General features: G+C 37.4%; 4 protein-coding genes across 4 annotated transcripts; 3 read left to right on the forward strand and 1 right to left on the reverse strand.

Annotated features, from left to right (window-relative positions):
* Positions 1 to 838: 838 nt before the first annotated feature.
* On the forward strand, positions 839 to 4,400 carry LOC141717105 (plant intracellular Ras-group-related LRR protein 6-like). Its single transcript, XM_074519219.1, has 3 exons — positions 839 to 1,361; positions 3,182 to 3,351; positions 3,486 to 4,400. The coding sequence occupies exons 1-3, from the start codon at positions 1,134 to 1,136 to the stop codon at positions 4,192 to 4,194; spliced, it is 1,107 nt and encodes a 368-aa protein (XP_074375320.1). The 5' UTR covers positions 839 to 1,133; the 3' UTR covers positions 4,195 to 4,400.
* Positions 4,401 to 9,124: 4,724 nt separating this feature from the next.
* LOC141719522 (uncharacterized) lies at positions 9,125 to 9,574 on the reverse strand. The gene has a single exon (XM_074521901.1). The coding sequence runs from the start codon at positions 9,572 to 9,574 to the stop codon at positions 9,125 to 9,127; it is 450 nt and encodes a 149-aa protein (XP_074378002.1).
* A 14,861-nt stretch (positions 9,575 to 24,435) lies between these two features.
* On the forward strand, positions 24,436 to 29,450 carry LOC141720829 (putative beta-D-xylosidase 7). The gene is made up of 6 exons (XM_074523463.1): positions 24,436 to 24,967; positions 26,608 to 26,910; positions 27,007 to 27,176; positions 27,253 to 27,350; positions 27,693 to 28,457; positions 28,769 to 29,450. The coding sequence occupies exons 1-6, from the start codon at positions 24,551 to 24,553 to the stop codon at positions 29,356 to 29,358; spliced, it is 2,343 nt and encodes a 780-aa protein (XP_074379564.1). The 5' UTR covers positions 24,436 to 24,550; the 3' UTR covers positions 29,359 to 29,450.
* Positions 29,451 to 35,949: 6,499 nt separating this feature from the next.
* On the forward strand, positions 35,950 to 36,498 carry LOC141719524 (uncharacterized). The gene has a single exon (XM_074521902.1). The coding sequence runs from the start codon at positions 35,950 to 35,952 to the stop codon at positions 36,496 to 36,498; it is 549 nt and encodes a 182-aa protein (XP_074378003.1).
* The last annotated feature ends 35,591 nt before the right edge of the window (positions 36,499 to 72,089 follow it).

The following is a 72,089-nucleotide window of genomic DNA, read 5'->3' on the forward strand; positions in this document are numbered from 1 at the left end:
ACTATTTTTGGATATTCATCTCTGAGACTATAACTTGTGGTGTGTGTGTTTATGGTGGGGTCATAGTACAGAATAGTTGATTATTTATTAAGATTGGGTGTTATTAAAGGAAATAGAACTCGTGACAACCCGGATCCCCGATCCCGGATTTGGGGGTGTTACAGACAGTTTTGCCCTTTTGTTTCACTTTTCTCCTTGAATATATTAATAGTCCTTTGTCATCACTTTGAGTAGTTTTCGTGTTTGCAGAATTATCTTCGACTTCAGCACTGTCATTAGAAGTACTGTCCACATTTGTGGAATAGCCTCCGCTACCGTTGGAATCAACGAATGTGCAATGGGAATTGTTGTTATGCTGATTCTGTGCATGGATAGAATGGTATTAGGCACAAACTTAATTCTTACTTTAAGACAACTTAAGTAATATGAAAGTAGATGTGAAGAAGACAAGATTGGTCAATGGAAGTAGTGTAGTAGTGAAGCAGCTTCTGTTGTGATACAATCCAGTAATCTTAGTTGCAGTTGTTGCTGCTGCTGATAGCCTTCCACTGATCCTCCTGGACAACATCTTTAATTTCTTGTACACTACTTTTTTTATTTTCGAGGATAACAATGTTAATTTGAATGAATAAATAAGTGACATCAGGGTTGTGTTTTCTTCCTGGTCAAGATTTGGAAAACTCTATAATGTTAGCCTGTATAGGTTTCTTCTTGTTCAAGATAAGAAATAGTCCATCTTTTTAGCCTGTAAAATTTTAATTAATAATTGAAGTTATAAATTAGTATAATTTTGTTAAAGTTATTTTATATTTAAGAGACTCTATAATAGAGAAATCCGAAATCCTAGAGCGGAATGAAAGCGCAGCCAAGCATGTTATGTTAAGTACCTCATTGTGCTCATCCGTACGAATATTTCCCACTTACTTTAATATGTTCACTTGATCACATAAACACCATTCATCTCTGAATTCCCCTGTCATCTCTACACACACATACATATTTCTGTTTCGTAAACAAACATAATCATTTTGTGATTTTTCTGAGATTATCGTATGAGATCGCTAGCTATCCAGATTTATAATAAATTAGACAAGTAGATCAAGATATTCGTATCTATTCATGATATTGTAAAGATGATGTACGAGCAACAACAACAACAACAAGAAGATGTTATGAGTAATAATAAGGAATATGAAATAAATACGACTACGACGACAAGGTCGATGGCAATAATAAATGAAGAGGAGCCACAACTTCTTGATGTGTTGAATTTGAGCGGAATGTCTTTGGATTCTCTCCCTAATCCTTCTATTAATCTTGCACTTGTCTGCAAATTAGACCTCTCTAATAACAACCTTCAGGTAATTCATTCTATTCTCTTTTTTTATTTTCCTTCAATTTATCTAACCATCTTAATCCGTATGCCCAAAAATTTCATGATATTTGGATAGGATTGTGTGTGTGACAAATGTTAATCTTTTACGCTTCTCTTGCATGATTGCATATGTTATTCATGTCATCTGTATATCCTGCATCTATGTTAGATGTAAGAGATTGGTTATACCAACCAAGGGTTGATGCATCAATAAATGTGTTGGCTTTTCTAGAAGAGGTCAAGTTTCGACTGGCCTGAGTTTAACTATTAAAAAAATAAAAAATGAAATATATTATTTTGATATTGTTTTTATCATCACTAAAGTCAAGATGTAAGCAATAACAAATCTATCTTACTATATTATAATAGACGAAATATTAAAAGTCGGGTAGTCGCGGTACCCGCTTGAAATTACTTAATTACCTTATTTAATTATTCTAATTCTAATTGTTGGGTCGATCAATTCTAATTTTTATTGATATTGAAGTCAACTTACTCTATTACTTTACCAATTTCAATTCTATTTTCTAACGAACTCTATATCATTATCATTATAATTTATATTAAATTCAACTTCTTCTACCAATTTATATTTTAATTCATATCGAGTTCTATATTATTTTGTTACTTCAGGCTAAATTAAATTTAAGCAAACTAAATATAATTATTAAGATTTAGTTGATATATCATGTGACTCGAGCTAAAATAACAATACTATCAATCCTCCTAAAAAATTATACTAATGAATTTGGATAAAAAAAATATGTTATTTATCCGGGATAAAAATAATACATTATACAATTGATTCAGAGTAACACAAAACTAAAATAAAAACAATTCGACCAACAAAAATAAAATAATATATACTTATTATTCAGTCTAAAACAAATTTATTTTATTGATACAGACTTTAAAAAAATTAAAATTAAACTAAGAATAATTAGTTTGATTTGATCGGTGTATTGGACATCGGGCTAAAATAAAATAATATAAACCACTGATCCGAGATAAATCAAATTTATATTAGACTAAGTAAAATTCGTATCCTATTGAGATGAACTAAAAAATCAAACTTTAATTAAAATATAAATATTATTCTTTAAAAAAATACACATAAAAATATCAATAAAAGTATATTGTTCAATTGTCTTTTTCAAATATTCTTTATAGAGTTATAGTTAATCGATTAAGTAATTATCATGCTAAAATAATATTTTTTTAAGGTCCCAACATAATGTAGACATTATATTTTTACCTTCAATTAAAATAATAATTTATTATAACAATATTCCCCCTACCAATGCTATCACTTTAAATAAGTTTAAATATTCTAAAAGGTTTTGAACATATACGTCTAATAATATAATTATCATAAAATTATATCATTTAAAATTTTAAATGAATAAAACTAAAAATTAAATTCAAAATATTTTTTTAAAAAATATATTATATTAAAAAAAATGTGCCATGTGCGAAGAGTGCATTATGACCCGTGGCCGCCTGCCTGGTAGGGGCGGCTCCTCCGTTGTGGGCTGCGGTTTGGATTCTCGTAGAATAAGAGGAGCTGTATGCGGTTTTAAGCTAGTAGTAAGTTGAGTTTATGTCATATTCCAAAGCAAGCAAACAGGTGGCTCATAGTATGGCTAGAGTTTCCTTGTTTAATTGCTCTCTTATGTTTTCATCTCCTCCTACTCATTTGGTGGAGATTATGTTAAATGATTTGTTGGCTTTTAGTTTCAAAAAAAAAAAATGCTAGTAGTAAGTTAATTATATATTATGAATAAAAAAGGTATAAATTTTTGACAGAGTATACCAGAGTCTTTAACAGCAAGACTCCTGAATGTTGCGGTTCTAGACGTGCACTCGAATCAGCTAAAAACACTCCCAAATTCAATTGGATGTCTGTCAAAGCTCAAGATTTTAAATGTTTCCGGCAACCTTCTCCAGTCCCTCCCTAGAACCATTGAAAATTGCAGGTATCTCATTTTTATTGAATATATTATATTTGTCTTGAAAATTCGGCTAAAAAAAGAGCAAAAACTTAACCTGCACTTTTAGCTTTTGTTTTACTGCATATTCTAACTACTCTGACAATCTGACGTTTATGCAGATCACTGGAGGAGCTGAATGCAAACTTCAACATGTTAACAAAATTGACCGACACATTAGGATTTGAGCTCGTAAATTTAAAGAAAATCTCTGTCAACTCCAACAAGCTTGCTTTTCTTCCCTCTTCAACATCTCACTTAACTAACCTCTGCATTCTAGATGCTCGTCTCAATTGCCTCCGATGCCTCCCAGATGACCTGGAAAACCTGATCAATCTCAAAGTCCTTAATGTCAGCCAAAACTTCCAATACTTAAGAGCCCTACCATACTCCATAGGCCTTCTCATTTCTCTAGCAGAACTTGACATCAGTTACAACAACATTTCTACATTACCGGACTCTATGGGGTGCCTAACTAAGCTACATAAGCTGAGTGTCGAAGGCAATCCTTTGGTTTCGCCTCCAATTGATGTAGTTGAGCAGGGTTTGTTCGAAGTGAAAATGTATTTAAGTGATAAGATGAATGGTGGCCATAAAAACTCTCCTAAGAAGAAATCATGGGTTGGTAAACTAAGAAAATACGGAACTTTCACAGCATCTACCAGAGGTCAACTTAATGTGATTGAGGGTGATAATACTGAGACACAAGGGTTCATATTTAATCATAATCCTAGTGATTATAGCAATATCCAAACCATAGCTTCACCTAGGTACTTAAAAATGTTTTCACCTCGTCGATTTTTATCTCCCAAGACTTACTTCACCAGATGAAAGCTTTAGTCGAGATTTATCATTGTTTTCTGAACGGGTGGTACATATGAAGTGAGTGTACCTTCTTTGTTGTTGGCGTTTCTGCAATTCAATTATGGCTTAATTGAAGCATGTAATTAGTTGTAGATTACGTATTCATATATTCGGCAATACTACATAATAGTGGTCTTTTTAAGATATATATTAATTAAGATTCTGGTCGTGAACTCTTTTGAATCCCCAATACTCATATGATATACGTGTTTTTGTTTCCTCGTCTGGCAATATTTTTTCTCAGTGACGTAAAGATTTGCTCTTGGCCATTCAGAAAGATACATATATACAACCATTTTTTCCCTCCTAAAAAAACTACAAAGGGAACCATTACACATTCAACCTAATACAAAAGATACAAATTAACCAAATGCAGATCAGCATGAGTACTTGATTCAATACAAACTAATTTTAGTTGTGAGGAACCGCTAGTTTGTTGATCTTGTAAATCTATCGATCAGTATTTGCGCGGAAGCTTATAACGAAACAAATATCGATCAATCAATAATTTGAGAGGGAGAGAGCGTGAGAGATTCTCATCTTTAATCTTGACAAATTTACAAGAGTGTGTAAAAGTAAAAGTTAGTACAAAGAATGAAAGAGTGAGTATCTATATACAAAAGTCTAAAACTCTAACATCTAACAACTTTGGGCGGAAAATGTACAACTGGTATATACAGCTCTAAAATTAAAAATGATAAATTAAATTATATTGCCAACACCCCCTCTCAAGTTGGAGGGGAAGTAATAAACACCCAACTTGGACGGGACAGCATGATGAATGTTTTTACCGTAATTTTATGGGTTAAATGCTAAGGGTAAATTGTCTTATGAATTATCGTAACTTGAATATATGTATGAAAAGTAAATAAACAAGACACACGAGATTGGTGACGCAGAAAACCCGAGAACGGAAAAAAACTGCGGGTGGGTTTATGTACCCAACCGAAATAGAATCCATTAAATCGTTAATTATGAATTACAAGGGATGGAATTCAAAGTACATGAACATAGTTTAGGTGGACAATCAAGGTTAACATTTCGGAGGTTTAAGCTCACGTTTCTAGGGTTGGACGTCGGGTTTTTTTTATCTATTTCTCTATCTTCTTCTGGATCAATCTTTGTAGGGGAATTCGAGTGTGTTTTGTTGTTGTTATTTCTTTTTCTTGGCCTCCTTTATCCTTTTAGTCTTCCTCTTTTTTCTCCAACTTATCCTTCCTTTTCTCTTATTCAAATCGTGGTTGTTGATAATGGAGATAGGTTTACCTATTCTTCCTCCATGTTATTCGGAGTTAACTGGACTGAATCCTACCCTCAGTTGTCTGCTCCTTTTGCTAACGTTATTCAGGACAACTTCCTCGAGTTCCCGTCTTGACGCGTCATCTTGTTCCTTTCGTGAACCTTTCCTGTCATGTCCTAAATTCCACACATAACAATAGCCCCATATTTTATAAATACAAAGATTAAATTTATAAAATCTTTTAGCTAGAATTTTGGTTAAACAAAATCTGTTGTCATAATTAGAAGTATCTAGGGAGACGTCTCATCACCCCTTGGTAATCGTTCCGTCTGTAGCGTGGATATACATGCACTGGCTCTCCATTTTCCAAAAAACCATCTCCCGTGTTTATCTTTACTCTTCCTCTTCCCTATACACTCTCACAAATCTTTCTTTTGTAATATTATTCATCACATCTTGTTCAATCCTCTTCCATCTCTTGTCACAAATTTAAATCACTTTTCTTCCTACATCCATGGCCACAAAATTCGCTCGTAGCTTTGAAAGTCATAGTGAATCCACCAAAATTCTCTTGAAAACCCTAATTGGATCATGACCAATCTACTTGATGCTCGTGATAGTCAACCCAGTTTAATCAAATCAGAACGGTTTGAAGTGTTGAAGTTACTTTTCCACACCGACGTCAACATTGTCGTCCCAGACTCGACTGTTCGTGCTGATTCATTCAGAAAAGGGTGGGTATGTTTTTACTACTGCCCATTTGATGTTGGACTTGTTTTCTCTTTTTCTAAATTTGTTGCTGGTGTGTTGAATGCACTAAACATATCCCCTGGGCAATTGATGTCGTCTGCTTGGAGAGTTTTGGCGTGTCTTGACGCTATCGAAGAGAAACATGGACTGAATATCTATGTAGGCGTCATGAAGCATTCTTACAGCCTCAAGAAGTTTAGTAATTTTAGAGTTGGTTTCAAAAATAAAGATACCGAGGACCCCTTGATACTCAACAATGAAACCGTCAATGATAGAAATTGGAAGAAAGACTATGTGTTTACTGAGAAGAAATCACTGGGTAAAGATGTCGAGTATCTTCTAGAACGTTGGAACAACACGGGTATGACTCTTAAATCTTTTCTGCAAGTATTTTATTCACTGTATTGTTTTATGTTCACTGTATGTGTCTTATATTGTGGACCTCTCATATTTGTCTCACCACTGTTAGCACTATATGATGCTTATTCTTTCATAATTAGGCGTTTTAATCGTAGACTTAATTTGTTGAGGTGCTTATATATTATTTATTTTCGTAGACTATGATTTTTAGTTTGATGATAACGACACCGTCACTAAGGCCATTGTGGACAAGATCCGGTCTTTGCATGTTTCTGAGAGACTATGGCCCAACTGTTTTGGGCGTCCAATTCGCAATGCTGGTAAAGTCAATGTCGAGGAGTTTGTAGCCAATATGAAGAAGTCACAGGGAGGTGAAGGTAGTATTTTGAAGAAAGCCGGGTCCAGGAATATTGCACATAGGACTAGGGGAAAACTGGTCGTATCTCCTGCTGTCAAACCTTCGACGTTAGTCCAGAGTCTGTCTTCCGAGACTTTGGAGAGCCCCAAAAGTGACCAGGACGCTGGGATGAGTACAGGACAGAAATACACCAAAGGTATATGTTGTTTCCTTTCTTTCCTGACATACGTCTCGATGGCTTTATTTGTGCGGACTTTTTTGTTATTCCTGATTGAACCATGTTTTCTAATTGTAGATTTTAATCCCCCAACCATTAAGCCTTTTTTGATTTCTGGTAAAGACTTATTCAATAAGAGATCCCGTGAGGAAAGGTCTACTGAGACTGAGTCGTCCAAGGCTCTTATGTTGTCTAGCCCTTTATTCAGTCCCCCAATTAGCCCCCTGACTAAGAAGGTTCGTGTCAACCCATCTGTAACCACCATTAGCTCTGATGTTCCCATGCCACTCTTGACTCGAAGTTACTCTGTTCGTGCTGATCCCCACACTTTCGCACATTTGCTTGATGACATGGTGCTCCCTCAATCAATGGAGGAACTTTCTGCTAAGGAGCTTGAAGACATTCTTGACAACGCAACAGGCTACTCCTTTCATGTAAGTCTGCTTTTACTTTTTTAGATCTGTATTTATTTTTTCTTTGTTTTATACATTCTGTCGATATCTATAGATTCATGCTTCTTCCTGTTTCATGTAGGCGCTCCAAAGCGTGTTGGTTGCCCGTGAAGTCTATAATCACAAGATGCAGAAGGCTAAAGAGCTTGATGAGGAGCATCAGTCCTGTGTCAAGAAGTTGGAAGCTGCAGAGAAAGTTGCCAAAGAGAGGTTGACGAGTATAAATGATCTTCAAAGGGAGTTTGATGAATTTGCCACCAAGGTGCAATCCCTTGAACACGACATGCGTTCTGATGCTGAGAAGGTCGTGCATCAGCAGATTATGAGGACTAGGGTTGACACCATGTTGGAGTTTCATAGAGGAGAGTGGAAAACCTGGGACGTGCTTGAGACCGTGAAGATCTATAATAAGGACTTTCTCGACGACGCCTTCCCTCTAGACGAGTTTGAGACTCCTAATGAAGACACTGAGATGAAGTCCCTGAAAGATAATAGTCCTGATGAGGAGTAATTTGACATTGTTGCTTTATTTTATGAATTTTTGCTTTATGGATTTTTGCTTCGTACTTTGGTTCTTAAGTTGCTACGTTGAATTCCTGTTTCATCTTTCAGATGGGGAATTCTGTTTTATTTTGTCGAATGTTAATCGTAATTTTTACATCTTTTGAATCGTAATCATTCTGGGTTTTACATTTCATTGAACTTCTGATCTTTTTGTTTGGTTAGATAATTTGATGTTGATTGAATCTTGTCGTCAAGATCATATGTATATATTCTCGACGCATGTTTGACTCATAGAATTTCGACGAATAGTCTCTTAGGAGAAGGAATCATCCTAACTTGTCGTTTTAGTTCGTCATTGTTCGTAATTGCAAACGTTAACATATGTCATCATTTTTCATTGTAAAAATGTATTCTTTTGTTGTTAAAATCGTTAACACATCATTTCGTTAACATACGTTGGTGCAAGCACTCGTAGGGTGGTTAAAAGGCCTTATTCCCTCTTGAAACACACCAAGTTATTTTATGTATAAATTCGTAGAAAGTCATATAGGTACGTAAATATTGTAGTTTTATATTGTAATTTTCGTAAGGGGCGTCATAGCGCTCTTATTGTCAACTGAATTCGTCAAGTGCATACGACACTTGCAAATTAGCAAAAATTGTAACTGGGTGATCAGCCCTTTGAGAATTTAATTTTACACAATTGTAGAGTGGTGTTTTAAAATTTTATAGAATTAAAGTGCAAGCGCAGATAGAATTTACAAGCATAAACTTATATATATTACCTAAATAATTCTCAATTCGAGAGCATAATCACATTGCACAATAAAGTAATTCATAGTGAATTGAATCATAAAATTGATCTTGCATAAATGATTTACCAAAAGCAAATGATAGCAAGTAGCACACAATGTCATGCCAAACACAAATGACTAACAAAAACTAACTATGTCCTAATTGACTTATTGATCCACGACTTCTAAAAATAGAAATTTGAAAAGATGAGATAGAAAACTTTACACATGATAAAGTTTTAGGTGCGAAGCATTCCAGGCTCTTGGTATTTGCGTTCCATCCATACTGGATAGTCGGTAAGCCCCACGTCCCACGATAACATCTATGAAGTAAGGGCCTTCCCAAGTGTCAGCAAACTTCCCTGCCGTCATGTCCATCATGTTCTGGAATGTTTTTCTCAGTACCATGTCACCAACACGGAAAATCCTTATGTGAACATGTTTATTATAGACATTGGCCACTCTTTGCTCGTAAGAAGCTATCCTGATTTTTGCCATTTCCCTCAACTCATCCACTGTGTCCTTGTCATGTGATAACTCTACGTTATTCATATTATTTGTCAAGAGTCCATATCTTGTCGTCAGTATTATGACTTCTGTTGGTAACACAACTTCGGTGCCATAGACTAGACTATATGGTGTCTGCCCTATAGACGTCTTTGGAGTTGTCATGTCTTACCACAATACCCAAGGCAATTTTTCAGCCCACTTTCCTTTACATGTCGTCAAACGTCTCTTTAAGTTGTTGATTATGATCTTGTTTCTTGACTCGGCTTGTCCATTGGCTTGAGGATACCTTAGTGTTGACTTAACTAAGTTGATGTTCCAACATTTGAAAAATGCTTTAGTTTTGTCACTTATGAACCGCGATCCATTGTCACAAACGATTTTGGATTGTACGCCAAACTTGCAAAGAATATTTCTTTTAATGAATGAAATTACTTCCTTTGACGTCACCTGCTTGAATGCCTCCGCTTCAATCCATTTTGAGAAATAATCAGTCATAGCTAACATAAACACCTTTTGTCCTGGTGCTGGTGGCATTTATCCCACAATGTCCATTCCCCATTTCATGAAAGGCCAAGATGGAATGGACGTGTGAAGCTGCTCAGATGGTTGATGTATGACGGGTGCATGTCGTTGACAGGCGTCACATTTTTTTGCATAGTCTAGGGCATCTTGTCTTAGTGTCGTCCAATGGTATCCCAAGCGTAGGATCTTTAAGGACAGATTCCTTCCATTAGTATGATTTCCACATTCACCTTCATGTACATCCCTTAGCACCATGTCTGCTTCATGGCTTTTCAAATATCTCTGTAGCAGCCCTGCGGAAGATTTTTTGAATAATTCCCCATCTATAATCGTGAACATTGATGCCTTCATCCTAAGAATCCTTGCTTCGTTGTTACTGAATAGAACTATTCCGAATTGTAAGTAATCCTTGAATATTTTTATCCAATTGTCAGCATCTTAACTGGTGTCATCATCACATTGATTAAGGTCATTACTTCTATTCCAAGAACTAATCTTTCCATAGCAGGCTTCACGATGTGGACTACTGGAATGTTGTTGAGGCCTAACTTTTTGAACACAGCTCCCAATCCAGCCAATGCATCAGCTTGAACATTATTCTCCCTTGGGACCTGTTGTATGCTGAAGTTATCGAAATAGTTGGTTAATCATTTTGTGATGTTGAGGTAAGCTGCCATTTAAGGATCTTTGGCTTCATAAGAGCCCTTGACATGATTGACAACAAGTAATGAATCACAATTGATGTCAATGTTTTTGATCTTCATGTCTTTAGCGATTGTGAGTCCCATGATTAATGCCTCATATTCAGCTTTATTGTTCGTGGCTTTGAAGTCACAGCATATCGATTGGGCTATCATATCCCCCTGTGGCAATTTGAGGACAAGCCCCAATCCCGTTCCATTGACATTGGATGCCCTATCATCAAGCTGAATTTGACCAAGTTTTCTAGAATCTTCGTGACGACCAGTCGGTGTTTTGGCTTTTGTCGTCGTGTTGTTGGTTTCTTCTCATGTGAAATTTGTATTTGAGACAGGTTAGAGCCGTTGGACACCTCCATAAATGTCACCAAATTATACTCAGTCGTCGTATTGATCTTCATGTCAATAAGAGTATGAAGTTGGAAATCATCTTTAGATGTACATCATGTCAATATGCGGTCATGTCATCAAAATTGTTGTTTTCCTCTTATAGTTTGTCACTAAAATAACCTCACTCCCATACTCACGAAAGACAACAGCCTTTCGACTTGTGTGCCATCGACTTCTTACTAAAATGATAATAATTTTCAGATTTTTCATGTCCGCCTTCTTCAAATCTGATTTGTACATTAGACTTCGCTTGTATGTTGTTCATTGTCGTCATTCCATTTTTGCACTCTCATCTTTTTATAGCTTAGGATTCTCAAGGTTGTTAATAAGAGTTTCCTCCTCATGATATTATTTTTCGTCATCATAGATGCCGTCCACGTCTAGTCGTCGTACCACACTTTGTATTATCAACCTTTTCATTTTTGATAATTTCATAGAACCAAGTTTTGTCTTGAGTGCCTCCTTTTCTGAATAAAGAACTTCCATGTCATATTGAAGCATTTCAACAGATGAAATCATGTCCCTATTTATATCCACGTCATCACTTTCATTTGTCGCCATACTTTAATGTGTAGAATTGTCATCCATGTTAAAAATCATAAAGACTCTTAGCTAATTTACCACAGACGGCGCCAATTGTTTTTACCTAAATTTGTGGGTTAAAATCTAAGTATGATATGATTGAGTGTTTAAGTAATTATAGTAAGAAAGTAAGAATAAGAACGATAATGTAATCGACACAAGCAAATGGTGACGCGAAAAACCCCCGTGAAAGGGTAAAAACCGCGAGTGGGACGATACCCAAACAAAATAATTCCACTATAATCATATGAAGAGGATTACAAGATATTACAAGAAGATGCAATACAAGAATTATGGAAAATATGTCCCCAACGCCAAGTTCTTTTGTATAGTTGTAAAGATTAAGTATTAGAGGTGTAGTAGCTTATGTAGGTGATGTTGGATTGTGTATCGTTGTATCAAATATATGAATAATGCTGGATAATATATGAAGTATCGTGGCTAGATGAGTAATGAAGAGAATAATGGTAAAAGATGAAGTTGTAGAATTGTAGTCTAAGTAGAAGTGTGTAGTGAAATTGTAGATAATGAATTAATAGTGTTTTTTCTCCTCTCTACCACTTATGTACGTTTTTAGATTGTTCTCCCACGTTCTTCACTCATTCCTATAGTTTAGGGATAAGGAATAACCCCCTCCTAGCTTTTAGGAACATTTTAAGACTAATTCTTCATGCAGTTCCGTTCCCGTCGAGTACCTTCACGTCATGTCTTAACCAAGGTGTCGAGCATCAGATTCGTGTATAGCTTAAATATATCATGTGAAGAATGATTAATTAGTTTTTAATTTGATGATATATTACTCCCCTAACGTCCATAAGCACGTGCCTTAATTGTAGGAGTTATATTCTCCATGATCCTATCTTTCAGAGATAAGATGATTATCACATCCTATTTTTTAGGACGGTTTATGACCAAGTCTTGAAGCTGTTACGTTCATGTCTTTGAGCTTCACTTTCATCATGTCGATTCAAGTTCACGTCGAGTCTTCACATCCACTTCCTTCATGTCAGCGGTAACATTAAGTCAGTAATGCAGTCGTCATGTTTAGTATCTTCATGTCCTGACGGGTGAAAATCCGGTACCAACAATGAACACCAGGAAGAGATTTAGTGAAAACATCAACAAATTGTGTGGCAGTCGAGGTGTAATGCAACGAAATAAGTCCAGAAGCAAGTTTCTCATGAACGCAATGGCAATCGATTTCGATATATTTTGTTCATTCGTGATAAACTAGATTCTTGGCAATGTAGATTGTAGCCATATTATCACACTTGACATGAATTGAATTAACATAAGGGACATCGAATTCAGTGAGCAAGCGAGATAGCCATGCTAATTCTGCAGTAACTATTAGGACGAAAACACGTTCTAATATTCACGCAAGTATACGCGATCGCAAGTAATATAGAATTAATTCTAGTTCGTTCCCACAGAGACTGGTTTAGGTTAATTTCAATCAATGTACTTATGCAACAAATGGTATGGTTATTATTCAATGCTAAGATGATAACAAGTTGAGATTGTTTATAACTAAGATTATTAACTAACATGCAATTAACTAAGAGATTAAAAGGTTGATTTACTTATATAACACAAACATGAGATTATAACTTCATTACTACTTCATTCAATAGCCTTTTTGTTCTTAACCTTATCATGCAATGATGATGACAACTAATCAGATAACACGAAACTAGTAAACGCCAACTTTCATTGTACGAATACCCTACTACCAGACATCCACAAAAGAGATGGAAGCTGAATAGACACCAATTATATTGAGACCCTATATGTCTATAGAATTTGAAAACATAACGGTTTAATGCGCAAATTATTTATTGTGATTACATAGGGCAAGTAAGATAGTTAAAATTACTTACAAATCATGCATATCAAATACAAGAATCTATGCTAGCATGGCAAGTTCTAAACCCCTATATTCACCTTCGCTTCAATAGAATTTAACACGCTATCTTACAAGTTCGTGACGCTCATAAGACGAATAAGCACAACCAATACTAGGATATCATACAATCACCACACACTAGGATATCAAAACATATTAACTATTGAAATTCATAATTAAATCCGCTAGAATCCAACGATAACGATTAGCCCATAACCGAACCCATCATCACTGTGGGTTCCGATGAAAGCATGGTATAATAAACTAAGTCTTTATAAAACTGAATAATTAATCAAAGTACGTTAAACAAGAGTATAGGTTCAATAAACGACAAACTAGCATCAAAGATTACAACATAAAACAAAGAATCACAAGAATAAATTAGATCCTCTTCGCCTTGGTTGTATTTCTCCTCTTAGGTCTTCTTGATGTCTTCTCCTTAAGCTCCGTCTGAAAAACTTTTTAAGTTGTCTTTATATAGTAGCCCAATCAGAAGAGAAGTCCAGAAAATCACTCTTGTACTTGAAACAGGATTCTGAATTCTCGCCCTGGCGCGGGCGCACGCTTCATCAGCACGGACGCACTGTCTTCCTACCAACCCGGCGCGGGCGCGCGCTTCACAGCGCGGGCGCGCTGACATTCTGGTAAAAGTTCTGATTTTTATTTTCTTGACTGGTTTGGGATGGCTTTCCACGACCTTTCATCCTAGACACATTCCTAACACCAATTTAGCACCATAGTAATGCTAAATCTTCTTGATCCCTTATTTATGCCTGAAATGCAAAAATATTACAAAAACACATCAAATACACAAATAACTCGAGTACAAAATATCAATTCAATCCTTTATAGGACGTTCTAAGTGGACATAAACGCCACTTAACAGTAACACGTCGTAGAGAACAGTATTCTGCCTCAGCATAAGAAAGTGATATGGTGTATTATTTCTTGGATTTCCAAGAGATTAAGCTATCTCCAAGAAATACAACATAGCCACTGACCGATCGTCTAGTGTGTGGACAAGCTGCCCAGTCCGCGTCACAGAAATCCTGAACATTATAATCTGATGAGTTACTAAACAATAACCCATGGTGTGGGTCATTTTTTGAGATAACGGAGAACGTGAAGAGCTGCAGTCCAATGTGGAATTCTAGGATCAGACATAAACTGACTAATATGCCGAACTGCAAATGATAAATCAGGCCGTGTGTTTGTCAAGAAATTGAGTTTTCCAACTAAATTTCTGTATAAAGATGGATCATCAACAAAAGGACCTTCTCCTGGAAAGAGTTTAAACCTAGAATCCAGAGGACTAACAACTAGAGATAAGTGAGAATAGTCAAAATCCTCTATCATATCAAGAATGGATTTGGTTTGAGATAGAACCACACCATTAGGAACATAATTAAATTCTATGCCAAGGAAATAATGTAATCTACCCAAGTCCTTGATCTTAAATGTAGTATCCAGATATTGTTTAAAAGCAGATATTTTCATGGTGTTACTACCTGTGACCAGAATGTCATCGACATAGACTGCCAGAAATTTAACTAAGGAACCAGATCTTTTGTAAAACAAAGATGTATCATTCTTGTAAAATTGATAACCCCTGGCTAATAAAGCAGTACTCAATTTAAAATGCCATTCTCGAGAGGCTTGTTTAAGTCCATACAACGATTTACTAAGCTCACAAACCAGATTAGGGTCTGAAACAGATAAATCAGGTGGTATTTTTATGTATATATCCTTGTGAAGATCGCCGTATAAGAAAGTGTTATTAACGTCTAACTGAGTCATTTCCCAACCCTTTTTAACAACAGTGGCAACAACAGCAGGAATGGTAGTCATCTTTACCAAAGGGGAAAAGGTCTCCATGTAATCAACCCCTTCCTTTTGAGTAAATCCCATAACAACCAAGCGAGCCTTGTATCGTTCAATTGAGCCATCTGCATGTTCCTTAATCTTGAAAACCCATTTACAAGATATTGATTTCTTACCCTTCGGTAAGGAAACAAGAGACCATGTACTATTTGACTCAAGAGCAGAGAATTCTTGAGCAATGGCTTGTTGCCATTCTGGAAATTTAGCAGCAACCTCATAAGATGGAGGGTTAGTAGGAGGTATAAGAGATGAATGGACTGTAGCACATGAAATGTGAGCTGATGAAAGTATAGTTGATAGAGTGTGACAGAAAGAGGTCAGTGTATAAGTAGAACAAGAAGTAGAATAGTGAGCATGAAGCAGATGTATATATTCTTGTAAATAATACGAGACCTTCATATTTCTGGTGGATTTTCTAATTGGAACAGGTGATGTTATTGTAGATGTGGGAGCCGGAGAGTGATTATTTGATAAGGGTGACATTACTTCATATGAAGCAGGAACTGATGGTCGGTCAGGAACTGACATTGGTAAAGCAGGTACTTATGATTGATCAGGAATTGACAATGATACAAATGTAGAAGACGGATTGTTGATTTTGACGAAAAATATTCTCATGGAATTTTGCATCCATGGGAATAATATTTGAATTATCTTCCAAGTTAAGGAACTTATAAGCCTTCTTTCCAAATGGAAATCTCAGGAAAATACAAGGACATGCTCAAGGTGATAGTTTGTCTCTATGCACTTTGGGTATGCAAACGTGATCTAAGCATCCAAAGGGCTTTAAATGGTTATAAGAGGGTTTGACACCAAATAGCACTTCAAAAGGAGAAGCACCGTGAAGTATTTTAGTTGGAAAACGATTAATCAAGTAAGTAGAAGTCAAGATACAATTTCCCCAATATATTTTAGGAAGATTAGATTGAAAAGAAGTGCTCTTGATGTTTCCAGCAAGTGTTTGTGCTTACGTTCCACAACACCGTTTTATTGTGGGGTATAAGCACATGAAGTTTGATGTGATATACCTTTTCAAGGAAGAATTTAGTAGTATCATGACTTGAACCTAGTTCCATAGCTTTATCTGTCTGAACTGTCTTAACAATAGCACCAAACTGAGTAGTAACCAAGGCTATAAAATATTTTATGAAATCAAATGCATTACTCTTGACACTAAGAAGGTGACTCCATGTTGCTCTTGAAAAATCATCGACAATGGTAAGAAAATATCGATATTTGTTGTATGTTTTAATTGGGTAAGGACCCCATATATCAACATGAATCAACTCAAAACAAGCTTTAGAATGAATAATACTGTTGGGAAAGGGCAATCTTTGTTGCCTTGATTTCGCACAAACATCACAGGTGTTTATAAGATGTGAATCACTAAAATCAACATTAAAAAGAAGCATGATTTTAAGTTTTGACATTGGTAAATGACCAAGTCTGTGATGCCAACTACAGTAGTACTATTATTACAATCTGCAGACACATAAACAACAGAGGATGGAGCAACATGGACAGATAAGCAAGAGGAGACATGATCAAGGAGATAAAGGCCTCTCTGAGTCTTATCAAGAACCAATAGCTTCCTCAGAGAAGAGCACTGCAAGATACAAAGATCATGAGTGAAACTGATGATACAGTTCATTTTTTGTGTTAATTTATTGATAGAAAGGATATTTAGTTTAAAATGTGGCACATATAACACATTATGGAGAGTAATATCAGGTGAAATTGTAGCGACTAAGAATTTCGCAATGTGATTAAGTGAATAAAGTATAATATTGTGTTGTAATTATAAATTATGTGTATAAATAAAAGGGTTAAATGAGTTTGTTGGTTAAGTGTCTTTATTTTATAATGGTAACTGGGAACGTAAAGTAACTCGTTCCAGTTTAATGAGTCGGCTTAGGGGATAAGCAGTGTTGTCGGGCCGTCAGGTTGAACGGAACCCGTTTTAAATAGGGATTAAGGTATTTAAATGTGAACTATGTGTTATTGTGTGAAATAGGAATGTTTAAGTAAATGTTATAGCCCAGTTGTGGTGTCAGTTGGTATAAAGGGTTGATTGTGAAGTGTGTTTGAAAAAGCTCATCGCCGGGCCGTTAGACAAGACGCGACCCGTTACGTGAATAACTATTATGAACAAAAAGGGAAATTTCTTAAGACTGTCTATGATGTAAGATGAGTCCTAATATTTGAATACGTGTTATTGCTTGATAACGTGATTGATTATATGCCCTGAGTATTTTTAAATAATTTTAAAAGGGATTATTTGATTTAAATAAGATTTATTGAGTCTTTGTATATTTTTATAAAATTATCTGAGTATGGTCAAGGCATGAAATCTGTTTTGTTATCTTCGAAATAGTCGTAGAGACTTTCTAAAAATAGTGGATGGAATTATTTTGTGATCAATGTATTTTAAAATGATTTTAACAAGTTATATTTCTATTTTGAGCGTAATCTTGTAAAATTCATAAAAAATAAACCGTACGCTCAAAAATTATTTTTAAAAATATGGTTGGAAATCTAATTTCGAGTTCTATATTCTAAAATTGTTATTCATTTCATTATCATCTTTTATGAGAGAGTTATATATTATCCAAATTCGTTTTGAATTAAGACTAAAAAGAATAGAGAATAAAAGGAGTGGATTTTTTCTAAATTACTAAAATACCCCTGCCACTCCAATATATATACTCCTCACCCTTCTCTTTTCTCTTCTTCTTCCTCGTCTCTCTCTCTCGTCTCTCTCACCCCCTCTCTTTTCTCTCTCTTCGGTAAACCTCTCTTCCCTCTCGGTTCTTGAAGATCTCATGGCTGAAATTCGATTTTAAACTCATATACATCCTCCTCTAGTAATATATGTGTGTGTTTGTGTTTGCATGTGAGGGTGTGGTTGTGTGAGGGTTCGAAAAAAGATAAACCCTTTCGTATTTCGCTTAATTTGAGTTGTTCTCTTAATCTTTTACAGAAACTAGCTGATTGATTACTTGTATGTGATAGTTGCTGTGTTTTTTATGTAAAAATCGGTGGTTTTGGGTTGGAAACCCCCGAATGGGGGCACCACCATGAAGCCATCGCCACCGGTGATGAACTCCGGTGAACCAGTGGTGAGTGATGATGTTGAAACTGAGCTCTAGAATCCTTAACTTGATTTTTGGTGTTTGCATATGGTGTTTTCTTTAAGACCCGAATAGGTTCTTGATTTTTTTTAAAAATAATTAAGTTGATTTTATTGATGAAAATGATTTGTAGGTGGTTGATTTTAGACATTATTGGATAGCTAGATTGATTAATGGTTTATAGACTCAAATTGGTGCATGCATGTTATAATTCTTGATAATTTTGAATGCTTTGATTTATTTTAAGAAATTAAGTTGGCTTGATTGATGAAGTGGCTTGTTGATAGTGAATTTTAGAAATTGTTAGATGATTATAAGATAGATTGGATTGTGAAACTTGATTTGATATGTGCATGTGAGAATTCGCGTTAAGTTCAAGTTAATTCGGCTTTTATTCAAAAGAAAATGATTTTTCTTAAGTTATTCATGATTTAAATTGAATGTAAATGGTATATTAGGCTTTGCATGTTGCTATTAATAGATGCATGTTGATCTATATGTTTAGGGTCGAATGATCACTTTGTATTAAGCAAGGAATGAATCAAATGAACTTGTGTGAATGGAGATTTGGTGTTAATTTGATGATATTTGATGAAATTAAGTTATAGTTAAGCTTGTGTGTGAATTTAGAGTAATGCATGTGAGTATATATGGATGCATGTTAAGGAATATTGAGTATAATGTATAGTTTGGGTTACTATGTGATTTTTTTAGTTCGAATTCTTGGATAAAAAGGAAGGGAATTAGTTGTTTGTTATCGAGTCATATGAATAGCGATTGTTTGCTAAAGTATAGGGTTTTAAGTAAAGTATATTGTACTATGTGCTATGTGAGTATATTTTGTGATTATACTCGTAAAGATAAATTAAGCGTTAGAGTGAATTGGGGTAATTATTAAACATTCCGGGAACGTCGAGTGTGAATCTAATTAGGGTTTTGATTTATGAATTGTAGATTCAGATCGTGAAGACATTCAGGCTAGGAAAGGGAAAAGTATTTTAGGTGGCAGTAGCTCAAACCCCGTAAAGCAGGAAAGCAATTTCAGGCAAGTAACTCTGCCTACTTGTATAAACTGATTATAGAGAAGATATTGATGATGCCATGATAGAGTAATGATCTTTTATTAACACTTGTGATAACCTGTCATTGACTTCTTGAACCACCCTGATATTGCACCTGTAATGATTTGATATGGTTGTTGTTCAAACCTTTATAGTAACCATGTTGATTCTTATCCTTATTATCTGTTGATTCCTTTTGATACCTAGAATTCTCGTAAACCCTATAAGAACCTTTATGAACTCCCTTGCGTAATGTTTCGATTAACCCAAATCCTTCATTCATTTGTATACCTTATTTTGTAATGATCCTTAGAACCGTTTTGATTCCCTAACTTGTATACCTTATTTATCATTTGATCAAGATCCTTAGTATTGATCTTTGCTTACCTTTGATACATCCACTTTCTTTGAATTCTTGAATTGAACTTAAGAATGATTTTCGACTTGAAAGAATCTAAATGATTTCATATTCTTGGTAATTATAAAATGAACTAAGTTAAACCCTTCTTTTTCCAACACAAGGTTTTCCAAAGAATTCATGATGGATTGGATTGAGACGTAAGAGACTAGTGGGACTAGTCCAGTCATGTAAGAGGCTAGCGGAGTTGGTCCTATTTGAGGCTGAAATTATGCCATAGGTACCTTAACGACCAGATGAAGGTCGGTACGGGCTGATCACCCGTATAATTATTTATGAAAGTTAAAGTAGTCCAATCAAGGGTTCCCTATCACTTTATAAAGAGTAATTGAATACATTTCCTTAGCAATTGCTTCCATGAAAATGAAATGATTTAAAATGAATTGAGATGAGTTGATTGTGTTATTGTTTAGCATATAGCTTTGAGAACCCTGATTCTTATCTTTGATATTGTTATTAATCATAAAATTGATTCCCAGAGTTGAATAGATTCTTGCTTTCCATTTGAAAGATCCATTTAGATCCTGCTATTGATTTGTGATGAGTGTCGGCTTTCACTCTGTCATAATCCTTGAACCTTGAAAGCCCAACTCCCTTTTTTTGATACCTTTGTTCACCCAAAGATGGAAATCTGCCACCTAGATATTTAAAGTAGAATGCCTCAAGAGTTATTTTGTTATTGTTATTGTTGCTTTGTAAAACTGTCTTATAGTTACTTGTTGAGCTTTTGTGCTCGTATGTTTTGCTTTGTTCTAATCATGACATTTAAGTAATAGGATGGCCAGACTTAGGCACACTTCTCCTAAGAGAGTACCTGGTGGCCCCTACCGGGTCGTAGGCTTCCAGATGCCAGAGCAGGTAGTACAGGAAATGTGAGCAAGCGCTATAGTTGGAAAGTTATAAAGATACAATGGGTTATCTGTCAGTTCTAAGTCGATATCGATTGTATGAATTTAATACTCCCTCTATCTCACTTTATGTGTCCTCTTTTAACTATTATGTGGTCAAATTGACCAAATTTTGACCGATAATTAAGACAAATTTATTTAATATTTTTATAGATTGAAAAATACATTTTAAAGAGAATTAGATATATTTTCTAATGATACAAGTTTTGTAATTTATTTATTATATATTAAGTATAATTTGTGGTCAAAGTTTAAATAATTTGACCATATACTAGTCAAAACAGGACACATAATATGAGATGGAGGGAGTATTATTTTGGGTTGTAATATGTATATTGCTGGTTGGTAGTTATATCTTGTCTCAAACTTAATCCTGTTTAGATCATGTTATTAGTTAATCAGGATTTATGCTTTAATTAATATTAGTTTAATGGTATGTGGGTTCTCATTTTCTAACCCCGAGATATAGGGCGTCGGAAATGGGGACAGTTCCAGAGTGTGTAATTTCAAGAATGTGTCTAGTTGGTAAATACATAGTTATTCGTCTTGCTCTGATACCATGTTGATCTTGTAAATCTATCAATCAGTGTTTGTGCGGAAACTTATGACGAAATAGGGAACAATCAATCAATAGTGAGAGAGAGACGGGAGAGAGATAGAGAAATTCTCATCTTTAATCTTGACAAATTTACAAGAGTGTGTAAAAGTAAAAGTTAGTACAAAGAATGAAAGAGTGAGCATCTATATACAAAAGTCTAAAACTCTAAGATCTAACAACTTTGGGCGGGAAATGTACAGCTGGTATGTATAGCTGAAAATAAGAAATGATAAATTAAGTTATATTGCCAACATAGTTTCCACAGTTTAGTTGAAGGTCACTACAATCAGTGTTTAGAGAAAAGTCATTGCCACACTTATAATCGAGAGGGAAGTTCTTATGGGCAATGTGGTCAGCAAGTTGAAGAACGTCTTGAAGATCGTCTCTCACAAGCTGTCGTCTCAATCACAAGAGGGTCAAAAATAGCGTTTAAGTACAGTAAATTGAACTAGTAATATTACTCCACCCCGTCCTCGTTAATGCTACATGAGCAAAGGATTTTATTTAAAAACGCGAGAACTGAAAGTAATTATTTAAAGAATTGAATCGAACCATGTTCTGCACAAAAATTAGGAATATGAGATCAATGCAACTGTAATTGAGGAAATTTTAAAATTGTGTGCGCTGAATGGAAGGATACCAGTTGTGAATCCTACTGCAACCCTCTTTGAATGAGTCAGAGAAATTGGCCATAGCATTGAGTTCACTAAAATTCGGGAGATATTCAGAACCAAACTCAGAAGAGAATGGAATTTCTGCTTTTATTGTATAAGCAGAGCTCTTGTGAATAAGATATCTAATTTTAAGCTGGAAACTATTATCAGTCTCTATATTTTTAGGTATTATTAAATCTTATCCAGTAGAAGAAATTGAATCTTACTATATATGACATTGAGATATCCTGCTCATATCACAGTTAGGTGCTTGTATCATGTTTCGCCCGTTTCATGGGCTGCTACGCAGTTAATATCCTGCCCATATCACAATTAGGTGCGTGTATCATGTTTCACCTATTTCATGGGATGCTGCGCAGTTAGTGACATGTTGCAAATTACAGTATTAACTTATATATGTTAATAATGTTACCTAAATTTTCACCCGAATCTATACTATACTATAATAACCGGAGTTGAGTAAAATTTGCTATACCCCTATTTTTGGTGGGTTTGGTTATCCTTGCAATCACGACCGTCGGAATTTCTTGATCAGGATCGTTCGATCTAAATATTAAAAGAATACAGTACTCAGGTTCGAATCTCACTGACAACAAATATTTATATTATTATTTATATACTATTAAAATTATCAGGTTCGAATTTCGCCAACAACAAATAATTTTATTATTTATATATACTATCTACACTAAACTATAATAATCGATAATTTTGTTCAATCTCTTGATTTAGTTATTCTCTTTTTTTAATATCTCTATTAATCACAACCGTTAGATCTTTTAAATCAAATGATCATTTAATCGTTTGATTTTATACTAAACAATAAAAAAAATTAGATTCGAATATCACAATCTACATTCAAAATTAAACTTTATTTAAAATCAATCAAATACATATTATTTTAATATAAATAAAAATATAAGATATTAATAGAGACCCGTACATCGCACGGGTTTTAAGTTAGTATGGTTAAGGGCAGATTCAGTATTTAAAAGTCGATGGGACAACGATCATATTTTGTAAATATATATTTATATTTTTCAATTTTCGATGGTATCTTCATATATTTTTAAAAAATTAATTATAAAAAAATATAAAATTTTATTTTAGGGCGAACACACGTGTCCCGACTTCTTACTAAATCCTCCCCACTGTGATGCAGCTTGTCGGCAGAAGCAGAAGTACTTTCCAGTTTCCACGCACCACAATAATATACTAGTGCTTGACGGCATTCCATGAGAAATGATTAACCCACTGGTTGGCAAGCTATTTTAGTTGATGTCCAACAAAAAAGACAGTGGCCGGATCACCAGTACCAAATAGTTTTCACTTAAAATTGGTATGTTCTCGAAGCTTAAATACGGAATAGTTTTCACTTAAAATTGGTATGCTCTCGAAATTTAAATAAATTGCTTATCAGTTAGTATTAAGAGTAATGCTAGGAAGTTAAAATTGGAAAAAAAGTAATTTGAAAATAACTTGTTATTGATAATATGTCATTTTAAGTTAATTTAATGGGTGATTATTAATGTGAACGAAATCCATTTTATTAGTTGTTCAATGACCAATCACAACATGTCACGTGATATTTTAAAATTATTTTAGGAATCAATTTTTGGTATTTAACATTTATCTGGTATTAGTGTCAATATTTGGGTTTTAGGTATGTATTTTTAGCACTATTATGAGGTTGGTGCAATTTAGAGATGTTTGAAAAATGATAAATGTTGGAGTTTCAAAAACGTTTCTAAATGTTCGGGCAAAAAAGAAAAACATTTTCAAATGTTAAATTATTCCGGTTTTACCGGTTATTTCGTCATTACTGAAATGAACTGCTTGTGCATTAATATAAATCCGGCAAATTAAATAATACCACGTGTTGTTTTTGAGATCTTTTCGAGTTATGTAATTGCTCTTGAAAAATTCAATACTCAAAGTCTCGACCTAGTTCAACCCGACATATGCCTATTACGTCTCTTATTTTTCTAAAATTTAAAATCGACCTGAAACATAGATTTAAAATGTCCGGATAAAATTACAGGTCCGAGCCAGATAAACAACCAAGTTTCGATTTTTTAAAAACTCATACAAAATACTAGTCGGGTACATATAATTATCAATTTTTTTTAAAAAAACACGGATGAAAATTATTTTTTTGTAGATAATATTTAGAAGAATATAGTAGTTTTAATAAATTTGAAAATAATATAAATAAAAAATCAATTCGATGGATTGCAGAACTAGCGGGCCTCGAACCGTCCTCATTTTTCATACAAACCCCTACATTCCCAAAATTTCCATACTGTTCTCGTTCTTAAAAAAAGCCTGGCTTTTTTGTGCACCCTTTCGTTACATGTTATATTCGCGGAATGAATCTTTCCCTTACTTTTGTTGCATTCCTTTTCGCATTTACAATCAATGCAATTGTTATCCACGCCGAGTCAACTCAGTTAACTCAGCCACCACCATTTTCATGTGACTCCTCCAATCCATCTACAAAATCATACCAATTCTGTAACACTTCACTTCCGATTCATCAACGAGTCGATGACTTGGTGACTCTGTTAACTCTTGACGAGAAAATTACACAACTAATTAACTCAGCAGCGGCGATTCCTCGACTCGGTGTCTCTGCTTTTGAGTGGTGGTCGGAAGGTTTGCATGGAATATCTCGACATGGAAAAGGTGTCCGGTTTAATGGAACAATTCGGTCCGCTACTATGTTTCCTCAAGTTATTCTCACTGCTGCGAGTTTCGACTCGTTACTGTGGTATCGCATTGCTCAGGTGAGTTCGTGTCGAGTTGACTCATTCAAAATAAAAAAATATAGATTGTCTACTATTGTATTGCTGATTAATATTCAATAATTTTTGTATTCAATCTTAATTTTTTATTTAAATTATATATACATTACTTTTTATTTAATATTGATATTTTATGCTTGTAATATAAGTTTAAAATTTATTATTTAATATTATATACTGACATTCCATTATATTATAATAGTAAATTAGTAATATAAAGTCTAAGTCCGAAATCACATATTTTATAATTAAAATGGGATGTAGATATAACAAGAGTACCAAAAAAAATTGGGCTAAAATGTATTAAGTGAGTCACTGATTACAAAACTAGTCACTTATTTGAAAATTTGTATCAAAAATATTACTCTATCGTTAGTCGAAATTTTTAAAAGTATTATATATTGAGTTTCACACATTTTTCATTTTTTATGAATAATATTACATCTAAATGAAAGATTTTGAGTTCCAGTATTTTAGATAATATATTTAAATTTTTAAAAATTTATCTATTATTTATTTTTATTTAAATCAAATAAAATAATTAAAAAATTAAAAATAAATAGTTGATAAAATTTTAAAAATCTAATAATATTATCTAAAATAATAGAACTCGTAACCTTTCATCTGGATCTAATATCATTAAAAAAAATGTGCGAAACTCAATATATAATAATTTTAAGAATTAATATTTTTGATACAAATTTTTAAATAAGCGACTCATTTAAGTTGGTTTTGTAATCTGTCACTCACTTGATACATTTGGACGGAGAAAGTGACCTACTTGATATTTAACCCAAAGGAATTATCAAAAACTTTTTCAAGATAAGATAGTCACATATCATCTTATGTGATATTCCTATTAATACACTAGGGATTTGGCTGGAGTAAACATCCAATATCACGATAACAATTTATTATTGGGAATGGTTGTCAGGAACCTAGCATTTCTCTATCAACAATATATTTTGTTTAATTAAGTTTTCTCCCCTACCTCTAAATTGTATTTAAGTTTTCTCCCCTATCTCTAAATTTTGATGAGATTGGGAAGAGAGAATTCTGACTCAATTTCTGTAAAAATCATATCATAAGCTTAATGATAAAAATCATTATAATATCTTTTATGGATATAAAGCATGATATTTTGTCACACAAAAGAGTGTCCGCCCCTAGTTGTTTAGGCTCACAAGCATAGGTTGGACACACAAGTCATTGAAAAATGATTGTATTGTATGCTAAATTGCTAATGGTGGTCCATGAGAAAATATGTTAAACAAAACCATGTGCAGATTCCATCCTAAAACAATGCCTGAAAACGATTATTCAAGAACAGATAAATGCATATAGTGGATTGCTTGTTAGCATGTTTATTGACATGGAAAGAGAGTTATGAGTAGTAAGTAACTTGATGAAACTAAAAAGTGCTGACCGTTGTTGGCCAGGTATAATAAAGATGAAAAATCAAATATGAGCTGAACTCATTCAAAACAGAAAATGATATCATGAATTTTTTTAGGAAAAATCTGCTACTATAATTTTAAGTTCAACAGGAGCTTGTAAAGAGTAAAGGAGTGAATCAAAGATCTGTATCTAATGTGACTTATTTCTGCTGATTATAATGGCAGGCAATTGGAAGAGAAGCAAGAGCAATATATAATGTGGGGCAAGCCAAGGGATTGACATTTTGGGCACCAAACATAAATATTTTTCGCGACCCGCGTTGGGGGAGAGGTCAAGAAACACCTGGAGAAGATCCATTAGTTTCAGGAAAATATGCAGTTTCATTTGTTAGAGGAATTCAAGGTGACAGTTTTGAAGGTGGGTATCTAAAAGATGGTCACCTTCAGATTTCAGCTTGCTGTAAACACTTCACAGCTTATGATCTAGATAACTGGACCACTGTGGATCGTTATGTGTTCGATGCTCATGTAAGTTCTGTAGTTATAGCTAATGTCCTTATCCTTCGTTCTTTTGTATGTTAATAGTTCACAATTACGCATTTTCTTGTTCTTTCTCAAATTTAGGTTACCCAACAAGATTTGGCTGATTCATATCAGCCACCTTTCCAGAGCTGTGTAGAACAAGGGCAAGCCAGTGGGATAATGTGTGCTTATAATCGCGTAAATGGAGTCCCAAACTGTGCTGACTACAATCTTTTAACAAAGACTGCTCGTGGACTATGGGGGTTTCAAGGGTATTTTTCCAGTAAATGTATTTATTGGAAATTGGTTGTGTTAGTGAAACTTAAACATTAAATTTTTTTTTTCCAGATATATTGCCTCCGATTGTGATGGAGTTGCTACAATTTATGATCCTCAAAGATATGCTGCCTTGCCTGAGGACGCAGTTGCCGACGTCCTTAAAGCTGGTTCAGTTGATTATTTTTCTTGCATAATACACATTATTTTTAATCTAGGACCAACAACTTGCATTTATATATATTCTACATTCATACATAATTAAGACTTTTATATAATATTTTGACATCATTTTACTTCATATTACCTCTTTCTAGGATACTCTTGGATCGCAATCCCTTTTCACTGAAATTTCAAGTCCAATTGGATAATAGACAAAATCTTGGGTAGCATATTAAAACATGTTAGCATGTTACATTTCAAGTTAGATTCTCATTTTCTGAAGAAGGGACAATATGTTGTATGCAAACTGCATTTTTTTTCTTAAAACCAATTAAATATGTGTTTGACAGGCATGGATGTCAATTGTGGTTCTCACTTAAAGAAATACACTAAATCAGCAATAGAACAGAACAAGATTAACGAATCTGATGTAGACACTGCTCTTCGCAATCTCTTCTCTGTCCAGATGAGGTTAGGATTTTATAATGGAGATCCAAGGACGCAATCTTTAGGTAATATTGGTCCAGACCAGGTATGTTCTAATGAGAACCTGCAGTTGGCTCTTGAAGCTGCAAGAAGTGGCATTGTTCTTTTAAAGAATTCAGCAAATTTCCTTCCACTTCCAAAGACCAAAACATTTTCACTGGCTCTTATTGGACCCAGTGCCAACAGTACAGATGTGTTTCTTGCCAACTATGAAGGGCCTCCATGTAAAAATATAACACTCCTCCAAGCATTTCAGGGATATGTGAAGAGCACAGCTTATCACCAAGGGTGTGATTATGTGAATTGTACTAGAGTTATGATATCTGAAACAATGAAGTTAGCAAAAACATCGGATTATGTTGTACTTGTTATGGGGCTAGATCAGAGTCAAGAAAGAGAGAAATATGATCGTGTGAATTTGGTGCTCCCAGGGAAACAACAATATCTCATTACAAATGTTGCTAAGGTTTCAAAGAAGCCAGTTGTGTTGGTGGTTTTGTCTGGAGGTCCTGTTGACATATTGTTTGCCCGAGATGACCCAAACATTGCAAGCATATTGTGGGCTGGTTATCCAGGCGAAGCAGGAGGGACTGCACTTACAGAAATAATATTTGGTGACCATAATCCAGGTGAAGTAAATGTATACACCTACATATTAACTGCCTGGACTGATATGTTTCATAATGTAAGACATGTGCAATATAACCCTTGTGTAGTATTTAGCGAGTACAGCCGGATACTTTTTCGATTTTTATAGTAGTGTGATCTGTTTTTCAGTTATATTTTGGTAAACCTAGAGAAAATGTGTGAATATCATTACTGGATGAGGGGTTAAAGACTAGACGTCCTGGTTGTACTTGTACGACTACAGTTATGTCACCTCTTGTTCTGCTGACTAATAATTTAAAATATTTAATGTGCATTTGCTGCTGCTTTGCAGGGGGGAAGCTACCCGTCACTTGGTATACAAAAGATTTCGTCAGAATACCGATGACAGACATGAGAATGCGGCCTGATCAATCAACAGGATATCCAGGAAGAACATACAGATTCTACAATGGACCAAAAGTTTACGAATTTGGCTACGGTCTTAGCTATTCGAACTATACTTATGAGTTCACTTCTGTATCCCCAAAGACAGTCTCTCTAGCTCAATTATCGGACACACTGATTGTTGAGAATTGCAACACAGTTCCTTGCGTGCAAGTATCAAAGATAAGCAACAACATATGTGATAAAGCAAAGTTCCAAACAATTGTAAAAGTTCAAAACAATGGACAGATGCCGGGTAAGCACCCAGTTTTACTATTTCTTAAACCACTGGAACTTAAAAACGGGGATCCGATCAAGCAATTGATCGGATTCCAAAGCGTGGATTTGCATGCTGGGGAAGAATCTCAAGTGGAGTTTGTATTGAACCCTTGTGAACACCTTAGTAAAGCTACGAGGGATGGTTTGATGATAATCGAAGAAGCATCCTACAATCTTATTGTAGGAGATAAAGAGTATCCTTTTAAGGTTGTAATATAGTGAACCAGGGGAAGAGTGGCTTAAACAACCTTACAATTACTGTTAAAGGTTGACGATTCGTGTCAATTTTGATAATGAGCTCAGTTGCATTTCGGGGATTGTCTTTCTTTTTTCTTTTCTTTTCCAATTACGTCTTAAAACTTAAAAGTAGAGCTGACTAGAGCAGACACAAAACACAAACAAGCGGCGGTGACTCGATACGAACACAACAAGAATATTCTTTAGATACCTGAAGTTTAAGGATCTGCACTTTAAGTAACTAGAATTCAATATCTAACCAAATACATGCTGAAAATTTTAAAACCTTGCAAAACACGTATTTCCTGCCATATTTTGATTAAAATATATTGGATTAATTTGAAATTAATTCGCATTAAAATTGTTATACCCAAAATTTGGCATTGGTTTGACTAGGGTCAAATGCGGGTTGAATAGAGTCAAACTCGGCACTGCGTTGTAAAAGAGGTGACGCGTCCAGGTCAGTAGGACGCGTCCACGTTAGAAGTGTTTATCGAAATGGTTAATTGACAAAAAAGGTGGAGGACGCGCGCATGAACGTAGGACGCGCCCACTTGTTATGGAAATGTTATAAGGATTAATTTTGCAGAAAGGAGGTTTAGAGGCACCTACCTGGTGTAGAGCGTGTCAAAGGATGCAGGACGCGTCCATATTTGACCATTGTAGTCGTTGGGCTGATAAAGGTTGGAGCACGCGCCTAGAGGGACGCGTCTTGTCCCTATGGAATGTTGTGAGAAGTACTTATTGAAAAAAAATAATGCGGGTTTTATGAAGGTCCAAACGCGCCCGATGTATTAGGACGCGTCCTCTGGATGGTAAATGCATTCTCAAGGGTGAGCTCAGGACAAAGCATGCATGGAAAGGAGCAGTGGAGATTATTTTTACTAACGTATTTGTTGTAGGTACTCTTTGAAAAATTCTCTCCTTGAGTCGGTCAAGGAGGGGGATGTCTTCTCTCCTTGAGTCGGTCAAGGAGGGGGATGTTCGTGAAAAGCTGGAAGGCCTCCAGGGGTATGCCTGATGATTGAAGGTCTCCTCCTGTATTCAACGGGTGTCCTCGTTGGGGATGCGGGATTAACTCTGGTGTATGCTTTAGGAACTCTATTCTTGTATTCAACGGGTGTCCTCGTTGGAGAACTTTGGAGTCATCCTGCACTTTGCACCCAAGAGCTTGGGATCACCTGTTCTGTTATCTGGTGGGTTATCCTCATTCGGGGGACATGGATGCATCTGGAACTTGGGGTGAACCGTAGTTATACCTGCGTCCGTAAATCAAGGGAGATAGCTGTAGCGAAGTGTTATCCTTGCGCGGGGAGATGCATTATCCGTGAAGTCCTACGATTACGGACGAGGCTTGGGCCTTCGCGGTTGGGCCTCATAGTTGGACATTCCTAAAGCTAGCGGAAGACGGACTCTGTATGGGCTTCTACCGGGCCTAGAAATGAGAAGTCTAAGCCCATTAGATTTCTTGTTCCACAAGAACTACGTCAAACTTCATCCCTATATAAAGGGTACGTAGGGACATTGAGAGGGTAAGAAGTTGAGATCTGAAAAGGAGCCACCACTTGCCCTAATCAATCTCAGCCATCAATTAACATACAAACACCACACATCGCTTGATTTTCCGGCAAAGAACCACCGTCATAGATCTTAATTCCGGCGAGAAACCTCAATCTTTGTTGTTACCAGATTCCTCCGTCAACAAATTGGCGCTAGAAGGAAGGGGCTGATTAAGATCGTAATCTTGAGAGGAAAAGATGTCTTACAATCATGATGGAAGTTCTTATGATGGAAGTGACAGCAGATCTGAAGGAGAAGGTGAGGGAGGCTACACTCGTTACGAACCCTACGTGCCCAGAAACATGGCAGATCCACCGAGAGCTCCGGATGTGGGAGGAACACCTCCGGTTCTCATCAGCAACGCTGACATCTTGGAGCAGTTGTACCGCATGGGGGTTACTCTTAACAGTTTTCATTTAAGGTTGAATACGGTGGAGCGTCGCGGGACGATGAGGGGTCGTCGTTTCCCCGTCGCGGCCATGCCGTGGGGAAGGCGCCCGTAGTCGAAGGAGATGCTCAGGCCAGCGGGGAAAACCCATGAATCACTCCACGGCGCTTGGAATACTCTGATGATGTAAAACCTATTATGGAGCTTGTTGATGAGGACACATACGGTAGAGAAAGGCCTCGTCTTGTCAATCAGGTCGTGCCACACCCCCATAGGTCTGGGCGTACGATGGACGAACGTCGTCGTGTGGAAAATACTCAGAATCAAGATGAGGAAGGGAGAGATTTTTCAACCTTAAAAAGAAGGCTTGGCATAAGGTTGGAGGATGACGATTTGAGAATGCTGCTGGTAGAATGGTAAAAGGAAGGAAACGCTGGAGAAGTGAGGCCCCGTGACACAACGCGTGTGCCCCCTACACACCAAAGGGATGATAGGGTGCGGCACCGCGAGCACGAGCGTGCCCCTCCACGAGGAAGGTTCGGGAATTATTACTGAGGCCATCAAAGGAACAGGCGAGGAAGGATGGGATACCAACATGGAAGGGCACCCTACAATGGTAAAAAAAATGGCGCGCTCTCCACTGAAGAAGCTCCTGTCATTGTTCCCGTAGCTTCCCACAGTACTACGGGAAATGGTTCCAGGACGCGTCCTCATGACCAGGACGGCATGCGAATTCAAGAAAGGTTGCAGAACAATGAGAAAGTACCGCGACGCAACCAAGAAGAACCTCGCCGCGAGATAATGTTCAAAATCAAGATGGTAACATACCACAGCCGCAGCCTCAGGGCGAGGGGCGGCGAGATCCACTGCTACACCCGGGGGGTAATCAAGAGCAACAACAACAAGTTGCGGAACAACCCCAACAACCTAACATTCAAACCATTCCTGGAGTAGGGACATTTAATATGAGCGATATTAAGAGGCTGCTCAACCATCTGGAAGGAGGTAGAGTAACGGCGACTGCGCAAGCTCCTTCCCCTTTTTCTACTGTTGTGAGGGAAGCGCAGTTGCCTGCAGGATACAGGAATACAACCAATGATTTGCGTTTTCATGGGAACTCTAAACCTGTGGAATTTCTGGGGCGCTTCAATATTGAGATGGATGTATATCAAGTACCTGACCTGGCTCGATGTCGTCTCCTGGCGGCCACCTTTAGAGAGGGCGCTCAGCTATGGTTCCATAAACTTGGTCCAGGGGTGATCACATATTGGGAACATATGAAGACTTTGTTTTTAACTCAGTTCCAAGCTGCAGTGAAGTATACGCCACCGGTTACCACACTGCACAATGTGAAACCAAAGGAAGGAGAAAGCTTGACCTCATACTTTAAAAGGTTCAATGCAGAATCCACTTTGGTGAGGGGCGCAACTGATGAAACACTGAAAATACTTCTTATAGCTGGTCTGCGTGTGGGAACAGATTTCTGGAAGCACCTGCAAGGGAAGGACCCTGTGTCGTTAGCTGATGTACTTGCGCTGGCGGAATCATTTAAAGCGATTGAGCAGTCGCTTACAGAAACAAAAAAGAATGATAACACCCACAACTTCAAGGGGCGAGCCAAGAGAAGAGATAGATCCGTGAGCCCGGATTATCGGCGGAATGCCAGAAGCCCTCGTGAATACGCGGAGAGAATGGAGCCCGCCATCGAACTATGAGAGGAGAGTAAGTAACTACACTCCACTGGCAACGTCCATTGATCATATCTTCGAGGTGAATAAGGATAGAGGAATCTTCAAGAAACCAGACCGTCTGACTTCATGGAAGAGTAGAGATAAGAAGAAGTATTATGATTACCATGAGTCTACCGGTCATGACACCCATGAGTGTCGTCACCTGAAAGATGAGATTGAAGAATTGATCAAGGCGGGATACCTGGGAGAATGGATTAACAAGGTGAAATGACGCAGGGGGAATGATGACAAGGGGAAAGATGAAAGGCAACCCCCGCGGGAAGAGGACGCTGAAAAGACAGCGGAGGTTAAGTTCCAAAGAGCTGGTAGTATCAGGGCAATTTTTGGAGGACACCCTTTGTCGGTGATAGTAATCGGGCGTTGGAAAGAAATGCAAGAGAAGCACGACACCCGCCACTCACCAACATTCATAGTTTGGAAGATAGACCTCCAAAAATATTCAAAGGAGAATCAGCTGATATTATGTTCAGGGAGACAGAGTCAAGATAGGTACATCATCCCCATAACGATGTACTGGTAATAACTATGCTTATTGAGGCAATGAACGTACATTGGGTCTTCTTGGACAACAGGAGCTCTGCGAATATCCTGTATTACAGCATGTACAAAAAATTGGGCTTCCCGGATAGTGACATATATTTTGAAGATGCACACGTCTATGGCTTTACTGGAGAAGCAGTGAGAGTTATGGGTTCGGTTAGGCTTCCCGTCACACTTGGGGAAGGAGCTCTGTCTGTCACTCAAATGATAGATTTCAAAGTGCTGGATCAGGACTCTGCGCAGAACGTGCTGGTGGGCAGACCTTGGTTGCGGGCGTTCAGGGTGATAACCTCGATACATCACTTGATGATAAAGTTCCCAACACCTAACGGAGTGGTTAGTCTGAAAGGGTCGCAATATGAGTCACGCGACTGCTATCACAAGGCTGTTAAAGAATTCCGCAGGATAAGATATGAGGGAAAAGGTCTTACATTTGAAGGTGCAGAGGACATTCATACAAAACCAAGTGGAGAGGTTCATGCCCACAATTTTGTGGAAGGCCCAGAGGAGGAAGAAACCCATACTATCGAGACCCCTGTTTTGACGCTGGGAAATATTTTGAGGATCCGTAGCGTGGAAGAAGTTGTGGTGAACCATATAGAAGAGATCATGCAAAAGAAGGTTAACGGAGAAAAGTTGGAAGGAAGAAGTGAGATTATACAAAGTCTCGAAAGTAGCTTCAAGGTGGATGCTCCTCAAAAAGAGGATGCGCCCTTGAAGAATGAGAATGGAATTGAGGTTGATGCTCCTCAAAATGAGGATGCGCCCTCCATAACTGCGTTGCACAAGACCATGCCCTATCCTGAGGTAGATGCTCCCCAACATGGGGACGCACCCTCAGATGCAAAAATGGGCTTCGAGGACCCCCGTGACTTTAATTTTGATCTGGATCCCAGGATCCCTATGCCCGCCGAGAAGACGGGGCCGGCTGAAGACACAATATCTGTTCCGGTCGACAAGGGTGACCCGAGCAAGGTTTTGAAAGTGGGATCTCAGCTAAGTGATGAAATGAAAGAAAGACTTACTCATTTTCTGATTAAAAATCTCGATGTCTTCGCATGGAGTCATTCAGACATGGTGGGAATCGACCACGGAGTAATGTGTCATCGGTTAAATATTCTCCCTAATTACACGGGCGTGCGATAAAAGCGTCACCCAATGAGCGGGGAAAGGATGATAGCATTAAAAGAAGAGGTTGACCAACTATTAGAAGTGAGGTTGATCAAAGAATCTTACTACCCTGAGTGGCTTGCAAATCCAGTGCTCGTAAAAAAACCGAACGGAAAGTGGAGGACGTGTGTAGATTTCACAAATCTCAACAAGGCCTGTCCAAAGGATAGTTTCCCGCTCCCACGAATTGATCAGTTGGTTGACGCGACGGCAGGGCATGCCTTGCTAAGTTTCATGGATGCATACTCTGGTTTCAATCAGATTCCCATGTATGGTCTCGATCAAGAGCATACATCCTTCATCACCGACAGGGGGCTATACTGCTACATAGGAATGCCATTTGGATTGATTAACGCTGGCGCAACCTATCAGCGGTTGGTGAATATGATGTTCAAAAACCATATTGGGAGAACCATGGAGGTGTATGTGGATGATATGTTGGTAAAATCCAAGGAGGCGAATGACCATATCGAGCACTTGATGGAAATGTTTAACATTCTAAGGAGGTTTCGCATGAAGTTGAATCCACAAAAGTGCGTGTTCGGCGTGGAGTCGGGTAAGTTTCTTGGATTCATTGTCAACCATATAGGAATTGAAGCTAACCCCGCAAAGATCAAGGCATTGTTGGATATGAAATCACCCACCAATGTAAAACAGGTGCAGAGCTTAACTGGAAGGATTGTCGCGCTAAATCGATTTGTTTCCAAATCATCCGATAGATGCAAGGAATTATTTAAGGCGATTAAGTTGGTAGGGAAAGATTTTGTATGGACGTCAGAATGTGAAGAGACTTTTAGAAGGATCAAGGAACAACTGGGAAACCCTCCCATATTGTCAAAACCTTTAGATGGAGAATCTCTAATACTGTACCTTGCAGTGTCAGAATATTCAATCAGCGCTGTTCTAGTAAGGGAGGAAGATGGGCAACAGTCACCAGTGTATTATGTGAGCAAGCGATTACACGATGCTGAGACTCGCTACACAAGCATGGAGAAACTGGTTTATGCCTTGATCCTTGCGTCAAGGAAGTTACGACCATACTTCCAGGCCCATAGAATCGAAGTCCGCATAGCATATCCGCTATAACAAGTCCTTCACAAACCAGAATCATCGGGGAGGATATTGAAATGGGCTTTAGAGTTAGGACAGTTTGACTTGGAATACATGCCCCGTGCAGCAATTAAAGGACAAGCGTTAGCCAATTTTTTGTTGGAATTTGATTCTGCTGTTGATGATAAGGCTTTGGTAGTGCTCCAGCCCCCACGTAATGAAAAATCTTTAGAAGAGTTCCCACATCCCTGGTGGATCTTACATGTAGATGGGGCAGTTAACAATGGAGGAGCAGGTGCAGGCATAGTACTCGTGTCTCCAGAAGGCCATCATCTGATGAGCGCAATTCACTTTAAATTTTATGCAATGAATAATGATGCGGAGTATGAAGCATTGATTAATGGCTTAAAGATCGCTTTGGAAATGGGGGTGCGAAACCTAATTGCAAGGAGTGATTCGGAGCTGGTGGTGAATAAGGTGAATGGGGGGTTTCAAGCACGAGGCCCGCGAACGGTATTGTACTTGAGATGCACGCAGCGCCTGATCGGAAAGTTCAAAGAGGTTAGGTTGGAATGTGTACCACGGGAAAAGAACAACAACGCGGATGCTTTAGCGAAATGGGATCACAACAAGAGGTTGTGTTATTGGGATCCATACCTTTAGAGATTCAGGAAATTCCTAGTATCCCGGAGATAGAGGCAATGCAAGTAGATGAGGCTCCCAAGGAAACATGGATGACGCCCCTCCTTGCTTACATACACAAGGGAACACTCCCCGAAGATAAGTTCAAGGCTCGTCGGCTCCGCTACCAGGCTGTGAGGTATGTGGTGTACGACAAAGTTCTGTATAAGAGAGGCTTTAATCAACCGCTGCTCAGATGTGTTGATGAAGAAGAAGGAAATTACATCTTAAGGGAGGTGCATGAAGGAATTTGTGGTAATCACTCGGGGGTAACTCGCAAGCAATGAAAGTTTTGCGCCAAGGATATTACTAGCCTACAATGAAAGAAGATGTGGTGAATTTCGTCAGAGCATGCGATCGCTGTCAACGCTTTGCAAACTACTCATCTATACCAGCGACGCTCTTGACATCTATGGTAAGCCCGTGGCCATTTGACATGTGGGGAATAGATCTTATTGGTGAGCTCCCCAAGGCTAAAGGGGATGTCAAGTATGCGGTAATCGCGGTTGATTACTTTACTAAATTGGAGGAAGCAATGCCATTGCCAACTATCACCGCAAAGAAAATCAGAAACTTTGTTTTCAACTTCATCGTGTGCAGGTTTGGAATCCCTTACAAGCTTGTGGCGGACAACGGAAAGCAGTTTGATAGCAAAGAATTGCGACAACTATGTGAGGAACTGAAAATAAAGAAGGAATTTGCGGCGGTCTATCATCCTCAAAGCAATGGGTAGACAGAGGCCGTGAATAAAATAATAAAGCACACCCTCAAGGCCAAATTGGAAGATCGTAAAGGGAATTGGCCGGAAGAACTCCCAAAAGTAATGTGGTCCTACAACACTACTCCACGCTCTACTACGGGAGAAACTCCATTTATGCTGACTTACGGCTATGAAGCTACGGTTCCCGTGGAAGTTGGTTCGGGATCGCTTCGCAGAGATCGTTACATGGAAGAAGATGCAGAGGTTAATCAAAGGCTACATTTGGATCTCTTGGAAGAAACAAGGGAAAATTCTCAGCTGAGGCTTGCGGCGTATCAACAACGTGCCGCCAGGTATTATAACAAGAAGGTGAAGGGACAGCTGCTGAAGGTAGGGGATTTGGTGCTTAGGAAGGTGATGCCAAACATGAAGAATCTCCAACATGGAGTGTTTGGAGCTAATTGGGAAGGACCATACAAGATAAAAGCAATCTTGTGGAAAGGGATTTATCACCTTGAGGATATGAAAGGAAAGCTGGTTCCGCGAGCGTGGAATGCGGAACCTCTCCGAAAGTATTATCAGTAAGGCGCGGCTTTTACCGCTTATGTATCCCTTTTATTATATACTTAGGGCTGTGCCCAGATTTTAGACTAGAATTAAATAAATTCCTCCTAGCCTAGGGGGGTAGTGCATGTAATACTTACCTTAGAACTAGTTGAAGGATCATTTTTTTGAATAAATTTCCCACAGAGCATAGTAGCCGTGTGACTGGTGCACTTTTGACACCAGAGCGCATTATTAATGGAAACTTTGAAATTTTCCAAAGGCTATTTGCTTGTTAATTTGCTTGGTTGTATGACGCGTCCTAATCATAGGACGTGCCCTGAGTAGTAGTTCTATACAGATGTTAATAGGAGCAGTAACTGTCAAAAGGAACAACAAAACTCAAGTAAAAATGGAACTAAAACGCGTACTATTTCCAAGGATGCGCCCAAGTTATCTTGGTTGATGCTCCTTCAGTTTTATGTTTCTTTGATTTTGACATTTCATAACTAAAAAGGAAGACACGTCCTTACTAAGGACGCGTCCAGCTTGAGGGATTAAATATATCTTTAAAATAAAGGGTAGACGCGTCAAGCCATTAGGACGCGCCCCCTCATGCTTTGTGCCTTATCTAAATACACAAGTATAGCATAGTATCATGCTCGTTAAGAATATACTATCCGGATGATTCAAGGACGCGCCCAATTAAAGAGGACACACCCATTAGGAACAATTACTTAACATATGACAGTAGAGGGAATAACAACAAGATTCCAAAGGTGACGTGTCCTAATCATAGGACGTGCCCATATCCATGACAAAGCAAGATTAAGAAAGTAAAGTGATATGCATAAAAGTAATTAAAGAGAAATATCATAAAAAGTGCAAGCAAAAGGAGTTCAAAGATAATCATTACAAGTTGCAAGGCTTGAAGGGGCCCGCACCCTTAAAGTAGTTCAGATAAAATTTCGTAAATGAACATAGGACGCATCCTAGGCAGGAGGCGCATCCTGAGGCTTGCCTTGGTTGTTTGGAGGAGGAGGCTGAACGTTAAGTGGAGAAGACGCTGGGGACACGTCACCTTCCTCCAAGCCTAGAAAAACCCTCTTGCTTTTGATGGAATCCGTCTGATTCTGAAATCACTTACCCATTTCTGGGTGTCTTCATCAAACTTGGAGAAAGAATACTCTGGGTCATTTGCAATAAACCCAGAGCACCATTCCTCGAACCCAGCTGCGAAACCATTCTGATAGTTAGCTTCTTCTCCTCTTTCCATCCATGGAGTCTGTCATCGTTCAGAGTGTCAAGCTCCAGTTGCATGGTGGAATTTAAAGTAATTACACCCTCCATCGCTTTCTCCATGGAGGAGACATTACCTTCCAGCACAGCTTTCTCCCCCTCAAGACGCGCCCTGTCCTCCTGCAGACACTTGATCTCAGCATCTTTCTCTTGGCCAAGCAAGTTGATGTACTTTTCCAATGATTTGATTTTGTCTTCAGCTTGTCTTTTAGCAGTGTCAATAACAGCAAGACGCGCCCTGAGTCTAGCAACCATGTTGGCACTTTGTCTGGCATGCAAATGAAGCTCAGCTATATCCCTCACCATGACTTCTTCTGTTTGTTCCTCAGTCCTGAACGTCCAGCCTCAAACTTTATCTTCAGTGAAGTAGCCAGCTAAGGACGTGCCCAGATATCGGTGAACAAAGGATTGTTCATCTGGCACTATTTTCTGATGCTTCGAGGGCACGTCCTCCTTCTCAGGGATGTCCAACACCGTAGTGTCAGTGATTTTTGGTGGAGGGGAAGGAGTCACAGCAGGAGTAGGGGTCTTAACCTTTGGATCAGGCATCGCAGGGGCCTGTTTCTTGGCTCTCAGCTTCTTGGAAGCTCCAATGGCAAATCCCTTGGGAAGGGAGGTCATATCGGTGACATGAACAAAATGAAAAAGTATTAGTCATGGATAGCAGAACGCGTCCTAATAACAAGACGCGCCAAAAGCATAATATAAAGACATGTAAAAGCATGAAGATATGCCAAGAAAAATGTATGCAAAGATATGAGGAACGCATGTATATATGTCATATGAAGCAAAGACGACGCGTCCTAAACCTACGACGCGCCCTACCTAAGGACACATTGACTGTAACGTGGATTATGAAAATTGTTATTCCTAGTGGACTAACAATGAGATTTATAGAAGGGGGGTTGAATGTAAATCTCAAAACTTTTTCAAGTTTTGAGCAGTTTTAAAGGCTTTGTGTTCAAGATAAACAAGTGTGTGAATTGCTTTAAGCTAATACAGACAGATATATATTCAAGCACTAATGTAAAGAACACAACAAACCTTAAAAACTTTTCTGGTGGATTGTTGTTCCACCAGTGATGGTATTTCAGAAAATCTGTGATTCTAGATGTTGATCACAGCTGCGTCCTAGTACAAACTAGATAATTTTTCTCTCAAGATTTTTCTAAACAGCACTGGAAAAAATTCTTGTCTAATTACTAGCTGCTACTTGGTTTATATATCACCAAGTGTACAAGTGAAGACAAAGATAAAAATACAATAATAAAATAAGTTCTCCACTTGTTTCTTCTCCATATCACTCAAGTACTTTGTTGACTATTGCCTCTTTGTACTAGAGTAGAACGGCTGCTTTTTCTGATGTTCCTGAAATTAGGCTTCCACATTTCAGTTATCTCTGTCAACCCATGTGCCTCTGTCTGCTGTTACAACTACCACTTATCAACTGCTATTTAACAGAACATCCGTTGAAGCCTTCATCCGTTGATGGCTTTATCCGTTGATGTGTTAGCAGTTGAAGCTCTATCCGTTGAAGCTTTAGAGACATCCATTGAAGCTTTGTTTCTCATCCGTTGAAGGTCTTTAAGATATCCGTTGATACCACTTCATTTATACAAAATTACAAGGCATGAAATATTTACAATTGGCCTTCATATTTGCATATCTTCTAGTAGTCAACATGACTTATATTTTCTCTTAACTTCTAAGAATTATATCTTAAATACAGAGACTGAAATGTGCTACAACACTAGACTTATTTCTAAGAAAAGCTGCACCATCAACGGATAGCCAAAGTGGTCTTATCCGTTGAGGCTACAAACACTAAACTTCTACTTAAGTGTTTTGTTAAACATATCATCAAACTAATGCACATATATTCCTAACAATCTCCCCCTATTTATGTCTATAAGAATTGTAGACATAAATTCAGGGTTAACTTGATGATAACAAAACACTTAACAAATATATGAATTGAAACTTAGTAGAAATTTAAAAGTGCTGCAAAAGTGTATGTACTAGGAGGTAATTGAAGATTTACAGAATTTCCAAGGGTGCTCCTCTAGTATGAGCAAATCATCTTTTTCTTCATTGTTCCCTTGTTTTCTTTCCTAGCCCTTTATCATTTTCCTCAATTTGGAGTTGGAGTTGTCTGTAGAATTCAGCTTCATCTTCATCACTGATATCCAACTTAGATTGCATTTCCTTGAGAGTTTCATTGCTGGCAATCTTGAGTTGGTCTTCAAGTCTGAAAAATCTTCTGACTCCTTTATCATCTCTAAATTCCATCAACCAATGAGGTGATTTGTGGATTGTAATTCCCCTTTCTTGAATGAGTAAAGTTCTGGGCAAAGCATTGGGCTCCCTCCAAGTTTTCCTTATGTTGGCAATCTTGTTGAGAATTTCAGTCTTGGCAGTCCTGGTAAAGCCAGAATCTTTTTGTATGGCTGAAAAGACTCTGATCAAGGTAGAGTAGCCTTCATTCAGAATCCTGTTGAGAGGCCATGTTCTTTCCCCAGCTCCTTTGTATCTGAACACCAATCTCTCTGGTAGCTGTCTGTAGGCAGCTATTCCCCTTACATCCTCCAGCTCATCCAGATAGAGTTCAATGTCTGAAATTTCTTTTATGTCACAGATGTGAACATAATCATCTTTAGAAATGGGTGGCTTAGGCTTAGGTTTTTGTTTTTGAGTGAATTTCTTAGAGGTTAGGGGAGGTGTAGATTTGGATTTTCTTTTCTGTTTCTTTGGTAGTGGAAGAGTGGTTAAAAAGGTAGGCAATTTGATGGTGTCCCAATCAATAGGTTCCTCTTTTGGGATGATTAGTTCACCATGGATGTTTATAGTGGGATCAGCAACACAAGGTTCAGGTATGGAAGGTAGTGGTTTAGATATTGATTTAGTTTCTTCAGTGTTATCTTCACTCCTTCTATGTGCCTTGGCCTTTCTTCTGTTTCCCTTCTGCCATTCCTCTCTTTCCTCCATACTCTCACCAAATATACTCCCAAAAACCTCATCTAGGTTTACAATCTTGTCTTCACCCCTGACTTCAATTCCTTTCTCTCCTTCAACTTGACTTGATTTTAGCTGTTGTTCAAGCTTTGCTTGTGCTCTTTTGTCAGCCTTGAGTTTTTCAGCTTCTTTCTTCAACCTTTTGGTTTCTTCCCTCTTGGCCTTTGGAAATTTGGGATGTCCTTGCATCACACAGATACTCTTTCCCTCTCTAAAGATAATGGCCAATATCATTCTTTCAACTATGTCCTTGGTCTCCTTGTACTTTATGATGTTAGCACCCAAAACTTTGTCTTCATCAGGCTTTGGAAGAGGAAAGTCCACTTCTTTCATCTGAGCAAAGTCTAGGGGGTTCTTTGTGGAGTCCTTGCTGGATCTAGTGTTGGGCTTGAGAACTATAGGTTTTAGATTCTTGAAAGAAGTCTCTCCAACCTTATTCCTCCTTTCTGGCTTGTGCTCCATAATGATTGGTTCAACCTTTGTGCTATGTTTCACAGATATTGATTTATCTTGTGTTGAGCCAAACACTTGTTGCACCCTTTCATCAATTCTCTTCCTTTGCTCTTTCACTTGAATTTCAGCTGCTGCTAGCTGGATTAGGTCAATTCCATCAGGCTTTCCTTTGACTTGCATAATTGGAGAAGTAGTGATGGCAGGAACTAGCACTTTAGATATCTGGATTTTTGTAGATGGCTCTCCTTCCCCTTCCCTTTTTCTCTCCCCCTTTTTGTTATCATCAAGGAGAGGGGTCAAGCCTTGTGCCTTTGCCAGCTGCATAAGTAGACTTGTTTGAGATTGTTGGTTGTGAAGAATGCTGGCCACAGAATTTTCAATAACTTGGACTCTGTCTTCTAACTTAGCCAGCCTCTTTTCAGTATTTGAATCCTTTTTCAATCTCAACAATAAGTCCTTCATTGTACCATAGGGCATGACTGAATCCAATTTTTCAGAATTGTAGGATTTTAAGTCAGCAATATCCTTCTTGAGTTCATCCACACTCAGATTCTGTCTTACTTGCTGCAACTTCATGAGATGCAGTGAGTCCAGGTGAGCTGTAAGGATTGCCTTGGTACCAGCATGTAAAGTTTTCTGAATGGCCTGTTCGATAGTACTGATTTGTTTGACTAAGGAGACATTGAATTGCCCTGATGTAGACTCCTTTGTCAAGGCCCATTCAGGTAAATTTGGAATAGAACTAGGGCCTTCATCTCCCCCTAAGTTCATGCTTCCATCAAAAGAAACAGAGTCATCATCATCAGAATTTACTCCAAATTCCTCAGATGACTCACCAGCTGTAGAAGGCATCTTGTTAATAGCAGCTTTATCCCTTTGAAGAGATTCTGTTGCATGTACTAGATGTAGTGTCTTTTCTGCCCCCTCATTGCCCTGAGCCGCTAACAACTGATAGGCTGACACAGGATGAGTAAAAGTGTCAGCATCCAAGGAAATGTTATCAATTACAGCTTTGTAATGTTGCTGAAATTGTCTTTCCTTTTCAGCATCATCCACAATCATTGACTCACTAGCAATGGCTGGATCCACCCTTATATCTGCTATACCTGCCTTTCTCTCTTTTTCTCTATATTCTTGCATCAGGGGCTCCCCCTGGCTCACACTCCTCACTTCCTCAGCTTCACCTACTAAGGTGGTACTCCTCTCACTTACTTTTGCCATGGTGGAAGAAATAGCATGCATATTTGAGCTCTCAATCTCTCCTTTTGCCTGGGTGCAACCCAGCCTCTCACTCAAATTGTCACTCCCTTCCCTCAGTCCTAAAAGTGATTGTACAGTAATCATGTCTTCTACACTTGGAATTGTTTCAGTTGTGTGTGTAGAGACTATCAACGGATATGGAATAGCCGTTGAAGGTGACACTGATAGTATCAACGGATAACTGCTGTTAAGCTTATCCGTTGAAGAACAACCACTTGTCAACGGATGAGTGATATCCGTTGAAGAAGGAAAAGAAGTAGAAATTGAAAGTGATATAACTGTTGAATCTGTGTGGATTGATTTGAGTTTTGGTGACACAGATCCTTCAATTACATCTGAAAGAATTTGCGGGTGATCCAACAAATCATCTAAAAGATGATGATCACCTGTATTTGAGTGGGGCTCCTCCCTTAGTTGTAAAGAGGGAGAATCAGGAATTGATGGGAATAACATATCCACATCCAGAGATGGTGATGAAGTGTGTGGTGATTGATGTGTGTTAATTGTGAGAGAATGGGGCTGTGACTCCACATTTGTTGGAGCCACATCAAACTGAGTTTGAGAAGGCATAGATACAGATGGATGTATCTGTGCAGTGTATGCACCCTGTGTAGAAGATTGGGTTCTAGCCCTCTTTCTTCTAATAAAAGCTTTTGTTGGTGAGTGTTTGGCTTCTGTGTCCCTCCCTCGTTTGTTCTGTGTTCCTGGTTGAGAACTATTTTCAATAGTTACATCCTTTTGGGAGAATGCAGTTAGGGATGTGCTAGTAACCTTTTCAACCACCACAGCTTTTTGAGAAATTGTGGCTTGGCTAGCTTGGGAAACACTTATCTCTCCTTCCTTATCCTGGGGGTTTCTTTGATGTTCACCCCTCCCCTCACCACTCACACCCTGTTCACTCCCCTCAGGGTTAAGGGTAGGTGTTACAACTATTGTCTTTTGAGAAACAACAGAGGTGGTTTTCTTTGTCTTTGATTTTGAAAGTTTAGTTTTGGTGACCTTGGTAGGAATCTGTTGGGGCATTGTCACAGATTCCATGGGCACACTAGAAGATAAAGAAATAGAGGGGTTGGAAGAAGTAGGAGTTGTAGAAACAATTACCTCACTTACCTGAGGTGCATCCATGATTGGTAAATATACCAATGGTACACTGCTGTTGAGATCCATTCTCAATAAATCTGCAAGAACTCTTTTCTCTTGTGCCCAACACTTGAGTTTATTATTCTCATTGGTTATGACCAAACCTTCAGCAACATGGTTAGCCAATAACATAAAGAATCTAGCATAATAGATGTTATTAGGTCTATTAGCTTTGTTACCTAATCTAGTACCCAATTCTAGCATAACATAATTGCTAAAGTTAAAATACCTATCAGAAACAAGCATATAGAGCATATTAACAAGAGATGAAGTTATGGCATCAAAATTACTAATTTTCCCAGAGAAAACCTTGATAAAGGCATCCCCAAGAAAACTCCATTCTTTCCTAAGGCCTTTTCTTTTAATACTCCCTAAACTAGCAGAGTTAAGAGAATAACCTATGGAATCTAACATGCTGGATACATCATTATCAGTGTGTGGTGTCATGGCATTGTTCTCAGGCAATTTAAAACATGCTAGTAAATCATCACAGTTAACACAGTGATTTTTACCTTTGAGAGTGAAAGAGATGGTCATATCTATGTAGTTGAACTCAGCAGTTGTCCAAATCTCCTCAACTACTTCACAGTAAATCGTTGGGGCTTCCAGCATTGCATAGCTAAGTTTACAGTTTTTGATGAAGTCCATCATTTTGTGATAATCTGAGTGGGCTTCATTCTTTGCTACCAAAGCTATGAAATTGTTCTTCTCATAGATGAACCCAGATTGAGACATAATTTTTACTACTGGTGCCATTGTTGTAAGTAGAAATTGCAGAGAATAACTTGAAGGTTTTGCAGAGAGTAAATGGTAAAAGCTTTGAAGTTTCAAGAAAGCGTAAAGTAAAAATGAAAAATCAGAAGGGCTTATATACTTTCTCAAATTAAAAAGCATAAATAAAAGATTAAACAATAAATATTTGTAAGTGAGTTTCAGCCGTTTAAGAATAAACTGTAAGTATTCTAAAAACTACCTTTAAAACAAATACATACAGCTGTATGTATGAGTATCAACGGTTAAGAAAATAGAATCAACGGCTGTAAGACACCTGAATCGACTGATGTGACATTTCAACGGATAAAGTAAATTGTCATCCGTTGAAAAGTACTACAGTTTTATCCGTTGACGGATAAAAATTCCAGAAATGTATATGTCTTTCAACGGATAATGAACATCCGTTGATGGAACAATTTTGACTTTCAACGGATAGGAAATATCCGTTGATGGAATAATCTGTGTTAAGAAGTCAAATTTGTTCTATCAACTAATACATTTCAGGCTTCAATTCAAATTGCAATTAGGACATAAATTTTATGAGTAATTAAGCATACCTAGCTCACTTACCAATCTTGTGAATGTTGATTCATCAAGTGGCTTGGTAAATATGTCTGCAATTTGTTATTCACTTGGAACAAAATGTAGTTCCACTGTACCATTCATGACATGCTCTCTGATGAAGTGGTACTTGATATCAATGTGTTTGGTCCTTGAGTGCTGCACAGGATTCTCTGTTATGGCTATGGCACTTGTGTTGTCACAAAAGATAGGAATTCTATCAACATGAAGTCCATAATCAAGGAGTTGATTCCTCATCCATAACACTTGAGAGCAGCAACTTCCAGCAGCAATGTATTCAGCCTCAGCTGTAGAAGTAGAGACTGAATTTTGCTTTTTGCTAAACCATGATACAAGCTTGTTTCCCAGGAATTGGCAGGAGCCTGTTGTGCTTTTCCTGTCTATTTTGCAACCTGCATAGTCTGCATCTGAATAACTAATTAGATCAAAGCCAGATTCTCTAGGATACCAAATACCTAAATTTGGTGTACCCTTGAGATATCTGAAAATCCTCTTGATAGCAATTAAGTGAGACTCCCTAGGATCAGCTTGAAATCTAGCACACAGACATGTAGCAAACATTATATCTGGTCTACTGGCAGTTAAATATAAAAGTGAACCAACCATGCCTCTATAACCTGTAATGTCCACAGACCTTTTAGTCTTATTCAATTCAAGTTTGGTGGCAGTGGCCATGGGAGTTTTTGCAGATGAACATTCCATTAAGTCAAACCTTTTTAGAAGATCATGAATATATTTAGTTTGACTAATGAAAATTCCATCACTAACTTGTTTAACTTGTAAACCAAGAAAATAGGTTAGTTCTCCCATCAGGCTCATTTCATACTTACTTTGCATTAGCTTAGCAAACTTTTTGCAAAGTTTATTATCTTTAGAACCAAATATTATGTCATCTACATAAATTTGAACAAGTATACTAGAGCCATTAACATTCCTAAAGAAGAGAGTTTTATCAACAGTACCTCTAGTGAAGTGATTCTCCAAAAGGAATTTTGATAGGGTTTCATACCAGGCTCTAGGTGCTTGCTTCAGTCCATAGAGTGCTTTCAACAGATAATACACATAGTCTGGAAAATTTGGATCTTCAAACCCTGGAGGTTGACTTACATAGACTTCTTCCTCCAATTTCCCATTTAGAAATGCACTCTTGACATCCATTTGATAGACTTTGAAATTGGCATGGGCTGCATAGGCTAGAAAAATTCTGATGGCTTCAAGTCTTGCAACAGGAGCATATATTTCATCAAAATCTATTCCCTCTTGTTGAGAATAGCCTTTAGCAACCAATCTGACTTTATTCCTTATGACAATGCCATTTTCATCCATCTTGTTTCTGAATACCCATTTTGTGTCAATAGGACTCTTGTTCTTTGGTTTGGGTACCAGCTTCCAAACTTTGTTTCTCTCAAATTGGTTCAGCTCTTCCTGCATAGCTAATATCCAATCTGGATCCAATAAAGCTTCTTCCACTTTCTTAGGTTCCTCCTGAGATAGAAAACTACTATACAGACATTCATCTTGAGTAGCTTTTCTTGTTTGCACTTTAGATGATGCATCACCAATGATCAGTTCAAAGGGATGATTCTTGGTCCATTTCCTTTGAGGTGGAAGATGTGCTCTAGATGAGGTGGCCTCAGTATTGTCATGATGTGAGACAGAGTGTTGATTAGTTGAAACTCCCCCTGAGTTGTTGGTTCTTTGCAGGGAATTTGGAGTTCTATCAACTGAAGATATAAATCGATTATCCGTTGATGAATTATGATCAACGGATGCTTCATTTTGTACTTCAACGGATGATGCACTATGTCTTTCAAAGGATACTGCATTGCCTCTATCAACGGGTGCAGAATTTTGTGCATTATCCAAGGGCATATTTTGAATCCCTTTTGAAGTGTCATCTCCATCAATCTCCTCTTCACTATCATCACAATATATCTCAATGTTGTCAAATTTGAGTCTCTCATTGTGTCCCTCTTCTGTTAGTCCATCAATCTTTTTATCATCAAACACAACATGCACAGATTCCATAATAATGTTGGTTCTTAGATTGTAGACCCTATAAGATTTTCCAGCCGAGTAACCAACAAATATCCCTTCATCAGCCTTTGCATCAAACTTCCCTTTATGGTCAGATTGATTTCTCAGTATAAAGCATTTACATCCAAAGACATGAAGAAAGTTTAGAGTTGGTTTTCTTCTCTTGAACAACTGATAAGGAGTCATGCCTTTAGTTTGATTGATCAAAGAAATATTCTGAGTGTAGCAGGCACAATTAACAGCTTCAGCCCAGAAATATGTTGGTAACTTTGATTCTTCAAGCATTGTTATGGAAGCCTCAATCAAAGATCTGTTCTTTCTTTCAACTACCCCATTTTGCTGAGGTGTTCTTGGAGCTGAGAACTCATGCATGATTCCATTTTCTTCACAGAACAGCCTTATTGACAAATTCTTGAACTCAGTTCCATTGTCACTCCTGATATTCCTAACCTTCAAGTCAGGATGATTATTGACTTGCCTGATGTGATTGATAATGATTTCACTTGCTTCATCCTTTGATCCAAGAAAATAGACCCATAAAAACTTTGAGAAATCATCTACAATCACTAAGCAATATCTTTTTCTTGCAATTGACAATACATTAACTGGTCCAAACAAATCCATATGTAGCAGCTGTAATGGTTCATCAATTGTTGTTTCAAGCTTCTTTTTGAATGATGCTTTCCTTTGTTTGCCTTTCTGACAAGCATCACACAAACCATCTCTTGAGAATTCAACAAGAGGAATTCCTCTGACTAAGTCCTTTTTGACTAGATCATTCATTGTCTTGAAATTCAAATGGGATAGCTTCTTGTGCCATAGCCAACTTTCAACTGGACTTGCTTTGCTGAAGAGACAAGTAATAGATTCTGCATCTGTAGAGTTGAAGTTAGCTAAGTACACATTTCCTTTTCTAACTCCAGTTATAATCACTTTGTTGTCTTTCTTACTGGTGACAACACAGACTTCTGAATTGAAGGAAATTGTATTCCCTCTATCACATAGTTGACTGATGCTCAGTAAGTTGTGCTTGAGACCATCAACTAATGCAACTTCATCAATGATGACATTCCCTGTTGAAATCAAGCCATATCCCATAGTAAACCCTTTGCTGTCATCTCCAAAGGTTATGCTAGGGCCAGCTCTCTCCTTAAACTCAGTGAGCAGGGAGAAATCTCCTGTCATGTGTCTTGAACAGCCACTGTCCAAGTACCATAGATTTCTTCTTTTTCCCTGCATACCATAAAATCAATCAAGTTGATTTTGGTACCCAAGTTTCCTTGGGTCCATTCTTGTTAGCCTTTCTCCTAGACTTCATTTCTCCTGCATCTTTAGACTTAGGTAACTTTGAGTCAACCTTGATCTTAGATGTAGTTGGTTGAGGTGTAGGGTTAGTCACAGAATCATTTAGCACATTTGGAATTTGATAAGGCATGGATTGTGCAAGCATGTTATTCCATATTGGCATATTGTATGGCATTTGAGGCATACTAAATGCAGCAAGATAAGGATTGTTAAAATATGGCATGTTTGCAAAATGTGCATAAGGATTCTGTTGAGACATAACAGGCATAGCATGCAGAGGTGATGCAGACATATTAGGCATGGAAGAGGGTACAGGTATGGGAGTTTTCTTAATAGATTTGCAATTAGCAGATAGATGATTAACACTACTATAATGCACACAGCTTTTTCTAGGAGCATACTTATCAAGTGTGTAATTGTTATGTTTGTTAACCCCTACCTTCCCATTTCTATTAGATTTCCTTTTAGTTTCCTTTTTATCCTCAACCACTTTGAGCCTATTCTTTAACTGTTCTAAGGTCATGTGTCCTATATTCACCTTACTGAAATCTTTGGATGTGCTTGCTTCTCCTTTGACAAAGTTCTTGGAAGTTGAACCAAACTTTTTGTTGAGTTTCTTTAGATTTTCACTTTTATAAACATCTGCCTGTTTTAATTGAGGAACCTTCAACGGATGCTCCTTTTCTTCCTTCAACGGATAACTTTCATCATCCGTTGATTCCACATCCGTTGACAGCCCATCAATTAATTCCAGTTTCTTTTTGTTTTTATCCCAGGCAGTCTCACAGAATGATTCAATTCCTTGGACCTTGGAAATTTGAGCACCAACATCCCTAGATGTCTTCCAGGCTTTAATCACCTCTTGCTCTCTCTCTAATTGATTGGAAAGTATTTCTACTTTCTTAACAGATTCAGCTAGTTCATTTTCAACAGATATACAATGTAGCTTAGTTTTCTCTAGGTCAATCAACTTATCTTCTAACACAGCATTTCCATTACTTAAAAACAGATTGTTCTCTTTAATCCTACTATTTTCTTTAGCAAGAGATTTAAGAGACACACGCAAATGATACAATTCAGTAGACATGTCATTAAAAGTATCATTGCACTCTTCTTTAGTAAGATGTGTTAAATCAGTAGTGATTACCTGGTTGCTTGATGAACTAACTTCATTTTCCTCAGAATCAGCCATGAGAGCCAAGTTGACATATTCCACATCTTTATCCTCTTCTTCTCCATCAGCTGCCCAGTCTTTTTCTTGAGTAATGAAAGCCCTCTCCTTTTGCTTGAGCAGATCAAAATATTTCTTTTTGTAATCTACTTGGTCAAATTTCTTCTTTTCAGAAGTTGGCTTTCTGCACTCACTTGCAAAGTGTCCACTTATACCACAATTGAAACACTTGAACTTGGATTTGTCCACCATGTTCTTATGAGGTTTAGTGGCTCTAGTGTTTTTCCTAAATTTCATCTTTGCAAATCTCCTGGACAGAAATGCAAGATGCTCATCAATACCATCAGAGTCATCTTGGCTGGAGTTGTCTTCATTCTCAGCTGTAACACCCCCAGATCCGGGGTCGGGGATCCGGGTCGTCACGGTCTTTCTTTCCACAATATCACTTCACTTAATTAATAAATAACCTTATGCTGTGACCCCATACTAACACACACCACAACCCGTTATAGTCTCAGGGATGAAATTTAAATAAGTACAAGTCTTTGAATCCACAATTTAAAAGTTATTACAACCCAAAATGATTACTTGATAAATTTACAGTTAATTGCCATTATCTGCCACAAGTTATAATTATACATAATTGATTCTCAAAAGTAGATGGTCTGATCTACAATAGATCTACCTCTGCAGCTATAGCAGCTACAACATCAACGGGAAGACACAGGACGCTTCCCACGCGCTTGCGCTGGGTCTGCTGGAGTCTGGCCATCTTTCCTAACTGTTGTTGTGTGATGAAGAAATAAAGCAAGGGTGAGCAGCAAGCCCACCAAAATAATATGTATAATGATTTACAATATATGAGCCTACTCATAATACTCATGAAAGTCTTGGTCAAAAGAAATGAACCAAGTTGATATCTTAATGCGATGAAGTCGCAAAATATTCAGTATATATATATATACATATATACTTTTCAAAATATTGGAAGTCCTCTTCCATGCATAATACACACAGAATTCCAGTGTATAACTGTATAAAAATATCGTTGCAAGGTGATCTCATATATCTAACCTTGTCTCAACGTTTTTCTGAAAATCTTTGTCATGCATAAGATAATCATTTACTAGATATAAGTTTAAAAGATGAAGTTACAAAATACTCCAATATACTTATATCGTTTCCACATACTACTTGAACTACCACCATTCAAGTTATAATTAGTTTCCAAAGTTCATCACATAGACGAGACTACAAGATAATACTTGAATAGATTCAACCTTTAAAATATCATCAAAATAAAATGAAGTTATGAGATACTTCATTTGATGCAAACATTATTTTGAAAACTTGACCCTGCCAACACTCAACAATCGCCCAACCGTAGCCTTTCTATCGAAGTGCTTTGGGTAGTGTTGCAGAAATATCCAATTGGATGATGAACTCATTACGGGAGTTTACCGCGCCAGGAAGACCACTTACGATGATCAGTCGTAGTAGTACAACCCCACCATTTTCTACATGTAGAGGAGAACCTGTCGGATTTACTTGTCAACCGAACACTGAACTCCTAAGGAATGGACCGCCTTAGCGGAACTTCCAGGCCATTTGGGCCAATATAATAAGGCTGGGCCGGCGCTACTCGACCACTTACGCCACTCCTAGTTCAGATGAAATCCATGACTCTGAAACGTAAAGCTCGTTTCCCCCTTTCCCCAAGTAGAAACTTGTTGATACGGCTCCACCAAGAAGTCGTACCTAGTTGGAAAGGAAAACTCACCGATATTTCCCAGGCGATGCCTGTTAATGGATTAACTTGTTCCAAGAATTTTACTTCCCGAATATTGGGTAAGTAATCAAAAACTCTTTTACCAAGACAGCAACTTTGTTGCGAATATAAAACACACCACCGAGCCGGATCCCCCAGGTTTTGAGCGAGTATTTAAATCCCCTTTTTAAAAGGAAGATCTTAAATATAAAAATAGTTTTGGGATCCGCTCTAACTTTTGAAAATCATTTTAAAGACTCGAAAATACTTTAAAGAGTGTTTGGAGTAAAACTGATTTAATGAAGTAAATCAGTCCCCAGAATATTTAGAAAAATGTCTGAATATTATTATTTAAATAATATTCCCATAAAAGATAATCTTTATAAAATAATTGAAGTAGAAGTATTAAAACTTATACTTGAAATGAATAGCAAATAATCAAAGATATACTTATACGAAAGTAATATCTTTATTTGAATAATCAAAAATAAGTTTGATTATCGACACCTTATTCTTTAATAAAATAAAGAATATATCTCAGCAAATAATCGGAGTCATAGATCCTCAAATGAATATTCAAATAATATTCAATAAATAAAATAAGCTGAGTCATAATACCTCGAATGAATATTATAAATAATATTCATTAAATAAAATAAAGGAGTCATACATCCTTAAATGAATATTCAAATAATATTCAATAAATAATGTAAAGGAGTCATACGCCTTCGAATAATATTTGAAATAATATTCAATAATAAAATAAAGTTAAAGTTATCGAATAAACCTTATTCGATTAATAGTTTTAAAAACTATATCCATATATATATATATATATATAAATATATATATATATATATATACTCGGGAACATCGACTCCCGGTTTAGAAATATGTTCACCTTTTATCCCCTATACTAAGGGTATACGCAACTACTTGCTTATTTCTAGCATAGGTATTATGCAACTATAAGCATTGAAATCAACAGATAGATAACTAGATTACGAAACAGACATGCATATATACCATATTAGCATGCTCCAATATATCGCAAAATTTGCTAATAACAATCATGCAATATCACAAGATAATGCATATACATATATTTACATCACAACAACAGTATAACGGGTAGAAAACTTGCCTGAGCGACTGGGGTTACGAATGGCTCGGGACGAGTCTGGTAACCTATAAACAACAAGTAAGTTGGAATTAAACCAAAATCACTTGTAAATCTATACTTTAACTAACTTAGACTCTAACGCTTGTTTTGCGCTCACTGATTCGCTTAAGCCACTCGGGTACCCTCGGCTCCACCATTTTTAATAATTTAACCTTTACGAGTTTTAAAGCGATTCCTTCGCGAGTGTCTTACCAACTGCCTAACACACTTACCATAAATGTTTCATACATTAATTAACCCTTTTTGGTCTTTAATCTATGTTTCAAAGTAAGGCGAGGGAAAAAGTTTCGTTCGCGAAACGCCGTTACTTGAAACGGTCGTTTCTCCTAAACCGTGCATCGGAATCGAACGAACTACATATCAAAACGAAGCTCGTAACATGAGCTATCTAATCATGGCAGTGGTCATAATCTAGCAGGGGGTTCTCGGGTCCTAATGTTATGCACAAAAACAGTCTAAAGAAAATCGGACGTTACGACGGCTATGTTTACGCGTTTTCCCAATTTTAAACCATTCAATACCAACCACAAATCAACCCCAAATCAATCATACAACCAATATCCCTCCAAACCACATCATAACAGCCCCAAAAAATCCACATTAACCATTTATACTTATTCCTCACATGAACTAAAAGCTTTACTTAGGTTCTTTAACTAATTACCAAGATTTACAACTCCAACAATGCAACAAAACCAACTAATCTCTACAAACTCAACCAAACTTCAACCAATCAAGCATCATGCTTCACATATGCTATATCAAACACATTCAATCCTAATTACTCAAAACTAAAGCTAGGGTTTGTAGTTTATACCTTCCTTGGAGAGTGGAGAATCAAGAGAATGGCTTGGAATCACCTTTAAAGCCCTTATCCAAGCTTAATCTAAACAAAACTTCAAGAACACAAATTTTAGTTCTTGAAAACACTATTCACCATCTTCTTTCATGATTTATAGAAAAAGATTGGCTTGGAATTAGGAGCTTAAACTTATAGGAAGTATGTAATTATCCATGGGGAAGCTTAGATAATTACCTTGCTAAATAGTAAGTGGAGGAGCTTGGACTTTCATTTTTTAAGAAAAAACCCGAGAGCTTGAAGAAGAAGAAGAGATATTTTTGTGTTTTGCTTGGTGAAATGAAATGATTTGCTTGGTTGGTTGATTTTTGTTGTTTGCTTTAGTGAATTACCTAGTTGCCCTTGGTTTTTGTGTGGTTAAAAAGTCACCACATCTCCTTCCTTTCTTGTCATGCCTAGGTCATCCTCGTGATGTAATCCTCCCCTCCTTGTCCTCTTTCTATTGGTTGGATGACATCATTCCCACTAATCCCTTTGATTAACTTCCTAATCGTTTGCCTAATGACCGCTGATCTGTTATACGGTTCGCTTAACTTTCGTTCTCCTTTATCGTTTGAAGGATCATACCCGGGATCTTATTACTTAGGTTCCCTTAACCTTTCTCAATACATTATATTCCTTTTTATGGTCCTCTATTATAATCCTTTAATTTAAATCCTTTTTATCCTGTTACCTTATACTCAATTCTCTCCGTATCTTGTGGATTTCCGGGAAAAACCAAAGTGTTCGGAATTGGATTCTGACGATCTTTACATACACTTATATACTTCATAGAGTACTAATAATATCCCATAAGATCAATAACAGAACCCCTACATAGCGTGGCATGAAAAGTTTTCTCGTTCAGCAAAAACACTATTCATAAGGGTTTCAAAATTTCTCAAAAATTGGGGTTATTACAGTCTCCCCTCCTTAAAAGGATTCCGTCCCGGAATCGGATAGAAATAAATAGGGATACTTTCTTAGTATTGCACTTTCTAACTCTCAAGTCAATTTTCCCACATTGTGGTTCTACCATCAAACTCTTACTAGTTTGATAACCCTTCTCCTAAGCACTCGTTCCTTTTCACTCTATAACCCTTCCTGGTTGCTCCATATAGGTTACGTCGGGTTGCATATCTATGCGCTCATATGCCCCTATTTATCTGGCATCTGAATTACACTTCCTTAACATTGATACGTGAAACGCGTTATGACTAGCTACATGTTCTGGGTTAGGGCTAGCTCATATGCTAACTTCCCAAACGTCTTAATATATCCAAGGGTCCAACAAATTGTAGACTTAGCTTTCCTTTCTTTCCGAACCTCATCAATCCTTTCCAAGGGATACCTATAACATTACTAGGTCCCCTATTTCATACTCTTTATCCTTTCGTGTCAAATCAACATACTTATCATGACCATCTTGGGCTACTACCAGCCGTCCTCTGATTAGATCTATCATATCCTTGGTCCTTTGGACTACTGCGGGTCCGAGCATCTTGCGCTCTACAACTTCATCCTAACATAAGGGAGATCGACATTGTCTTCCCTCAATGATCTCATAAGGCGACATCTCGATAATGACATATGATCTATTGTCGTAAGATAACTCAATCCGAATTAAGTGATCATTCCAAATTCTTTCAAGTCTATTGCACAGACTCTCATTATAGCTTTTATCATTAGAACTTTTGCTTCTCAATACCCATTCTTTTCTAGTTCGTAATCGCTACTACCTTCCGTTTCTAATATTATACGGGTTATACTTTTGCTCGTTAGCGTTCTATAACCTTTTAATAACCACGTCAACCTTAGTATCACGAATGTGTTCCCATTCCGCATACTACCACCACTTTATTACTCCTTTTTCAGTTGTTTCTATTTTCCAAAATTTGATCAATCAAATAGAAGTAAAGGAATTTATTGAGAGATCACTATGATCATGAACACTTGTTATATCGCATAGTTAGTACAGAAGGTGGCCAGCCTTTAGTACTTGACAAGCAATTAAACAATAGATGGTATCCTACTAGGCTTCTATCACACAGATAGATAGTCATTCGGCAATACCTCCCCTTCTGGAAGGGTTGTTCTTCTCAGCTTACATGAAATGAAAAGAAGAGAAAAGAACGAATTGAAGAGAATTGTATATTCATAAAAAAAAATTTTATTGCCATAAAATATCTGGCTTGGAATCTACCTCTGAACTATAGAGGTTTGTCATAGAAGAACAAAACATATATGTATTTATATCAACATCAAGTGTTATAGCATCGCATTTCATGTGCCTAAATATTTTCGCTATCCCGTCCATCATTCTATGGACCCATGCCCTTCCTCGAGCTTATACACAATTACCTTTGAAACTCCCTCGACATCGAAAATCGAACCTGGGATCTCATTCTAGACATCATCGTTACTAGAATTCTATGCTTGCACCGCAACCTTCCTCGTATAATAATACGACTCTCTATTGATAAGAAAGAATAATAATTCACCAGGTAGATACTCTACTTAATTAGTCTATCAATGATAACTTATATACTACCACGACCCGATTAGTGGTACTCAATCTCAACACCCATTCCAATACAACTCTCATGGTTGTAATCAGCTCATTACTCGCAGAATCATTGCTGCCTTACTATGGTCCACCACTGACCTACTGTAGTCATTCATTTTCCATGAAGTCTTAATAACTAACCATACGGAGTCCATACATCTCGTATCTAATTCTCCTAAGGAGTTAACATAACCACCAATCACAATTCATGAAGAACACTCCAAACTCTGACGTACTTTCATGACATGAAGCAGATAAAAGTGCAGAAGAGTTTCAATCAAAGCAACGATAGCAGGTTAATACCATTCTTAATCATACGCCCTAAATAGACGAATTAACTCAAGGGTTCATCTAGTCCTTTTTGAAACATGGTCCTGGATTATTCTCAAGATAGGACCTTCTAAGATAGATAGCCCGTTCATGGCGATTACACGAATTAAACCTTTACCAACTACTATTACGGTTGGGTATTGCACAGTCATCAGAAGGAATGTCAATCTTCCAAACCATAATACAACCTTCACAGTTTTAACCATCATCACTGTATTCTTTTGGCACACACGCCTATAATTATCCACTTACCTTTAAAGTGTCGGCCACCTCTTTGGCCTTTCCTGATAGTAAAATTTCCTTACAGTCAATGTCATTTTAACCACCTCCAAATAAATTTTCTACCTTATTTCCGATCACTGCTTGAGTGAAGATGTTTTCCTTAAAATCAGATGGGAAAAAAAACATATCACCATTTTTCCATAAGTTATTGCCTCATTCTTTAGAGGCTAATCACTGTCAAGACTGACTCTCAATCATACTTAGAACATTTTTTTTTTCTTAAATCCTAATTGCCCTGAACAATTTCGACCATTACTGGTTCGATCCATACTTTCTCGTGGTTTAACACGTGCCCCACTTGGCATCATTATAATTACGTCATATTTCCTTTATCCACATTTCTATTCTTGAGAATTTTGAATATTACCTTTTTCCTTATAAAACCTCTAAGGTTATCCTTCAATCGTTCCTCCTGTATTCCCTAGATACAGGGCATATCACAATACCATTTACTAATAGTAGAACCATTGTCTATATACTTCTGCAAAATTTCTCCACTGATTCTTAAAGGTTGTTGTTACCTTAACCCTTTCCCAATCATACTGTCAAAACTCATACTGTCCCTATTAAGGGTGACATGCCAACCTTTATGCAGTCCCCTAGGATTCATTTTAAGTTACCAATGTTCTATCCTTAATTCCACCTTTAAAAGGTACATGCATCCTTCCATGGATAAATCAAGTCATATATCCTTGATAGATTATCTTATTCATCATTCCCACCTCGATAGTCTATACCTAACTTCATAATAGCATCCTTATTCAAATTGAGGTCAATCCATATGGCCTCCAAAAGATAACAATGGTCATCCGCTTTTCTTTCCTGATTTGGTAATGATCACATGGATGATCTGGAAGATATTGGTCGTGTTCAACGTGAACTTCTTCTTAATAAATCCTTATTTACTTTTGTTGTTTATCTCAACAGTCATCTCAATGTTGGGATATCTTTCATACCTGGCGTCTCCCTTCCTGGGTATCAAGCCACCGGTCTTACACTTCACATTCTTGAAGGTCACTTCCTTCATCCAATTTTCTTAATTTCTTACTTTCTTGTCTCCTCAGTCTATTCGCGTCTCATTATTTATCCTTCGAACTATCTCAAGGTTTCTTCGAATCCTCCCAACTTACAGGGAATAAAATATATGTATCTCTTATGCCTTCCACCATCAATTTAACTCATGGTGAATCACCCTCATCCTGATGATTACATACTTTTCTATTTCTATTGCTACGAGTCTTTAGGGTTTCCCTATACCCAACTCCCTTATCATTCCTCAAACTCTATTGCCGTTATATTCCTTTCCACTTCAATTTCTTTTAATTTTCCTTTCTCTTATCATTATTTCATGAACCAACACAACATAAACATTGATTTCAAACATCCCGTCATTCTGGATTCGTGTCCTCAGAACGAATCTTGATAACTTTTATAACTTAGATTCATAATTCATCATACTCGTCCGCCTTTGTTCTGGCTCTAAAGCTTTTACACTATCTCCATAACCTTGGGAATTACTTTCCCGAAAACAATTGACTGAACTTAAATCAGTTTATTCTAACCTCTGGCTCCGTGCCTTTCTTGGTCTTTCACCAATGGGTGGTCTCTCTCTTAGAAGGGTAAGTGACAAAAACAGTCTTTTGTGATTCGTCCATCATTTAGAATCTCCAATGATTCATCTATTTCCTTTAGCCAGGCTCTTGCCTCGACTGGGTCAGCTTGTTCCTTGGAACTCTGAGAGCTTAGCGACTTAGAGGTCCTGAAAGAATTTCACACCACATTGTTTCCTCAAGGTGGTGGTTGGGGATAATAGTCTAAGTTCTGTCTAGACAGGTCCATGAATTGCTGTATAGGAGTACCGTCTCGGGTCTCCTTTCCTTACTCGACTTTCTATTTCCTTAGTATGAAATGTTTCATCCTACTCCCCATAATTGGGGTCATCTTTTAATTTAAAATCCTCATTTTCCACTCCATTATGTCATGGGTTCCTTCTATCTTGATGGCGACCTCCCTGACTATCACGTTCAGGGTTTGCTCTAAATCTTATTCCTCAAACTAGCTTTCGTCTAAGATCTCATCCTTACGCTCTTGAACTTTCGGAACCCAAATGCTATAGGAATACCTCATTATTCCCTTATCATCTTTCTCGATATTAATCTTTTATCTAATTGTTGGCTCTCTGCCTTTATTCACAACTTCTCTCTGGCACCGTATGCTCTTTTCCAATAATTCGGTCTCTATTGCAATCTCAAACAGCTTTTCGGTACCGGCTCCGGTTACCTTCACTACTATTTCCAAAGTCTCTTATAAACTCTCCCAAAGACATTATCATCTTGAGTCTCTCCTTTTTACTAAGGGCATCAGCCACCACATTGGCTTTCCCCGAATGATAAAGAATCTCCCAATCATTATTCTTGATTAGCTCTAACTGCCTCCTCTGGCATATGTTGAGCTCTTTCTACGTGAAAATGTACTAGAGCACTTATGGCTTAGGTAATTCTCGCACTTCTCTCCATACAAGTAGTGCCTCCAATCTTTAGGGTAAAACTATTGCCACAAGCCTAAGCTCATGGGCGGTGATATCAAATTTCATATTACCTTAATTGTCTTGACGCAGACGCGATTATCTTGCTGTGCTGTATGAGAAGCACCCTAATTCCTTATGCGAAGCGTCACTACACTTCACAAAATCTCATTTTCCATCCGGCAACGCCAACATAGGGAACGTCACCAACCTTTGCTTCGGTTCTTAAAAGTTGTTCTCGCATTTCTCTGTCCATTCGAACTTCTCAGTCTTACGAGTAAGCCGCGTTAAAGGAGCTACTATCTTTACAAACTTGAACGAACCTCCGGTAGTGACCGGCCAATCCTACCTCTGGGAGTTGCCCTAACCATGGTCATCAATTCATCAGTGGTCCTTTATTCATTCTTGTCAGGATCCTCCACGAGATCCTCCTCAGCAACAATCCCATCTAGGACAACATCCTCAACCGCTACATCCTCAATATCAACATCATCCGGTCCTGCATTAGGACACTCTATCGGATCCACAATCCGATCTCCAATTAGTAATAAAACATCATCGCGCTGTTGCTCCTCAACCTCAGGGTTCGGAGTCCCGCTACTCTATACGATAACGAACTACGCTTCTATCGCTACATTTATAAGGGTTCCCATAAGGGTTTTAACTGTCAGTACTACGTTAGGTAGTCCGACTATGAACTTGGCAAGAGTTCTTATTATCTTAGTTAACTTATTATCTTAACGTCCCATCATCTCTGAGGTTTATAACGCTTGGCTCTGATACCATTTCTGTAACACCCCCAGATTCGGGGTCGGGGATCCGGGTCGTCACGGTCTTTCTTTCCACAATATCACTTCACTTAATTAATAAATAACCTTATGCTGTGACCCCACACTAACACACACCACAACCCGTTATAGTCTCAGGGATGAAATTTAAATAAGTACAAGTCTTTGAATCCACAATTTAAAAGTTATTACAACCCAAAATGATTACTTGATAAATTTACAGTTAATTGCCATTATCTGCCACAAGTTATAATTATACATAATTGATTCTCAAAAGTAGATGGTCTGATCTACAATAGATCTACCTCTGCAGCTATAGCAGCTACAACATCAACGGGAAGACACAGGACGCTTCCCACGCGCTTGCGCTGGGTCTGCTGGAGTCTGGCCATCTTTCCTAACTGTTGTTGTGTGATGAAGAAATAAAGCAAGGGTGAGCAGCAAGCCCACCAAAATAATATGTATAATGATTTACAATATATGAGCCTACTCATAATACTCATGAAAGTCTTGGTCAAAAAAAATGAACCAAGTTGATATCTTAATGCGATGAAGTCGCAAAATATTCAGTATATAAATATATACATATATACTTTTCAAAATATTGGAAGTCCTCTTCCATGCATAATACACACAGAATTCCAGTGTATAACTGTATAAAAATATCGTTGCAAGGTGATCTCATATATCTAACCTTGTCTCAACGTTTTTCTGAAAATCTTTATCATGCATAAGATAATCATTTACTAGATATAAGTTTAAAAGATGAAGTTACAAAATACTCCAATATACTTATATCTTTTCCACATACTACTTGAACTACCACCATTCAAGTTATAATTAGTTTCCAAAGTTCATCACATAGACGAGACTACAAGATAATACTTGAATAGATTCAACCTTTAAAATATCATCAAAATAAAATGAAGTTATGAGATACTTCATTTGATGCAAACATTATTTTGAAAACTTGACCCTGCCAACACTCAACAATCGCCCAATCGTAGCCTTTCTATCGAAGTGCTTTGGGTAGTGTTGCAGAAATATCCAATTGGATGATGAACTCATTACGGGAGTTTACCGCGCCAGGAAGACCACTTACGATGATCAGTCGTAGTAGTACAACCCCACCATTTTCTACATGTAGAGGAGAACCTGTCGGATTTACTTGTCAACCGAACACTGAACTCCTAAGGAATGGACCGCCTTAGCGGAACTTCCAGGCCATTTGGGCCAATATAATAAGGCTGGGCCGGCGCTACTCGACCACTTACGCCACTCCTAGTTCAGATGAAATCCATGACTCTGAAACGTAAAGCTCGTTTCCCCCTTTCCCCAAGTAGAAACTTGTTGATACGGCTCCACCAAGAAGTCGTACCTAGTTGGAAAGGAAAACTCACCGATATTTCCCAGGCGATGCCTGTTAATGGATTAACTTGTTCCAAGAATTTTACTTCCCGAATATTGGGTAAGTAATCAAAAACTCTTTTACCAAGACAGCAACCTTGTTGCGAATATAAAACACACCACCGAGCCGGATCCCCCAGGTTTTGAGCGAGTATTTAAATCCCCTTTTTAAAAGGAAGATCTTAAATATAAAAATAGTTTTGGGATCCGCTCTAACTTTTGAAAATCATTTTAAAGACTCGAAAACACTTTAAAGAGTGTTTGGAGTAAAACTGATTTAATGAAGTAAATCAGTCCCCAGAATATTTAGAAAAATGTCTGAATATTATTATTTAAATAATATTCCCATAAAAGATAATCTTTATAAAATAATTGAAGTAGAAGTATTAAAACTTATACTTGAAATGAATAGCAAATAATCAAAGATATACTTATACGAAAGTAATATCTTTATTTGAATAATCAAAAATAAGTTTGATTATCGACACCTTATTCTTTAATAAAATAAAGAATATATCTCAGCAAATAATCGGAGTCATAGATCCTCAAATGAATATTCAAATAATATTCAATAAATAAAATAAGCTGAGTCATAATACCTCGAATGAATATTATAAATAATATTCATTAAATAAAATAAAGGAGTCATACATCCTTAAATGAATATTCAAATAATATTCAATAAATAATGTAAAGGAGTCATACGCCTTCGAATAATATTTGAAATAATATTCAATAATAAAATAAAGTTAAAGTTATCGAATAAACCTTATTCGATTAATAGTTTTAAAAACTATATCCATATATATATATATAAATATATATATATATATATATACTCGGGAACATCGACTCCCGGTTTAGAAATATGTTCACCTTTTATCCCCTATACTAAGGGTATACGCAACTACTTGCTTATTTCTAGCATAGGTATTATGCAACTATAAGCATTGAAATCAACAGATAGATAACCAGATTACGAAACAGACATGCATATATACCATATTAGCATGCTCCAATATATCGCAAAATTTGCTAATAACAATCATGCAATATCACAAGATAATGCATATACATATATTTACATCACAACAACAGTATAACGGGTAGAAAACTTGCCTGAGCGACTGGGGTTACGAATGGCTCGGGACGAGTCTGGTAACCTATAAACAACAAGTAAGTTGGAATTAAACCAAAATCACTTGTAAATCTATACTTTAACTAACTTAGACTCTAACGCTTGTTTTGCGCTCACTGATTCGCTTAAGCCACTCGGGTACCCTCGGCTCCACCATTTTTAATAATTTAACCTTTACGAGTTTTAAAGCGATTCCTTCGCGAGTGTCTTACCAACTGCCTAACACACTTACCATAAATGTTTCATACATTAATTAACCCTTTTTGGTCTTTAATCTATGTTTCAAAGTAAGGCGAGGGAAAAAGTTTCGTTCGCGAAACGTCGTTACTTGAAACGGTCGTTTCTCCTAAACCGTGCATCGGAATCGAACGAACTACATATCAAAACGAAGCTCGTAACATGAGCTATCTAATCATGGCAGTGGTCATAATCTAGCAGGGGGTTCTCGGGTCCTAATGTTATGCACAAAAACAGTCTAAAGAAAATCGGACGTTACGACGGCTATGTTTACGCGTTTTCCCAATTTTAAACCATTCAATACCAACCACAAATCAACCCCAAATCAATCATACAACCAATATCCCTCCAAACCACATCATAACAGCCCCAAAAAATCCACATTAACCATTTATACTTATTCCTCACATGAACTAAAAGCTTTACTTAGGTTCTTTAACTAATTACCAAGATTTACAACTCCAACAATGCAACAAAACCAACTAATCTCTACAAACTCAACCAAACTTCAACCAATCAAGCATCATGCTTCACATATGCTATATCAAACACATTCAATCCTAATTACTCAAAACTAAAGCTAGGGTTTGTAGTTTATACCTTCCTTGGAGAGTGGAGAATCAAGAGAATGGCTTGGAATCACCTTTAAAGCCCTTATCCAAGCTTAATCTAAACAAAACTTCAAGAACACAAATTTTAGTTCTTGAAAACACTATTCACCATCTTCTTTCATGATTTATAGAAAAAGATTGGCTTGGAATTAGGAGCTTAAACTTATAGGAAGTATGTAACTATCCATGGGGAAGCTTAGATAATTACCTTGCTAAATAGTAAGTGGAGGAGCTTGGACTTTCATTTTTTAAGAAAAAACCCGAGAGCTTGAAGAAGAAGAAGAGATATTTTTGTGTTTTGCTTGGTGAAATGAAATGATTTGCTTGGTTGGTTGATTTTTGTTGTTTGCTTTAGTGAATTACCTAGTTGCCCTTGGTTTTTGTGTGGTTAAAAAGTCACCACATCTCCTTCCTTTCTTGTCATGCCTAGGTCATCCTCGTGATGTAATCCTCCCCTCCTTGTCCTCTTTCTATTGGTTGGATGACATCATTCCCACTAATCCCTTTGATTAACTTCCTAATCGTTTGCCTAATGACCACTGATCTGTTATACGGTTCGCTTAACTTTCGTTCTCCTTTATCGTTTGAAGGATCATACCCGGGATCTTATTACTTAGGTTCCCTTAACCTTTCTCAATACATTATATTCCTTTTTATGGTCCTCTATTATAATCCTTTAATTTAAATCCTTTTTATCCTGTTACCTTATACTCAATTCTCTCCGTATCTTGTGGATTTCCGGGAAAAACCAAAGTGTTCGGAATTGGATTCTGACGATCTTTACATACACTTATATACTTCATAGAGTACTAATAATATCCCATAAGATCAATAACAGAACCCCTACATAGCGTGGCATGAAAAGTTTTCTCGTTCAGCAAAAACACTATTCATAAGGGTTTCAAAATTTCTCAAAAATTGGGGTTATTACATCAGCAACTTGCTCCTTACCCTTGCTTGATTCTGATTTGCTTGTGCCATCTTTGGAGTTTGATGTAGATCTCACAGTTTCTTGTCTGCATTCTTTCTCATTTTCAGCTACCAAGGCAACTGAACCTCCTTTCTTTCTTCCCTTCTCCAATACCTCATCCTGTTCCAGCTCTAGTTCATAAGTCTTCAAGATTCCATATAATCTTTCAAGAGTGAAGTCCTTATAATCTTGAGAGTTTCTCAAGGAGACAGTCATGGGTTTCCATTCCTTTGGAAAGGATCTTAAAAATTTAAGATTTGAATCCTTCACCTGGTACACTCTACCATACAGCTTCAGTCCATTCAACAGCTTTTGGAATCTATTGAATGTGTCATTTAAAGATTCATTTTCTTCAAAATGAAAATACTCATACTGTTGAATGAGAAGCTGCATTTTGTTTTCTTTTACTTGTTCTGTACCTTCACACAGTAGCTGAACTGTGTCCCAAACCTCTTTGGAAGTTGTGCAATTTATCACATTATCAAACATATCCTTGTCAAGACCATTAAACAAAATGTTCATAGCCTTCTTATCCTTGTGGACTTCTTCTGTGTCTTCCATTGTCCATTCTGCTCTAGGTTTTGGAATGGATTGACCAACAGCAATTGTGGCCGTAGCAACTGTGGCTACTTTGTGGGGAATGTGAGGACCATTCTCAATGCAGTTTACATAACCTTCATCTTGGGAGAGTAGATGAAGGTGCATTTTCACCTTCCAATGGTGATAACTGTCTTTGTCAAGAACTGGGATTTTTACTCCAATATCCTTCTTACTCATCTTTGTTAGTTTCCAAGATCTTTAAACTCTTTGTGTGTCAAGAGCTTGCTCTGATACCAATTGTTATTCCTAGTGGACTAACAATGAGATTTACAGAAGGGGGTTTGAATATAAATCTCAAAACTTTTTCAAGTTTTGAGCAGTTTTAAAGGCTTTGTGTTCAAGATAAACAAGTGTGTGAATTGCTTTAAGCTAATACAGATAGATATATATTCAAGCACTAATGTAAAGAACACAACAGACCTTAAAAACTTTTCTGGTGGATTGTTGTTCCACCAGAGATGGTATTTCAGAAAATCTGTGATTCTAGATGTTGATCACAGCTGCGTCCTAGTACAAACTAGATAATTTTTCTCTCAAGATTTTTCTAAACAGCACTGGAAAAAATTCTTGTCTAATTACTAGCTGCTACTTGGTTTATATATCACCAAGTGTACAAGTGAAGACAAAGATAAAAATACAATAATAAAATAAGTTCTCCACTTGTTTCTTCTCCATATCACTCAAGTACTTTGTTGACTATTGCCTCTTTGTACTAGAGTAGAACGGCTGCTTTTTCTGATGTTCCTGAAATTAGGCTTCCACATTTCAGTTATCTCTGTCAACCCATGTGCCTCTGTCTGCTGTTACAACTACCACTTATCAACTGCTATTTAACAGAACATCCGTTGAAGCCTTCATCCGTTGATGGCTTTATCCGTTGATGTGTTAGCAGTTGAAGCTCTATCCGTTGAAGCTTTAGAGACATCCGTTGAAGCTTTGTTTCTCATCCGTTGAAGGTCTTTAAGATATCCGTTGATACCACTTCATTTATACAAAATTACAAGGCATGAAATATTTACAATTGGCCTTCCTATTTGCATATCTTCTAGTAGTCAACATGACTTATATTTTCTCTCAACTTCTAAGAATTATATCTTAAATACAGAGACTGAAATGTGCTACAACACTAGACTTATTTCTAAGTAAAGCTGCACCATCAACGGATAGCCAAAGTGGTCTTATCCGTTGAGGCTACAAACACTAAACTTCTACTTAAGTGTTTTGTTAAACATATCATCAAACTAATGCACATATATTCCTAAAAAAAATATAATATAAGTAACAGGAAAATAATATAAGTTCCAAATGTTAGAAGAAGACGTGTCACAGGACTAAGGCGCGTCCAATCCCGAAAAACAAGGGTGTGGGAAACGTCTATGAATCATATGTATGGCAAAGACATATGACGCGTCCTCCAAATTTTTGGTGAATTGGTACTTTTGGAAGTGAGAAGCTAAATTTGTAGCTTTGGGTGTGTCCAAGGATACATGACGCGTCCTCTCTCATATGTACTTACCTCATTCTAAATCAAATTGCTTGCTGGTATCAATCTCAATCACTTTTGCGGCACTGAGGCCCCTAGCCTTATCTGAGGCTGTAAGTACAGGTTTTCCGTTGTAAACTCGCAGAACTTGCAGATAGAACCAACCCGGACGGACAACGCGCCTACTAGTTTGAGGTTGTCTTCTGTGATCATATCCTTGAGATTGAAATGCTCCTCATCATATTTTAAGAGTAATACAACGATATGTGGAAAAGAAAGAGGACGCGTCATAATTACAGGATGCGTCCAAAGAGTGAAACTTACTAGGCTCAAGGTTAAAACGGAAACGGGCTCGCTTTACATCAAAGATGTAGAAGAAATGCTCTTTCCAGTCTCGTTCGTGGCTGATTTTCCCCTCGTTGAAACCTTTATTATTCAGCCACTTAGTGACTACAAGGAAATGATAGCCTGGGATGGATTTCCTGATACTGTAGAAGAAGATGAATTCCTTCATAGAGGGCGAGCCCAGACCAAGATTGTGATATATCATATACAAAGCCCAAGCTAGTTTGTAAGAGTTAGGGGATAGTTGCACAGGGGCTACATTGTACCATCTCAGGATCTTCTTGATAAACGGGTGTAAGGGCGCGCCCACGCCTAGAGAGATCAGTTTTGGTGTGAGCACCATTCTGGGGATCCTTTGGTTCCCAATGTTGAAAATGTGGGGCCTCATTGTACGAAGAGGGCGCGCCCAGATGCCCTCCATGTCGTAGTATTTCATGTGCCACTAGATCTCCGATTCAGTTGCAATAGATTCAAGGGCTACACAAGCTAGCTTGTTTTCTTCTTTCCTCCGGGCATTTTTTTCTAGTTCTGTTAGAGCACCAAGATTTGTCCAATCACAATCCACTTCAACATTTGAGGGTTCCCAATGTTCTAGGGGATGATCAAATTTCTGAGGGGACACAGGATATACATCAGGGTCAGGAATCCTCTTTTCGAATTCACTTATGCTAAGAGGGGATGCGTCCTGAGAAGCAGACACGTCCTATGAAGGAGACACGTCCTCATCTGAATCAATCATGTGTATGGACTGTTGGATAGTTGTGGGTACAGTCTCATCATCAGACCAGTCTTCGATGGCTGCCCTAGTATTGAGGATTGAGGTTCTTTTTCGTTTCTTTTCAAGTCTTACACTAAGGGGAACATGATCCATCGATTCTGAGTCTGAGCTTTCTATGAGCGAGGTTTTTGATTTTAGATATTCGAAAACACGAGTTTCTGTTTCAAGAAAAGAGTTAGTCCTGTGAAATTCAGGGAGTTCAGGTTTGAAAGAGATCGAATGTGGGGAGTAAATCCCAAGGCATTTGTTGAGAACCTTGAATGGATGGAAAGGTGACGAAGAAGACGCGTCCTCCAGCTACAAAAGAAGGAAGAAAAACTTGAGGACGCGTCCATGTAAAAAAAAGAAGAAGAAAAAGAAAAAAGGGAAGATACTGGAAACGTATGAGGACGCGTCCTAGGAATCAATCGCAGGAGACGTGTTACGGTGACGCGTCCTAGTAGGGTAATGCCTCTATATGACCTTTGGTTGAAACAACTTAAAAACATGTCTTAAATGAAGAAATATGGGACGCGCCCTTTGAGGATGACGCGTCCTAAACTAACAAAATACGTGGGAATTCTAATCGACTATGGGCAATTTGGGGAAAATACAATAAAACCCTAGAAACATGTAACTAAAGAATCAAAAGAGCAAAATATGGAGATTTGTTATATATATACACATACATACACGACAAAAGTGAAGAACAGTTCGGGGGTAAATAAAGTATACGAACAGTTTTTTGTTTATTACAGCTAATTTACTTGGCAAAACGAAGAAGTAAAAGAGTATTTACATACCTTAGGACGTGGGGGGTTGATTGATTGTGAAAATATGAGAAATGGCCGGTAGAATCGTCGGATTCTTGGACTTAGCTTCTTGCAGCGGCGATAATGACGGTTTTGGAGAGAGAGAAAGAGTAAAGTAACATTGTGGGTTGGTGGGAGGTATTTATAGAAAAAGATGGCTGACGTATACAAGACAGCTGTCCTGTGACGATCGATCTTGAGTTATTGAAGGTTTGACGTTTCCAGGAAATAGGACGCGTCATGAATCCATCCAAATTTTTTATGATTTCAAGTAAAATTCCATTTTTTTTAAAATGTAAATGGAATTTGGGGGGTAGTTGTTATACCCAAAATTTGGCATTGATTTGACTCGAGTCAAATGCGGGTTGAATAGAGTCAAACTCGGCACTACATTGTAGAAGAGGTGACGCGTCCAGGTCAGTAGGACGTGTCCACATTAGAAGTGTTTATCAAAATGGTTAATTGACAAAAAAGGTGTAGGACGCGCCCATGAACGTAGGACGCGCCCACTTGTTATGGAAATGTTTATAAGGATTAATTTTGCGGAAAGGAGGTTTAGAGGCACCTACCTGGTGTGGAGCGTGTCAAAGGATGCAGGACGCGTCCATATTTGACCATTGTAGTCATTGGGCTGATAAAGGTTGGAGCACGTGCCTAGAGGGTGAGGACGTGTCTTGTCCCTATGGAATGTTGTGAGAAGTAGTTATTGGAAAAAAACAATGCGGGTTTTATGAAGGTCAGGACGCGCTCGATGTATTAGGACGCGTCCTCTGTGTGGTAAATGCATTCTCAAGGGTGAGCTCAAGACAAAGCATGCATGGAAAGGAGCAGTGGAGATTATTTTTACTAATGTATTTATTGTAGGTACTCTTTGAAAAATTCCCTCCTTGAGTCGGTCAAGGAGGGGGATGTCCGTGAAAAGCTTGAAGGCCTCCAGGGGTATGCCTGATGATTGAAGGCCTCCTCCTGTATTCAACGGGTGTCCTTGTTGGGGATATTGTGTTAACTCTGGTGTATGCTTTGGGAATTCTATTCTTGTATTCAACGGGTGTCCTCGTTGGAGAACTTTGGAGTCATCCCGCACTTTGCACCCAAGAGCCTTGGATCACCTTTCCTGTTATCTGGTGGGTTATCCTCATTCGGGGGACAGGGATGCGTCTGGCACTTGGGGTGAACCGTGGCTATACCTGCGTCCGTAAATCAAGGGAGATAGCTGTAGCGGGATGTTATCCTTGCGCGGGGAGATGCATTATCCATGAAGTCCTACGATTACGGATGAGCCTTGGGCCTCATAGTTGGACATTTCTAAAGCTAGCGAAAGACGGACTCTGGATGGGCTTCTACCGGGCCTAGTAATGAGAAGTCTAATCCCATTAGATTTCTTGTTCCACAAGAACTACGTCAGGTTTGATCCATATATAAAAGGTACGTAGGCACATTGAGAGGGTAAGAAGTTGAGAGCTGAAAAGGAGCCACCACTTGCCCTAATCAATCTCAGCCACCAATTAACACACAACCACCACACACCGCTTAATTTTCCGGCAAAGAACCACTGTCATAGATCTTAATTCCGTCGAGAAACCTCGATCTTTGTTGTTACCAGATTCCTCCGTCAACAAAAATGTTTGATTTATAATTAACAATGTTACGTGAAACCCCGTCCGAGTACTTATATATTGTATCGATCTGGTTTGAAACGGTTCGGACGAAGTTTGTGACCATTTTCTACAAAAATAAAATATTATAATATGACTTGAACTTGTAAGGAAGGGTAAAGAATAATATTATTGTGACCTCAAAATTATATTTTAATAATAATGAAAAAGAGTACGAAAGTTTTATATTATTTTGATATTGTTTGAATATAAATGGTGTCCATAGTCTTGGATAAAAATATTGGCCTCCCTATAACTTTCTTTATATATTTTATTTATTTTCTCACAACTGTAAAACAAAATATAATATAAATAATAATTAATAAATGTAAACTGAGTCAGAAATATCTAAACGAATTCACACAAAACCTAATTTATCAATCAGATAACTCATTTAAATTTAATCTTTTATAAATATCGTCGCCCTAACTTAGCTATACGAGAAATGTTAAGCTATAAATAAACATAGTCGAGCTGAATTTAATAACTAAAAATAAAGTGATGTTTAATATCGGCTCGTTAATAAACGAGCAGCTGAACACGAGTTTGCTTATAAACAATCGAATTGATCCTAACTCGAGTCGAATTCGAATATAGTCAAGTTATCCACTACTTGTTCACATATATTTTTTACTTGATCATCCTTAAAGTATAATATATAGTTTTGTAAGTTAAATCGAGATCTTACACTTTACACTTATTTCTTAATTTATATTATTTTATTTTCTAAGTCGAGATTTAAAAATATATCTAATTTTATTATAAATTAGTGAGATAATCGTAATTTTGGAAAGCGTAATTGCTTTTTAAATTATCAATATCGAAATGTTGTTATGTTTTGAAATTAAATTTGATTTTTAAAAATTACAAGCTATTTAATAATTATGAAAATATAAAGAATTGGAGACGAATAGATTGTGATAATAATGTTTGATAGTTTCTTTGTGACAAGACTAAGTGTTTAATTTAGAGATATCAATTAAAAATTTAAAATAATTATATT

This window comes from Apium graveolens, chromosome 4 (assembly GCF_009905375.1).
Source record: "Apium graveolens cultivar Ventura chromosome 4, ASM990537v1, whole genome shotgun sequence".
Taxonomy (NCBI): Eukaryota; Viridiplantae; Streptophyta; class Magnoliopsida; order Apiales; family Apiaceae; genus Apium; species Apium graveolens.

What these genes read in the sequence shown, in the direction of transcription:
- LOC141717105 (XM_074519219.1), top strand. Translation starts at nt 1,134, where the DNA reads ATGATGTACGAGCAACAACAACAACAACAAGAAGATGTTATGAGTAAT. An exon ending in TCTCTAATAACAACCTTCAG is followed by an intron (nt 1,362 to 3,181) that starts GTAATTCATTCT and finishes AATTTTTGACAG; the next exon opens with AGTATACCAGAGTCTTTAAC. An exon ending in AGAACCATTGAAAATTGCAG is followed by an intron (nt 3,352 to 3,485) that starts GTATCTCATTTT and finishes ACGTTTATGCAG; the next exon opens with ATCACTGGAGGAGCTGAATG.
- LOC141720829 (XM_074523463.1), top strand. Translation starts at nt 24,551, where the DNA reads ATGAATCTTTCCCTTACTTTTGTTGCATTCCTTTTCGCATTTACAATC. An exon ending in TGTGGTATCGCATTGCTCAG is followed by an intron (nt 24,968 to 26,607) that starts GTGAGTTCGTGT and finishes TTATAATGGCAG; the next exon opens with GCAATTGGAAGAGAAGCAAG. An exon ending in TGCCGACGTCCTTAAAGCTG is followed by an intron (nt 27,351 to 27,692) that starts GTTCAGTTGATT and finishes TGTGTTTGACAG; the next exon opens with GCATGGATGTCAATTGTGGT.
- LOC141719524 (XM_074521902.1), top strand. Translation starts at nt 35,950, where the DNA reads ATGCCCCGTGCAGCAATTAAAGGACAAGCGTTAGCCAATTTTTTGTTG.
- LOC141719522 (XM_074521901.1), bottom strand. Translation starts at nt 9,574, where the DNA reads ATGACAACTCCAAAGACGTCTATAGGGCAGACACCATATAGTCTAGTC.